Below are 72,089 nucleotides of genomic sequence, written 5' to 3' on the forward strand. Positions count from 1 at the left end.
ACAAGGCCTTGAGATGAGAGAAAAACTAGTTGGGCCCTTACACCTCATGACAAAGGGAGAGGATAACATAGAAAGTGGAGAGGCCCCAAGAAGGAGGCATGGGGAAGATAGAGGAAAGGTTTTGTGTCATCCAGTATTATCTATGTCACGTTTGATTTCTAGGGGTATCCCACAGAGAGCAATAGTCTTGGCTTTTTATGATCTTCCTGTGAAGATCTGTACTATTCAGATGTTGTCAACTAGACTGGTTAATACCAGGTTGAAAACAGAGTCATGGAATAAGGATGTATCTGGGCCTGAGGCATCACTTATCCCTTGCATCCACGCTCTTCTGAAAATAAAAATCTTTTCACAAACAGTTTTGATAAAAGCAATTTGGCACATATTTGTACCACTGAAAAAAATAAGGTTCTTTATTCTCAGAATGAACTGCCTCTTGGGTAGTAAGAGAGGAGATGCTGTATCACGAAAGACTTCATTGGCAATATGAAGTATTTTATAATCCTAAAATGTCTAACAAAATTTTTAAAAAGGAAGTTCTGTTGGCATAAATAGAGCTTAGTTTGGTCATGACTCAGACCTTTATATTTCCATCTGGATGACGAAGATCTGAAGACTTGAGAGGTTTCTAGCAAAATGGCATAGAGTCAACATAACCTATGCCACCTACTAACTAAATGTGCTTCGGGCACATTTGAAATAATGCAATAGGTTATTGCTTTCAACAGCCTTCCTTTTGTCCAGCGGCACTTTTTTCTAGTGCTGTTGTGGTAGAGTCTACTCCTGTCCAATGGATATGAGACCTTTCATATGAGACATTAAAAGCCTGGGCCATAATGAGGAAGTGTTCATTAGAGGAACATTTTCTCTTCCTTACTGTGTGGGGTTTATTGCCACATCTGTCACTTAGGGTTGGTTTGAGGTTAAACGTTGATCACTTCCAGATACATTCCCATGAATGTTTATCACCTGAGTTTACTGGTCTCTTGACTTTGAAGAGCTGGGAGTGCCCTGAATGGGTAGGCTTAGCATCAACAGAAAGCTGAGATTTTTTTCAGGTGGCTCATCAGATGGGAGAAAAGTATCCCACTGTGAAAAAAAGTATCTGATTACACAACATGCAAAAACTCGTATTAACTTATGTAGAACAAGTTTGATAAAACACACCCAAACCAAGATACATAACATACAATTACCCTATTCTTACTACTAATTCTATCTAACACCCTAAAGAATGTGTTTCAGTTTCCTTATCATTACAGAAGGTATTGAAAAAACAGTTTTTGGTGTTGTATTGATAAAATCAAAATGTGGCAAGAATTTAAATAGTCTAAAGGTGGTAATAGGTATAAATCATATACAAAGAGGTATTCCACTGATCTAGTAAGCCAATTAAATATAATATATTTTATAAAAAACACATATATTCTTTTACCTATTAATGATAATGATAATAATATCTGCTTTTTATTAAATAGCTTAATCAATATCAGATAAAAATAAATTTTAGTTCTTTATTTTTTAAATTAATTTATTGCAGTATAATTAGCATACAAAAAGCTGTACATATTTAATGAGCACAACTTGATGAATTTGGGAATAAGTGTACACTTATGAAAGCATCAACATAATCTATGCCATAAACATACCTATCACCATCAATAGCTTCTTATATATATTTTAATTTTACTTTAGCCCATTTCATCCCCACATTAACCCTAGTAGGTATTGCTTTCATCAATTTACAAAAGGGGAAAATGAGCCCTGAAAGGAGCAATCATTTGCCTAAACTCAAACTGATGGAATGTTGACTAGGAATGGATCTCAGGTTTATAATACTTCAAAGCCTACTTATTTAACTACTATTATTTTCCTTCTCAACCTTTAGAATGTATCCAAAGAAACTAGTGAAGCCCTGGCTGGGTAGCTCAGTTGGTTGGAGCATCATCCCATACACCAAAAATTTGTTTCTTGGTCAGGGCACATACCTAGGTTGCAGGTCAATCCTTGGTCAGGGCAAGTACAGGAGGCAACTGATTGATGTTTCTCTCTCACATTGATATTTTGCTCTCTCTCTTTCCCCCTTCCTCTCTCTCTCTAAAATCAATGAAAACATATCCTTGGGTAAGGATTAAATACTAGGCTAAGAATATGGCATTAACTAAACATTAACTATCACTGTACTTGACAAAAATGTATGAAGTGAGCATTGGGTTCAGAGATGTAACCAATTTCTGCAACTAGACACATCAGTTACTAAGATTAAAAAGCCAAAATCCTGAACTAGCAAATGTGTTTTTTTAAATAAATTGGAATACTGTAGAAGCACCCATATACTATTATCATGAGTAAAAAGTCAAGGCATAAATCCTGTCTGTTTTATTCCTGGATATAGCCTTCAAATCTAGTGTAGCACCTGGAATGTCATTGAGACTAAAAGCATAAATGTTTAGTGACTCTCTGAGCTGCTCAGAATTTTATAAAGTTGTAAATATTTGAGTCAAACTAGATAATAACAGCACATACAAATATAGCTCTTATTTTGTGCCAGGCCAAGTTATATGCCTTATTCATGCTAACTATTTTAACTTGTCAACCTTATGAAGTAGGTGTTGTTTTTAGTCCCATTTGATAGGGGAGGAAAGAGAAGCTTTAAGCAACCTGACCAAGTTCACAGAGCTAGTAAGTATTGGATCTGGGATTTAAACTCAAGTGAACCATTTCTGAGCTCTGGCTCTTTAACAGTGTTCTACACAGCCTCTGTGGAATCCTAGGAATTATCTAATCTCAATTCAAACCTCATCTGATATTTCAAAACGTCAGTGACAGACTTTGTTAGATTAGATCCTCCTTCTTCCAATTCCCAGCCTCACATTCCTGCCCACTCTGTGTTATACCCAAAGGAGAGGCTAGCAATTCAATCCTGCAGGAATGTGGTGTGATGTTTGGCAGTTTAAAATAAATAATAAAATTAATATAATACTACTTAGCTATCCTTAAGGAATTGGTCATTCTGCCTGTTGGACATGATGTGGGTCTGGTCAAGCAAGAATTGTTGACCAAAACAAAATGATATTATTTTGGAGATTAGTACATGTTAAAAGTAGGACAAGAATCCACCTATAATAAACAACATCAAAGTACAAGGGTTGCCAATATAGATAGAATCTTTGAGATCAGTTTGTTATGAAATGATGAGTCCTTGGCCAACAATTATATAAATATACACAAAAAACAACCTTATGAGCAATGACTTCATTTAAACAGCTTTCACGCTTCTTATTAAAATGTATTTTGTGTGCAATATCCATGAATTAAATGAAATTATTCAATAACTTACTTTCCATTTTGATAATAGAATGTTAATAAGTAAGACCCAACTTAGCTTTTAAATAACATATATTGCTGGTAAACTTGATTAGTAAAAGTTTTAGTTATAAAACATCTTTCCTTATACCCCCAAATGCAATCACAAGGCACTTTGTGTTAAACATTGTAGTAAATGCAGAATCAATAATATTAACAAAACCACAGTGGAGATACATGGGTAGATTTTATTTATTGTTCCCTAGTCAGCGTTTTGATGAATCAACTCTTAGCCTATGACAGTTTCCCCATATTCTAGACAGGTGACAAACCACTGGCAACCTCGGGTTCCCAGAGCATTCTGCTGTAAGCCAGGTCAGATCAGATCAGAGCAGAACACAGGGTCTCCTTAGAAAATCTTAACATAAAGACAATAAATATTTTGAGTGATAGCATATGGTGAAATTTAGCAAGATTTTTATCTCGAGTACAGGCCTCGAGAGAGGAAGAGAAAATGTATCTCTAAAGAGAGAGTGATCCCATATACTTGGCATATACCAGAGATTAGGTGAATATTGATCAGAGGAATATGAGAAGAGATAATTACATGGTAATTACAATCAAAAGACTAGGGTTCAATTGTCAACTTAATGACTTATTAGTAGTATAAGCCTTAAGAAGTATCCTACCTTCTCTGAGTAGTAATTCCCTTACCTGTAAAATTTGATTAGTAAGACTAGTTGTGAAGATGATTTTTGAGACTGAAATAAGATAAGGTCAATAAGTGATTAATATAGAACCTTTACATAGTAGATGATGAAAATTTTTTAGATGAATGCTGAAAACACTGTTACATTTTTAAAAGTTGGTTTGTATGTCATATGGGCTTCTCTTTTCCTACATTTTAATTTTTCTCTGAAATGTTTCAGATGGCAAACGCATGCACCAAATGCAGCACAAACGCATACAAATAACCAAGCAAATGGAGTTTATGAGAAAAAAGAATGTGAAGAATGATAAACATTGTCTCCAATAGCAATGCTATGTTACATAAGTGTTAATGATTTTCCACTGATCCAAATTATTGCCTATCATTATAGCTTTCTTTTTAAAAAAACGTAATATACACTATGATGTTTCTTGTGTTACTCCTTCCTAGGTCTTAATTTGTCTGGCCTGTTGACATGTTTACCAATCAAAGTCTATAGTTTTTATTTCAATACAACATATCACTGAGGTACATACCGATCTTCACAGAAAATGATTCTGCCCCTAAGTCATGCCTGCAGTGGTAGGCGACAGCTCCCCCTACTGACCAACAGTATAGAGGAAAGTATGTGTAGCTGATCCTACCCCTAAAAGCATTTAAAAATTAGCTTCCTTCACTATGTCTATACTTTTGCCAATACCTCACTGTATTAATTACTGTAACTTTATAATCTTGAAATCAGAAACTTATTTTGTGGGTCTATAAGTGGGACAATATCTAGATAAATACATACACAACCATGCGCGCGCGTGCACGCACATACACACACACACACACACACACACACACACACACGCACACACACACACACGCTACTTATCCACATTTTTACTCCTGACTCGCATATATAAGCTTGACAAATGCTGAGCATATGGATGGCAAGAAAGGTACACTCTTGCCCGGCTGGCGTGGTTGAGTGTTGACCTATGAACAAGGGGTTACGGTTCAATCCATTGTCCTGCTCTTTTCCCTTTACCTTCTTCCAATGTATTTAGGCTCCGATAAGAAAAAATGATTAACTGATGAGAGAAAAGCAAAATCTCCTTCACCAAGCGCGAGAGAGAGAGGGAGAGAGAGAGAGAGAGAGAGAGAGAGAGAGAGAGAGAGAGAGAGAGAGAGAGAGAGAGAGAGAGAGAGAGAAGAGAGAACCATAGGTTAAAAATGTGTACTTTACTTTTAATAATTTAGACCTGGTAGAGTTCCTGATAGGGCTTTTATTATATCCTTGCTATGTCATGACTCAAAAGTTCCATTTGCAGTTTTTGTGAATAATAACACTTATTTTTTCAACCACAATTTAGAAGACAAAGTGCTAGATTCTAGTAGTAAGAAGAGGAATGAGACAGGTGTTCCGTGCAATAAAGGAAGTGTGTTCAGAGAGATATTTATGGCTTACTAGGGAAGCATGACGAAAGGGTATCTAATATCCTGGAGAAGAAACAACATAAAGATTGGGGAATAACTTCATAGTAGATTGATGCCTGAGCTGACCACTAAAGCAGAAGAGAGTATGAGTCAGGCTGTGGGGTAGAAGTAGAGCAGATAAGCCAGGCATAAGGAAAACCATGAGCCAAGGAACAGAGATGTGAGGGAGCTGTTGTGTACTAGTAACTTCAACCTTCCCATCTCAGCTGGTCAATTTCTTTTTTTTCTTCATCATTTCAAATACTGATACCACCTCCTCTGAGCAATCTTCCTTAATCAGACTTACCTAATCCAGCCTGCCCAGTAATTCATTACTATGGGACCCTGTTGACTTCTTTATTGGTACTGGTATCCTATGTAATAAAGAGGTAATGAATTGACCATCACTCCAACACACAAGATGGCCAGCAGGGGAGGGCAGTTAGGGGGGGGACCAGGCCAGCAGAGGAGGTCAGTTGGGGGGACCAGGCCAGCAGAGGAGGTCAGTTGGGGGGGACCAGGCCTGCAGGGGTGGGCAGTTGGGGGGACCAGGCCTGCAGGGGAGGGCAGTTGGGGGGGACCAGGCCTATAGCAGATGGCAGTTGTGGGCAATCAGGCCAGCAGGGGAGGGCAGTTAGGGGTGAACAGGCCAGCAGGGGAGGGCAGTTGAGGGTGATAGGGCTGGCAGGGGAGCAGTTAGGTGTCGATCAGGCTGGCAGGGGAGTGGTTAGGGGGTGATTAGCCTGGCAGGCAGAAGCGGTTAGGGGCAATCAGGCAGGCAGGCAGGCAAGCGGTTGGGAGCCAGCAGTCCTAGATTGTGAGAGGGATGTCTGACTGCCCATTTAGGCCCGATCCTGGTGGGCAGTCAGACATCCCCCGAGGGGTCCCAGATTGGGGAGGGTGCAGGCTGGGCTGAGGGACAACCCCTGCCCCCTGTGCATGAATTTCATGCACTGGGCCTCTAGTTTATTATAAGCTTCAATTATGTTAGTGTTTGTGTTCAGTTATTTGCTTCTCTTCTCCCTCACTATTAGACACATTATCATCGCATGTTTTGGCTCTAATCTAAGCATTCTTCCTGTAGAAAATATTCAATAAATATCAAATGAATGAGCTAAACAATGAATAAGCAAATGGATAAAATATACTCTTGATCAATGCTGTGTTTGTACTAAATTTTTTCATTAATGTTCAGGGATTTTTAATTATAATTTCTTGTAATGTTCTTCCCAATTCTTCTGCTTATTCCAGTTGCCCATAAACTGTAAGAATTCACAGTGAGGCTGGGAAAAATCCAGAAAGATTAGAAACATGCATGTGGCCATCCAAAAGCCACAATGTCCCCAGGGAGGATGATATTCTGGGATTTGGATGTGGAAGCAGAACAAGAATATAAACAAGCTTGGAAATTTAATCCTTTCTCAGGGCTTTGGAATAACTAAAGTAATTTTAACAGCATTAATCTGGTCAAATATACTTCTCATATTTGAATTTGTAATACAAGACAGTGTATTAAAAAGCTGAAACCCTCGTGTTGCTTGATATGCATAGGGAATATATTTGAAGGTCTTTATCTCGTGGATATAGAAATGTATATATGTCATTTTCTTTCATGGGTTTTTTTTTTTTTCCCCCTTCTCACAAAGAACTTTGAAAACTCATTTCACAATGTCGTGTGGAGATATAGGCTCTGGCTGTTCAGTAAAGCACACTTTCTAGATTCATTATTATACCACAGTTTGAGGATCTTCCAAACTATGTCTTTGAAAGCAGAGATCTATTCTCTCTCTGAGTTTTGGAGAAAATAGCCAGATATGTCTTCCAATTTAGAATTCTACCAATTCACTGGTTATAACTTAGACAAAGCTTATCTTGGATGATAATGATTCAGATGGGATTTTAGGGTAAAACAGCAGAGGAATAATACATTAAAATAAATAAGACACCAAGACCATAATTATCTTCATAAAGGTCTTGAGTTACAAATTGATGAATTAGTAACCTGCATTCAAAGCTCAAGTAATCCATAAATATGTTCTAAGAAACATCACTAAACTTTGACTTTGTAAACCTTGGAAGATAATTAATCTTGTGACAAAAATTAAACAAGTATGCAATTATAAATATGAACTTTTGTGCATTTACCTCCCCCAACCCATACTCTTATTCTATACTTTTAAAAAACACTAATAATTTATAGCGTCATAGCAAGTTAAACATGAGAACAGTTGGTTAAAATCATTTGAATTTAGCATAAGACAATATCAACTATAAATGTAAGTTGTGACTTAGAGTATATATAAAAATATGAGTACCAGTAGTTGTAATATTAATATTAATTGCTGAAAATCTTACTAGATCTTAAAGGTATATTTTTTTCATCATAATAAAAAATAAAAAGTCTATACAACTAAAATTTATAGTGATATAGTGATATTCTTATAGCAATTAGACTGTTAGTTAAAATAATTATGTCTTTTTTCAGTGGAGAATAATTATATATATATATATACACACACACACACACACACACACATATATATATATATATATATATATATATATATATATGAAAATGGATAATTCAATAGTAGATGTGGTATATATTTTGCTTTTATGAAACTTGTGGACAGACAAGATTCAGGGAAAGAATACAGTGGAAGAGTGTCTTGGAATTATGACTGAATGCAAAATATTTAAAGCCATTTTTAAAATATATTTTATTGTTGTTTTTTTTTACAGAAAGGAAGGGAGAAGGATAGAGAGTTAGAAACATCGATGAGAGAGAAACATCGATTCAGCTGCCTTCTGCACACTCCCTACTGGGGATGTGCCCACAACCAAGGTACATGCCCTTGACCGGATTCGAACCTGGTACCCTTCAGTCTGCAGGCCGACGCTCTATCCACTGAGCCAAACTGGTTAGGGCTAAAGCCATTTTTAAGATTTAATACACAACACATGGTTATGTATCCATTTATTGCACATTTATTTATTAAGTTAATGTTGGTTATTTAGTTAATAAAATGTTCTTTTTATATTCACCCCATTTGCTTGTTGCCCATTTAGAGTATACATAGAAACTTTCTGTGAACATATTTCCAAATATCCTTTAAAAAGTCTGTATATTATGTTTTATAAAGCAATTATTAAAGCTGTTCTCTCCTTAAATAAGCAGTTACTCAAAAAGACTCAACTACAACAGCAACAAATACCTCAATTTAGTTTTAAGCCATTTCCCACATTTCTGGAACATTAAAAAAAACATTTTAAAATGCACATCAGAATTTAAAGTGTTTGGTATTTCATACATGCTTCTTTTTTTAAAAAAAATGTATTTTATTGATTTTTTACAGAGAGGAAGGGAGAGGGATAGAGAGTTAGAAACATTGATGAGAGAGAAACATTGATCAGCTGCCTCCTGCACACCTCCTACTGGGGATGTGCCCACAACCAAGGTACATGCCCTTTACCAGAATCGAACCTGGGACCTTTCAGTCCGCAGGCCGACGCTCTATCCACTGAGCCAAACCAGTTAGGGCCATGATTCTTTTTTATAAGTACATTTTATTGCTGCTTCTTAGGAAATAATGACATAATAGTGTCTGCCTCTACTTCATAGATCAAAAACACATTGTTAGCTAGAAATTAAAACTAACTTTGTTTTTTGTTGTTGTTTTTTTTCAGGTGATTAGCACAGTGGAGGAACAACACATAGCAAGGGCCTTAGTCACATCAGAAAAAATGAAACCATCCTTATCCAAATGAGAAAGAGTGATTAAAGAGATTTTACAAAGTGAAGGTGAACGGGTTATAGGATTCCAGAGCAGGAAGAATAGGGAACCTGATACAGGAAAGTTAAAACAAGGCCAAACAGTGTGGGCAGTTTGCAGCCAGCTTGTAACTAACAAGCCATTATCTTCCGCAGCCAAGGACACTTGTGAGCAAATGGTTACAAGCCTCCCTAATGAGAGAATGTAGAAAGGGAGGGGGAAAGGGGAAAGGAAAAAAGAACAATTTTACTCCCTAGGCAGAGACACCAGCAGTCTCAAGGCTTTGATTTTTGTTTATTTCTTTTGGGTTGCTAGCCAAAAGTTATTTAAATATGTTTAAGTCCACTCTTAGATGTTTCCTGCATAAATAATATTGCTCTCCTTTAGAATAAGACAAATATCATGAGACACCACTCATTCTAGATGACCCGTAAAACTGCAGAAGAAATAACAGAGGAGCCAAAAGGAGAATCCTATATAATAAAAAGCTAATATGGAAATTTTTCCCTCAACTGATAATTTGACCAAGAGTTCAAGCAGGAGTTTGACCAGGGGGCAGGGCTGTCTAGCCAACCACCCAGGGCACCTCCCCCCGGCTGGCCCGGCCCAATCAGCCCTGATCAGGGCGAGCCAGCTAGACCCCACCCATGCACGAATTTGTGCACCGGGCCTCTAGTCTATATATATAAAAGCCTAAGCGACCGGAATGACGAAACAAGCAGAATGACCGGTTGCTATGATTCGCACTGACCACCAGGGGGCAGACGCTCAATGCAGGAGCTTCGCCCTGGTGGTCAGTGCGCTCCCACAGTGGGAGCACTGTCCAGCCAGAAGCCGGCTCATGGCTGGTGAGCACAGTGGCGGTGGTGGGAGCCTTTCCCGCCTCTGCGGCAGCGCTAAGGAGTGGTGAGCCGAGTGGTAAGGAGCAAGCAGGTGGGCAGTAAGGAGTGAGCAGACAGGCAGTTAGGAGCAAGCGGCAAATGGTTAGAAGTGAGGGGTCCCAGATTGTGAGAAGGCACAGACCAGGCTGAGGAACCACCCCCACCTCCTTGCACGAATTTCATGCACCGGGCCTCTAGTAGAACAATGAAACAATAAAGAATTCTCTCTTGCAATACTAATTGTAAACTAGGCTAAATTCCTCTTCATTTGGAATAAAATGAGATGGTATAGTCCATAAGCAAAGTTCTTGATACCACTTGGTTAAGCACATAAATAAAACTCAAAAACCTGTTTAGTCTGTTCACATCAGATCCTAGATATATAATTTATTCCAAGCAAATTCTCCACATTGTTGGGATTTTGGAATTGCTTCTCTAATCTGTTTAGCTAATTAAATGCCATACTAGATCTTAATTTTGGACTGTAGCATTCAAACTCTTCAAAGCGGAAATGAATGTTATTTGTAATTTTCTGTGCCAAATGCATAAAAAGGAAAAGATCCTATTTCTTTTCTTCTCATCATTTATTTAAAACATTTTTAAGTTTTACAACATGATAATTGACTATATGCATACATTGTGAAATAATTACCATACTGCGGTTAATTAATATACCCATCAAAAAATACATCCATCATCTCACATAGTTACCATTTCATTTTATTCTATTGGAAAATATTTTGTGACTTCCCAAGGAGAAAATATAAAGTCAGAAATCTAGATGAATGCATTTGTAGAAAATTCTAAGTTAACTATATTACTAAAAGAAAATAATTGTATATGTTATTGAACATAATATTATACAAAAAGCATTTATGCTTGATTATAGAATACTTTGTATTTATAATATAATACTGACAAAAAATGAAGTGTAAAATATTTTTAAATTATATTACCAGGATCCAATCTCCCTGGTTTTAAAAAAAAAATCCAATTAAAACAACAATAGAAAACTATAAATGTGTATAACCTTTTGCAAAGTCAAATAATATAATTTCAGCAAGGGTAAAATATTCCACTATGGTGGGGCAGTAGGAGTGTTGGCTCCCCCTCCCTGCAGGCCTGTTCCATCTGACTCCATGCATGCCCCATCCTACCCATTCTCTCACAAAGGCTCTTTCTGCACGTTATGAATTTGGCCCAAGATGAGGCCAAGAAAAAAAAACACAAGTATTTTTATATTTATTTTTATCCTTTCTGACTATTGCATGAAAAATAGTCAATGGGCAAACTAAGATATCAGTAATAAAGTAAAACAAAAGAAAACAAATGAAGAATACGACAATAATAATGCCTAAAAGCAAAGCAGAGTTATCCTAACTGAACTAGTCAGATCTTAGAGGACTTTTCAAAGGAATGCCTATGGATGATTAAAATTTTATTTCAATTATGCTAATTGTCAAATACCTAGAAATTAAGCCTTAAAAATAAAAACGCATACACTGCATCTAAAATGTGCTTTTGAAAACCAGTTCACCCACTTACTAATGTGACGTTAAATGAGTTAACACTTCTGTGTTACAACCTTCTCATGTTAAAATGATGAAAAAAGAACACCTACATCACAGAGTTGCTACTAGATGACCCATAAAGCGATCTTAGGGGAGCTCCTGGTTGAAAGTGTATGTCCAATATATTTTAGCTATAACCATTATTGTTTTTTTTTTTTGGGGGGGGGGTAAAATATATTTTATTGATTTTTTACAGAGAGGAAAGGAGAGAGATAGAGAGTTAGAAACATCGATCAGCCGCCTCCTGCACATCTCCTACTGGGGATGTGCCCGCAACCCAGGTACATGCCCTTGACCGGAATCGAACCTAGGACCTTTCAGTCCGCAGGCTGACGCTCTATCCACTGAGCCAAACCGGTTTCGGCAACCATTATTGTTTTAACTATAAGCTTGCAACTGTATTAAAAACTTCCTAAGACTTGTCAAAAGTTGGCTTTAATACATTTTCAGAGGTTAGCAATAGTTGTGTTTGTGTGTTCATGACCTTTTATTGCCTTTCTTAATCAATAAACATATTTCTAATTAAAATTTTAAAAATTCAGGCATTATTTTATACTTATATTTTTGCAAGGTAAAGACATGATCTGTCATGGATCTCTTTTTTCTTATCTTTAATCTGTCTTCATATCATAAAGTGCTTGTTTTAGACAAATGTTTATGAGAATTATATTGTAAAAGTCAGAGTATTTTTTCTTTTTTCTTTTCTTTCTTTTTGCTGCAAAAAGCTTTATTGTTTCATTTGGTCCAATGCATGGGAGAGGGCTCCAGGGAGGCTCAAAGAATGGCTGGTAGTTTCGGGGAGAGGCTCAGGTAAAAGCCAGACCCAGGGGGATGCAGAGGGGCCCCTCAAAGGCCTCTGGGCTCCACAGGCTCCTAGTCCGCTTGAGGGGGAGCCTTTCGAAGAGATACCCGCCCCGCCCCGCCCAGCCTGGGGGCCGCCAGCCTGCGGAGGTGAGTCAGGTGTCTCCCATCTTCTTTATGAGTTTCACCTCCTCACCCGGAAGTGGTTCTCCAGGAAGCCACAGAGCTGAGGGTCTGCGCGGGTAGAACCAGGGCCTGCAGCTCCAAAAGGGCCTGGTTCCGTTCCTCTCCAAGGCCAGGGCGGCTTCCACGGCGTCCTGAGTTCTGCGCACTCATCCTGGGGAGGCTTCAGCAGGTCCTGGGAGAGAATGCGGCCACCGCGCTTTTTGCAACTTTAAGAGAAGCTCAGCGCCCTCGCGCTTCTTCTCCACCAACTCGCCCTCCAGAGCCACATCTTCACGGGGAAATAGAAGCCCAGAGAGAGGTAGGTGTTCGCAGCCCGCAGGTGCAGGATGGCCAGATGGCTGACTGCAGCCTTCAGCTGGGTGGAGTAATTCTGACGAATTTGGGAGCTCATGTTTGTTCGGCAATCAGGAGTTAAGGTAGAAAAACAAAACACAACGCTGTGTTGGCTGGTCTCAGAGGTGGTTCGGAAGGTGGTGAGCAGATAAAATGTGGAGGCTGGAAGAAGGGGTATCCCTGGTTCTGTTCAGTCCGAACACTGTTGAAGCAAGAGACAGTTCTGAGACCACTGAGGACACTCAAGTCAGAGTATTTCTAATAGGTAAAAGGAAATAAGGAAAAATGAATAGAGGAACAACAGGAAATAATACAAGAAGGAGAAAAAGCAAGAAGATAAATGAAAGTTTTGGAGAAAGAATCAGATTGGTGTTTTAATTTCTTGTAATTTGGGACACTATAACCCTATTCCCAGTAGGTGGTGCTGGAGTATATGTATTTTAATCCAAAAAAGGCTGACTGGGTTCCTTTTCTCCACATACAAAAAAAAAAAGAACAAAACAAAAGTAACCCACAGCCAATCAAATACTGTGTGTTGAGCATTAAATTAAATTATATCTTTAGCCATATTATTAAAAAAGAGACTGTTTGGAAAATGGTGCTGTTGTGAGGAAATGCTGGAATGCCAACATGCATTATGATCCTCTCAGTACATTCCTCTGAGGTTTAGATCCCTATTTGTAAGAGATGCTCTCCGTGGCCACTTCATAAGTGCAAAGACATTCTCAGTTCCACATAATAAAAGCAACATGAAAGGAGCTGTATGGAGGCTCACTTCCCCAATCGATTTCTCAGACTGACATACAAAAATGAGAACAATAACATTTCAATGTAATATGCTTTTAGTTAAAAACGCACGGACAGGCCCTGGCCCATGGTGGAGCATTGGCCTGTGCCTGGAGAGGTTTCAGGTTCCATTCCAGGTCAGGGCTATGCCTGGATTGCCGGCTCGAACCCCAGTAGGGGGCGACATTTCTCTTCTCAATGACCTTTCTCTCCCGCTCCCTCTCTCTAAAATCAATAAAAACATATTAAAAAATAAAAACAAAACACCAACAGTTTAAGAACAAACTTCTACATATCTCAACTAATTAGTACAATTATACCTCCCCAAGAAACTAAAGTCCTGATAGAACTAACAGCCATTCCATTTCTGCCAGATTTAGTCTCCAAGAAACACTGATTCATTAAGTGTCATCGGTGTGCAATCCATGATGCTACACAATAGACTTTCTAGTATGTTGAGAAATGATTGTAATTTTTCAGTACAATAACTTTAATTATAAATGAATATTTGACTGGCATGTATAAAAAGTAAACACAACTCTCCATTGGTTTCTTAGCAGAAGCAACATTCATCTCCCTATATTGTTCCTGGCAAGGTCTTTCCATTTGAGTCTCATGTGCCTATGGAAGTCAAGAGATGATTTCATTTCTTGAATGTCCTGAAGGCCACAGCTGGGTAAAGGGCTTAGAAAGATTGTCAGGGAACATAAGCATCTGCATGTGTAGCAAAGCATAATTTTTAAATAAATGTGTGGGGACATTTGTAATTTGAATTTCCTTTCTTCTTCCGGTTTCAGATTTCAGGAATAAAACACTGTGGTTGTACACTAATAAGATTATGAAGGTTAGGCCACTGATGGGAGGATTAGGGCACTCCTCAGTCACCCACAGATTGGCTGGTGTGTTAGTGCTGGGCCTTTTCCTCTTTTATCAGGTATTTCTGGTTATGAGGGAAGGGTACTCCCGTAAAAGCTGTGAGACAGCATAATGGATTGAGATATTAATTTGTCTTTTGTCCTCAGTGCACTTTTTCCCACTTACCTGTTGCACTCTCTTGCCTCCTAGGAGGCTTTTGCTGTAGGACAGTAAAGATAATTGTTTTCCTGGTATTACTGGAAGGAATTATGCCTGGAAGGAGAAAAGGAGATAAGCACTTTGTAGAAAAGAGGAGGAGGGAGGGAAGGCATCCTCCAGGAAATTGGGAATGGGAAGGAAGATCTGGAAATTTCCCAGCAGAAACTCAAGGCTTTCAGATTTCAGTAACCCTTAGAAGCCAAGACAGGGTGTCTCAGAGGTAACTGATGAGTGAAAGATCAAAAGGCTTCCCCAGAATGCCTTGTTTTTGATAAGACAGATGTGAGTGAGAGAGGACCCACGTCTATTCAGAGTGAATTATCATGGGGTTGGACCTCAGAGAAACATTTACGTTTCTTTTTAAAATAAATATTCTTTCTGAGATTATGGAGTAAGATTTTTAGTTCAAGTTTGGTTTCCCATTTTGAGATTTATTATTAATGTAACTAACTATCCCTCTCAACAAAGGAAAATAATGTTTCAAAGAAAATAATAAATGTGAGGAGAGGAAATAAAAACAACTATTTTTCTTTTTTTAATGTTCTTGCCTGGGGAAACATACTGACTAGTGGATCAAATGAGAAAATAAAAATTCGAGTAAGTATCATCATTATGTAACAAACCAATTCTTGTGAGATGGGAATTGGAGAGGAGTAGAATCTGTGGATTTTCTTCTTCTTGTTACCTGCATGTGTGCACTGCAACAAGTCAGGTTTGGGCTCTTATAATGTGAGTCAAAAAACACCCTCATAGCTGAGCGATGCCATGAAATAGAGAAGTTAGCATTTGCAACTTTCTGTGTCAGGGTAACAAGGAGGTGACGAATAAGAACAGAGACAAGAACCTACTCCTTTAGCTCATTAAATTCTCCCCAAACCTGCCTTATTTCAGTTCCTTAAACAAAGAAGGTGTGTGTAGCTTGTGGTCGAAATCCTCAGTAGTTAACTTTTGCTTCTTTCATTCTGCCTCAACTGGAGCTAAGGCCAAAACGGGCAAGTACTTTCACCATCTCCTTTTTAAAGGCCAGGCAGGTGTTTTCCCTTGCGGTTTGCCCTTTGAAGAACCCCAGCATTATTCTATGGGGTCCTCCCTCCCACCCCGTTCTGGTCTCAGGCTTTGTTTCATGTCCCAAGAGTGAGTGCAGTACTCACCTCTCTGGATTGCTTTCTCATCGTGTCAAGCCTCTTCTCGCCTCTCACGCTTAAAAACGATGATTGTTAAATTGTATTGACATTTTTCAGTGTGCTTCACCAAAAAAAGATTTTTCTGAATACCAAATCGGCTATCTTGATCTTGCTTTCCATTAAACACACTTGATTCAGCCTTTTGCCCACATCCCTACACCCAAACTAACATTAAAAGATAATGTTCAGAAAAAAGTAAAATCTTGACTCTTATATAATATGAAATGAATATGTAGTAAAGAATGCATTTTATTCATATGAGATGTTAGACAACAAACTTTCAACCGAGGCAATTTAAAGACCTAATTTACTGTACTAAGGGATTCATGAATCAGGCAGCTTCAGTCCAGCAACCAAAAGGGTGTTCCTGAGGGGTTAGTCCTTAAGGGCCATATGTAAGCTTCCTGCCACATGAGAACAAAAGACCAGGAAAACTTGCTAGATACCAAGAATCAGACCATATAAGGAATGGAAACTGTCCTGAAGACACCTGATCACATACCTGCATTCCATCCTCATACATCCTCATTCCATCCATATTCCAAGCCCATGGACTCAACCCCCAGACCCACTGAGGACAACAGCTTCCCGCTAGTGACTGCAAATAAGGATGAAATTCCAGCTCCTTCATCGACTCAATGTCCCCTTGCCTCGAGATTCTGTGCAAAGGATATCCAATCCCCACCCCCTTTCCTTAAATGAATTTAATGCTTTATCCACTGTCTGAGATGGCTATTCAGCCTTCCCATGTACCACCATGTTAACCTTTCACAAGAGTTGTCCAAAATATAAGGTCTTTATAGGAAGAAGGATGGGACAAAATAAAATATTATTTTCAGACCAAGACATATTTTGGGAAGAAGGGAATGTCAAGACCTTTTATCGTGCAGATTGCATCTTCTTTCTATGGTGAGGTACCAGAATGGTTGATTAAAATTATATTTTAGGGATAGAAATAGCAATTAGCCTCAGGTATTAAATCTAGCTTTAGTATCATGGGCTTTAGCACCAGTGACACCATTTGGGCCTGTGTTTTCTCTTAAACAGAGAGAACCAAGGATATATTATAACTGGCTCAGAGAAAGGCCAAAACACACATTTCTAAGGAATAATGAAATGTTGCAATAGAGAATTCTAATATCATAATTTTGTGACCAAACATATGGAACCTTCTTCCATCTGGTCTCTGACCCTGCTCAGGGGTGGGCAAACTTTTTGACTCGAGGGCCACAATGGGTTCTTAAACTGGACCGGAGGGCCGGAACAAAAGCATGGATGGAGTGTTTGTGTGAACTAATATAAAGTCAAAGTAAACATCATTACATAAAAGGGTACGGTCTTTTATTTCAATAGTTTTATTCATTTCAAATGGGCCGGATCCGGCCCGCGGGCTGTAGTTTGCCCACGGCTGGATTAAACCATTTTGCAGTTTAAACTCTTACCCTGTCTACCTGAAGAACTGCATTCTTTGCATTGTCCATTTCCCTACAGAACTTGTTTTACTAGTTTATTTTGCAGACTCCAAGGGAAACTGAGGTATTGGCCCCTGCCTGCCACCCCCTTCCCTCCTAACCATGTCTTATGACTTCAACTGTTGGCCACATCCAGTTGATGCCAAAATTTCTGTTTGGGTCTGAGTTCCAACCTCTCAAAATCAAAAAATGAGTTTGTGGACAAATATGGTTGGCAGATGTAAAGTTTAGTGAGAGAAACCAGTCCTGGAAAAGGTGCAGCGGGGTTTCAAAAGCAGGCTAGTGTCCAGAGCTCCCATTCCATATTGCAGTTGGATGTAGTTCAGCATCCAAGCTAATTAAAGTCCATTAGTCTGTGTGTGCAGTCCCACATGGCCATAAGCCACATGGGCACAGGGGAGCACATCCCCCACCACAGAAACCAGGAACCCAGTGCACCAGAGAGAGGGAGAGAGAGAGAAAACAGCCTGCTTTTTTTTTTTTTTTTGTCTAGGGTAGATACATGTCTTGCTAGCTCCTGATTGGTCCTTTCAAAGAATTCTGCCTTAGTAACATTCTTGGGATTGGTTATACACCTCTCTGCCTTGTGATTAGTTCTCTCTGCAAGCTGCCTGTCTTAGTAACATCCCTACATTTTATTTTATTTTATTTTTTAAAATCTTTATTGTTGAAAGTATTACATATGTCCTCTTTTTCCCTCATTGACCCTCCTCCAGCCCACGTCTGCCCCAGGCCTTCATTTTAAAGCTCAAGGCTCCAGCACGTGCCCTTCTTTCCCCGCCCAGCTGGGTCTAGTTCTAGGTCATTCTGTCTGTCTCTGTGGTTTTTCTTGGAACAGGGCACGGTCAGCAAGTTATATTCTGCCTGCATCTGCAATGCTCCAGTTCCCAGCCTCCATAATCCTGTCCCTGTCTACCTAGCCCTCTTCTATATCCTCACAGTGACTCTATCTGCTGACCAGGCGTCAAACAAAACTACTCATTGTTCTCATCTCACAACCCCAGTTCCTGACCACTGAGTCAGCAGAACCCTCAAAATCCAGTTACTCCCACCAATGAATAATGAATAATGCAAGTTTATGGTCTTGTTTTCCCAGCAACTCCACCTCACAACTCTTGCTTTTACCAGTGGTTCTCAACCTTCTGGCCTTTTAAATACAGTTCCTCATGTTGTGAACCAACCATAAAATTGTTTTCATTGCTACTTCCTATCTGTAATGTTGCTACTGTTATGAATCATAATGTAAATATCTGATATGCAGGATGGTCTTAGGCGACCCCTATGAAAGGGTCGTTTGACCGCCAAAGGGGTTGTGACCCACAGGTTGAGAACCACTGCTTTAAACCCTTTCCATATCCTTCCTACCCTACAGTGAGTCTTTGGTTCATGCCAAAAAGGCTTCTCATTCTCCAATTTGCAAATCATATTACAATAAAACTCTCAGAAGAGTCCTGTGGAACTTTCATTACAAAATGAATTGCAATGGAGACAAAACTGTGGTTTTATCCATAACCCATTACGTCACTACCAAACTAGACAGAAAATGTCAATTAAATGCTACCAGGCAAGTCAGAATTTATTTATTAGTTACCTACATTTATGAAGAGTTGCAACATAGCTCAAACACAATGAACTGGACTAAAATCTGATAACCCAGAAGGTCAGGAAATCCAGTTGTCTACTGAAACAGATTTTTCTACACTAATCTTTTCACGGTTATTTAATGACTTCTACACTGAAAAATTTAATGTTATTTCTCAGTAATCATCTTGCTACCACTATTAAAAGTTTTGACATAACTAATGACTCACTCCTTTTAAAAAAATTCTTTGCTGTCTCCTTTGCTGATTCCTTTTTATTATTTTAATAAACTCTTCTCTATACTCATTGCCTAGGTAATTTCATCTAGTTCCAAGGGTATAAATAGCAACTACCTCCTTAAAATTCCTAATATTACATCTTCAGTCCATCTTCTCCTGTGTACTCCTGACATACATTTAAAAAATTCACATCTGTCAATTTGCCATTTTATAACTTTGTTGTTCAAAACTGAATTTTGATTTCTTTCAATCTATCCCTTTTTACACACACACACACACACACACACACACACACACACACACACCTTCTTGCAGTTCTATTATTCAACCCAAGTCTGTAGAGCAGTGATTTTCAACCTTTTCATCTCATGGCACACACAAACTAATTACTAAAATTCTGCAGGACACCAAAGAATACATTATATATTTTTTTGCTGATCTGACAAAAAATATAGGTATAATTTTGATTCATTCACACTGGATGGCTATTGTTGAGTTGGCTGTTGTCACTTTTTTATTTGACAATCTAAAGGAAAAGAGGTCAGTGCCCCTGACTAAATAGTCAGGTATTGCATGTTTCACAAATTCTTTCCACACACCAGTTCAAAATTGCTGCTATAGAGTCATCCTGAATATCTCCCATTGTCCCCTAGGCCCATTCCTCACCCTTCTATACTTTGATTAATGACAATGAAAGCTGACCTGTGCCATAAGACGAAAACTAAATCAAGGTTCTCCCTGTCCTTTGTCTTGCACTTGGTTCCAGTTAATGGGGAGCCTTTGCTGAAGGTTGGAGGGAGGGAGAAGAGTGAAGTCAAAGTATTGATCCCCTTGTCTATGTCCTTATGGGGTAGCTTTGAGCTGGATGCTTTCCTTAAGGCTGGTCTTAATTCCACTGAACACGGGTTTTTGTTTTGATATACTAAACTTTCAGCTTCCAAATTTGAATACCTACATTTTCTCTTCATTCTTCCGGGCATTGTACTGTTCTGTGGGGTTCCTCATACCTTGCCCATGTCTTTCTAAATAATTCTTTTATTAAAAACTAGAGTCCCAGTGCACAAAAATTTGTGCACTCGGGGGGGGGGGGGTCCCTCAGCCCCGCTGTGCCCTCTAGCAGTCTGGGACCCTTCAGGGGATGTCCACCTGCTGGCTTAGGCACGCTCCCCAGGGTATTGGGCCTAAGCTGGCAGTCAGACATCCCTCTGGCAGCCCAGAAGCCCTCAGGGGATGTCCACTTGCCAGCGGGGAGCAGGCCTAAGCTGCAGTCGGACATCCTTAGTGCTGCCAAGGAGGTGAGAGAGGCTCCCACCACCACCGCTGTACTGGCAACCATCAGCCTGGCTTGTGGCTGAGCAGAGCTCCCCCCGTGGGAGCGCACTGACCACCAGGGGGCAGCTCCTGCATTGAGCATCTGCCCCCTGGTGGTCAGTGTGTGTCATAGTGTCCAGTCATTCCCAGTTGTTCTGCTGTTAGGGTCAATTTGCATATTACCCTTTTATTATATAGGAATGCCTGGCCAGCCTGGGTGAGGGGCTGATGGCTGTTTGGAGGCTGGCCACAGCCTCTTCAGGGTAGGGGTCCCCCCTGGTATGACTGGCCAGCCTGGGTGAGGGGCTGATGGCTGTTTGCAGGCTGGCCATGGCCCCCAGCCACCCAAGCTCCCAGTGGAGGCTGGCTGGAAGCAGATATCTGGGATTTATTTATCTTCTATAATTGAAACTTTCTTGCCATGAGCAGAGGCCACAGCTGGCTCAGGGAAGGCGGGAAGCTTGGCTTCCTCCGTCACCCGGGCAACCAAGCCACCTGCTTACTCCAGCTCCATGGCTGCTGGCCGCCATTTTGGTTAGGTTAATTTGCATATAGTCACTCTGATTGGCTGGTGGGCATGGCTTCGGGCATAGCGAATGTATGATCAATTAGCATCTTTGTCTTTTATTAGTGTAGATACCTCTAATTATCTTAATTTAATGTGCCATATCTTTTCTGATGGGACAATGACTGATACAAGCTATCTGTTTCACATCCAGAAAATTCTTTTCTTCTATTTTCAAAATATATTAAGTGTTTAACCACTTCTCACTGGAAGTTCCCTGGTCTACCACCATTATTTCTCTTCTGGTTTTGCCCTAGAATTTGAAAAATTAGAAAAGTGTGCTAGAGAAAATGTATAATTATCTGTTGAAACACAATAGTTATTTTTTCCTACACTGATTTTGTCAAAGATTTTGGCTATTTTTTCTGATATGCTTCTGCTGTGTCTGGGAAAGTGCCTGGACCATAGTCATAATTAAACATTAATGAAGTGAAATGAAAGAACAAGTAAGGGAATTAATAAATGATACGTAAATTATGTTTTGAAACCCAGAATGATAAAAAGTCCTAATCCTACTTGAGTCTCAACCATTTTTCAACAGAAAGCAAAGGTATCCCCTAAATATAATTTCAAATATAGTCAATTATTTGTAAGCTGTGGATTGGCCTCAATGCCATTTTAAAAGTGAAACACAAACAAAATATGAGTTGTGCAATGATTTGCTAGGAAGCCAATAATGAAAAAAAAAAAATAAGTCAGCTGAATAAACAAGATGGATAGAAAAAGAAACCTCAAAAACACCATAGTGGGTTCAGGCAACGTTTTCTTTAAGTGAAAGAGCATAATTATGCTATTGATATTATAATTAGTGTTGGTTTTTAATTAACAAAATTTTCTTGAATAAAATTGTGATTGTCAAGTGAATTTCTAAATTCTACAAATTTATATTGTACAGGCAATAAAACATAGGTATGCCTCATCATCATTTCACAAAACTGGATTACTTTATATGTACAATTTTGTACTTAGACTCCCCCTATTTTTTATTGTATTAATATCTCTTAAAACTCAACTCTTAAATGAAGCAATCTCAGCTTCAGCCTACACATCTTTGATAACATTTAAGCACTCTTTTAGGTTCAATTCTACATTAATTTTTTTCTCATGATAGTAGCAGAGTGTAACCTGGCATTTTTCTGGAGATTCCCACCATCAGTATCAGCTGAGAGAATCAAATTCAAATTTCCATATCCACCTAATTTAATTAAAAAAAATAAAAATAAGATCTACCTAAACCAAATGGAAATAGGAGAAATGGTGAGTATCCCTTCCCAGTAGCTCCTGAAAAATCCTAAGATTAACTCTGACTGGACACCTTCTGAAAATCAATAGCTTTTCCTCTACCCTAATAATAATAAATTTGAAACTAAAGTGTAAAGGACATATCTGTCTATAATAGAGATAAAACAATACAATTCTGAGAACAAAATATAGCAAGATTAGTAGAAGACATAAAAGCTAAGTTATGAAACCCAAATGAAGTGTATAAAGTGATTCTGGAATGTTATGAATCTCTAAGAATAGCCAAAAATTTGTGAACATTGAATAAGAACTATTAAGAAGGCTAAGTAGGAGACTTCCAAATAGATAACAAAAAAGTCACTGTAGTCAAAAGTGTATGATATTGGCACAGAACTAGATAAATAATTAGTTACATATGGTTGAGCACCCACAGAAAGATCATTACATGGGGGGGAGGGGTAATCTAACTTAGTGAAAAAAAGTGGTTAGTTTAATAAAGTGTTGATATGATTGATTATCCATCCAGAAGCAAACAGAATTGGATCTCTATCATTTTTTTATAAGAAAAACTAGAGGCCCAGTGCATGAATTCGTGCATGGGTTGGTCCAGTTGGCTGGCCCTGATCAGGGCCAATTGGGCCAGGCCAGGCCATCTGGGGGAGGGGCCTAAGGTGGTTGGCCGGCCAACTGGTCCCGCCCCTGGTCGTACTCCAGGTCGAACTCTCAGTCGAACTAACTCCTAGTAGAGGGGACAATTTGCATATTACCCTTTTATTAGGTAGGATAATGGAAGAAAATGTAAGGGGCTATTAATAGAAATCCAGGGTGGGACTTTCCTAAGTATGACAGGAATTTCAAAAACCATAAAGGAAAACACTATATTTGGCAGCTAAAAATTACATATATTTGCATGGCAAAAGATACTATAGACAAAATGAAGTTATAAATTCAACTGTGTCTATAAATTAAGTGTAGAAAAGGTTCTATTTTTCTTAGAGACTAGTTATTAAAGGATTATTGTATATAAAATCCACTTTTGGAGTTCATAACAGCTGAAAGAGGAATTTCAAACTTTCTCAATCAAAAACTGGAAGAATTTTACTATTAAAACTTAAGATTTTTTATTGCCAGTAATACCTTGCTAATATTACTCCAATTCTTTATTTTTAAATAAATAAATAAATAATGAACAGATAGCATTAATTGAAAAATACATAGAGTGAAATAGAGCAAATGAAACACAAAAGCAATGGAAAATAATAAATAAGATTTCAAAGTGTTCTCCCCAGGATTTTCTTTTCTCCTCAGAAAGACAAAAGTTTGGAAGGGTCAAGAGACTTACACTTTTGACCAAGAAGGAATTCTAGAAATGTGATAATAGAGAGAGCATCCTGTTTTTTAATCTCAGCTGTTGTAATGAAAAATTGAATTCTGAAAATAAAAAAAAATAACAGACACACACCACACAAGACAGATATAAATAACCACTTCTAGATCACCCCTAAACTATGAACAAAACATAGACATTGTAATAACTGGGATATATTTTGAAGGCAAAAATGGTTTTTATTAATTCTATAGAGTATCTTCCCAAGGAAATTAGAAAAAGATTGTCTTGGCAAAAACTGCTTTCTCAGGAGGCCATGGTAACTGTGAGGTAAGATCATTTGTAGCATTTGAGGGGCAGGAGCAGAGGGTTGGGAGATCATCCACTTTTGAAGGACTTTGGTGGACGAATACACGCAGTCTTGTCCTAGATTCATTTCATTAAGAGAGAATGAGCTAAGTAACATTGCCAAAACCAAGTTCACTTAAGGTAATAGGCCAGGGATGTTTCTGACCATCTGTCTCTTTAATGAGGGCATGTTTGCCATCACAGCGGCTAAAACAAAAATGCAAAAAATAACACAGAAAATACCAGCTGTTGAAAAGGATGTGAAAAAACAAGAGAACCCTTTTACCTTGCTTGTGAAACGATCAGTTGGTACAGCCATGCTGAAAAACCAGTTGGAAGGTCTACAGTTAAACATGTGAATGTTTCATGACCCAGCAATTCCAATCTGACATTTACATGGCGAACAGAAAGATGGACATACATTCACCAAAAAATGGGCACTGGAATGTTCATAGCAGCGCAATGAGAATGGGTGAAATATAATTATGCACAATGTGGATCGATCTTGCAGATAGAATGTGGATAAATCTTACAAGCACAATGTGTTACAAAAGAAGTCAAGCACAAAAGTGCACATACTGTTTCATTTCCTTATTTAAAATTCAAAACAGGCAGACCAAACTATGCCATTGGAGGTCAGGAAAACAGTCATCTCTGGGGCACAGAGATTGGAGACTGAAAGTGATCATGAAAAGATGGGCGGAGGGTGGGTTATGGGATGTTGATGGTGTTCAGTTTGTAAAAATTCGTCATTTTAAACTTCTGTTTTGTGCACTTTTCTGTATGTATATTTTAATAAAAAGTTCCCTGACAAACTTTTGTTTGTAGGATAGAACAGAAAGCAGTGGGAAGGAGAAGTGAGCAAGTTAACTTTCTTTAAATGGAAGATTTATACAATTTTTTAACTAAAAAGCAAACAGCAGCTTTTCATATCTAAAATAATTGGGCTCATATTTATCTTGCCCAATAGCCTGGGAAAAACACCACCTTTGATTCTTATTTCAAAACCAAAAGCCATTATTGCTCTTGTTCCAAAGAAGAGTTTTCATGTACTTGACTTCCTTTCCCAATTTGCTGCAATAAGTAGAGTAAAAATATTAACTAAAAAGAGATCATCTTGTAAAACCACTTCACCGCCCAAAGCAACTTAAACTTTGGAAAAGCCTTTATACACAATACTGTTCCATTGCCCACAGAAGCCCGATGAAGCGGATTGCCAATAAATATTTTCAGTGGGAATGAGCCATCTGAGCACATGTTGAATGACTTCCCATTCCAGACACTGAAGAAGCTAAGCAGGCACCGCTGAAACCTTCTATCCTCCAAGGGTGTCAAACTCTCTTCCCAAGGTGCTGAATTTCTAAACTGCTCTGCTCTCACCTCCTCTGAGATGGCAAAACTCCTTGGGAATTCCAGACCACTGAAAGTCAAAAGGTCAGGCATAACAGTAGGAGACCGGAAACCCGGTGAAGCCCAGTAAGTATGGAATGCTAGAAAATAGTGCAAAACAGGCCAAGCAGGCTCAGAAGAGTCAGAGAATAAAAACTCCTTAGCAGAGCGACCAGCTGTGCAAAGAGGTATTGGCAGAACTACACAAATATATACTTGCTCCAAAAAAAGCATTCAACCTGTTAAAGACGTTTCACAAACAGAGAAAATTGCATATTATGTACACACACACACACACACACACACACACACACACACATCATTATTTGCCTCTACCTTTAAAGAGCTTCTAAAGTTCGAAGTCATATTTTAGTCAATTTTTTTATGTTTGGCATCTAAAGTCCTGGCTTATAGTAGGCACCTTAAAACATTCATTAAAAATGAAATTAAGTGTTATGGAGGTGTGTAGAGCTTCTTAACCAATCAGTGAATAGTCCCAGACTTTTAACATTTTATACAGTTTTTTTCTCTTTCCTTGTTCTCAGTTGTCAGCTTTTGTTTTAATTTCAATAACTCAGAACTCACGTACCTCATGTTTTAACTCAGTTTGTCTATTGAAGATTCACTTCTCTCTAGACCAAACCCCTGAGTTTTATGATTCTTGCCATCCTTAAACTTTTCTTCATCTTTTATATGAGTTCACAGAAGAAGAAGGAATTTATAAGCTCAAAGGAATGCAATGTTATAGTTAGAGCATAAACCTAAACTGAAATTTTTAAAAAATAATTTTTGGTCAGCATTCTATTTACATGTAACATACTTTTCATGTCAGCATATATATATATATATATATATATATATATATATATATATATATATATATAAATTCTTTATTGTTTAAAGCATTACATATAGTATTACATATGTCTCCTTTTTCCCCCATTGACCTCTCCCCAGCCACCCCCACCCCCCCACACATGCCCTCACCCCCCCCCCCCAACCTGCCCAGTGTCTGTGTCCATTGGTTATGCTTATATGCATGAATACAAGTCCTTTGGTTGATCTCTTACCCTTCCCTCCCCCCCACACCTGCCTTCCCTGTGAAGTTTGACTGTCTGTTCCATTCTTCTCTGTCTCTGGATCTATTTTTGTTCATCAGTCTATGTTGTTCATTACATTCCACAAATGAGTGAGATCATGTGATATTTATCTTTCTCTGACTGGCTTATTTCACTTATCATAATGCTCTCCAAGTCCATCCATGTTGTTTCGAATCATAAGAGTTCTTTCTTTTTACATCAGCATAGTATTCCATCATGTAGATGTACCACAGTTTTCTAAACCATTCATCTGCTTATGGGCACTTAGGCTGTTTCCAGATCTTAGCTATGGTGAATTGTGCTGCTATGAACATAGGGGTGCATATATCCTTTCTGATTGGTGTTTCTGTTTTCTTGGGATATATTCCTAGAAGTGGGATTACCAGGTCAAATGGGAGTTCCATTTTTAAGTTTTTGAGGAAACTCCATACTGTCTTCCATAGTGGCTGCACCAGTCTGCATTCCCACCAGCAGTGCACGAGTGTTCCTTTTCTCCACATCCTCCGCAGCACTTGTTTGTTGATTTGTTGATGATAGCCATTCTGACAGGTGTGAGATGGTACCTCATTGTCATTTCGATTTGCATTTCTCAGATGATTAGTGACTTTGGGCATGTTTTCATATGTCTCTTGGCTTTCTGTATGTCTACTTTTGAAAAGTACCTATTTGAACATAATCATTGAAAGCATACATGTATGATTCACAGAATAGCGAATTTTGTGTTTGTTATTCCCATGTATGTGTTTATTCTGTGACTATACATATGTATGTATATGCATATATACTGGTATACACATATATATGTATATGCATGTATCCACAGCAGTACTTTTCATTTATTAAAAATATTTATATAAATAATGTCTAGATACAGAGGCAGAGCTGCCTCAAACAGATTGTCAAACTGCAGCGGGAAGGCCGGGGAGGGTTGGGGGGCAGGAGGTAGGAGGGTAAGAGATCAACTAAAGGACTTGTATGCATGCATATAAGCATAACCAATGGACATAAGACACTGGGGGATAGGGGAGGCTAGGGGACTGTCTAGGGCGGGGGGATAAAATGGACACATATGTAATAACCTTTGTAATACTTTAAGCAATAAATTAAAAAAGAAAAAGAAAAGAAACTTCAAAAAAAAATTTATATAAATAATGTCTTCAGCACATGCATTCCTATGAGGCACTCTTTTTTTGCTGAACGTGATTTGGAGTTTTAGCCATGTAAATTCATGTTACACTAGTATATTTGTTTATACTAGTGTAGAACATTCCATTATATGACTACAACATAATTACATTTATCTAGTATGTTGTTTATGAACATTCAGTTGTCTCCAATTTTTTAGTATTCCAAAAATAACACCACAAAAGCTATAGTGGACAATGTGTGCTTTCTTATGAATGTGCATCTTCAAGTTTAATAAAAATTTCCAAATGGTTTATTAAAAATTTCCAAATTTTATATTGGTTTTACCACTTACACTGCAAACAAGAGTGCATATTCTCATTTCTCCAAATACTCACCAGCATTTGTATTGTCAGACTTTTAAAATGTTACCAGTTTCCTATGTGTGAAACGGTATTTTAGTTTGATTTAATACGTACGTTATTACTAAGGTGGGTAACATTTCATGTTTGTTGGCTCTTCATGTTTCTGCCTGTTCATAAACTTTGCCTGTTTTGAAGAGGGGAACTGCTGATTATCTTTTTCATATTGATTTGAATAAATTCTTTTTAATTCTGGATACTACTTTGTTTTCTGTTACAGGTTTTGCCAATATTCTTTCCTATTCCATGGGTTGTTTTTACTTTTGTTTATTGAGCCTTTTATTGAGCAGAAATTTTAAATTTCAATGCAGTAAAATGGATTAAGATTTTTCTTATGAATTGTTATGTTCTGTATTTTGCTTAAAAATCTTTTCTTACTGTTTAAACATTTTCTTCTAAACATTTCAATGTTTAGTTTTTCTCATTTAGGTATTTAATATATCTGAAATTGATTTCCTGAAGGGAACATATTTCAATTACTTCTTATAAAGGTAGCTGATTTCATAGATCCATCCTGCTGATTGATATATATCACTTTTAGATTTCTGGTGCGGGCGGGGGGTGGGAAGAGGGGCAGACAAAGAGGCAAACTTCTAAACTCTTCATCCTTACTTCAACTAGGAGAACAATTTTACATGTTCAGATGCCATACAAATTTCCTTTGAATTAAGGAATATACTCTGAAGCCACTGCCATCATGGAAACTATACAAGCTCTGAATTGAGTTTGATAGAGATTTTCATCCTAGATTAAATTCTTTTCAGCAGAGTGATCTTGGCTATATTATTTATCTTTCTGGGCCTCCTTTTCTGTAAAAAGATATTCATCCCTAGTCCATGGTTTGTGTCAAAATTAATCATTTCAAAATACGTACTACATTGCCTGACGCACAGAAGATATTCAAAGACTTTATGGCTTTTGTCTTTGGCAGTGAAACAGCAGTACCTTGAGAGAACTGCAACAAATCAAGATGAATGCTTGTTTCTCTAATTTTAGCATAACACAGGGAAGATAAAGAAGGATAAATAGCCCAGATTTTGGAAAACAACAATGAATATCTGTTATATTATAAGATCAGGCTTTTCCCCCATTAGGTCCTAAGATTAGCCCTGAATGAAGTTAAAGTTTTTACTTTTGTCATCCTTGGTAAAGTTGAATCCTACGGTAGGAAGTGAAGATCCAGGAGTTATATCTGGGGCAAGGGTCAGAAGCTAAACCACATCTCTCTAGGACTGTGAGAAGGTTTCTTTGTTTTACTAGCCTCAGAGTTTGCAAACGTTGGAGTGAACAGTTCTAGTGGGGACTGGAACAGTGCTGTGGGTACAGGATGGAGGAACCGCACCTGTTCACAGGGAGTGGATGAGGTCCTGGGACAGTGTGGGCCAGGCAGGAAATGACAGGACATTGTTTTCTGGTGTGTGTGTGTGTGTGTGTGTGTTCCTTTTCAATATGCCTAAACCTTCAAGCAAGCCTTCTTCAAAATTACTACTCTCAGTTACACAATTTAAAAATAGGTAAATCCCTGAAACCCATCCTTGGGTGTAAACATTATAGGGTGAAAGCGGGAATCCCTTCTCTCCATCAGAGTGGCCAGAAGTGACAGCTGCCATTGGACAACAAATGTTCCTGGTGAGCCAATGACAAGGTCAGCTGCTGTGTGTGTTGGCAAGATGAAGAGGTCAAATTGGGAGAAGCAGTGACTTTTTGGGACACAATTGAGATGTTGCCCTTGGAAAGTTTACTAAGTGCCTAGGGCACACTTGAGCAGTGGTCCTGGGGAAAGAGTTAGGGGGCCAATTTCCAGCTGGAATCTGGTGCCATAAAAATGTTAGTTAAGGAAAAAAAAAAAGAATGAAGGGCTGATTTGAGACCTGGAGTTACAGTTTAAAGAAGTATGAGAAGATGGGACAGATTTTCAGCCTGAGATGTAGGTAACAAGGTAAACGTCAAAATATAAGCAGAGATGCCACACATACTACCCATACTAGAAAATCTCAGACACTTGCTTTTGCAAAGATTTTCCTGCCCTCCTACTAGATCCATTTGTTTAATCATGAATTCATTTCCACATTTACTGGACAAACATTTATGGATTTTCTGCTATGTGCCTGACACAGTACTGGGGACTGGAGATACTGGGGAAGCCGAACAGACTTGGCCCTGCATTTGTGGAGCTCGCAGGGAGTAGGGATGTTCACATTAACATAATGAGTGAAACCAGGCACTGGGGCAGGGATGGAGGGTGTGGTCAAGGGTCCATCAAGGAGGACAGCCCTGGCAGTAAATTTAGAAATAAATGTCACAATAAAGCCCGAGAAAGATAAAATTATGTTTAGCAAAGGCATTTGGAAACATCAGCAACTCAGAAATACTTTTCTTAAGATCCATTAATATGAGCGTGTTGGAACTCGATCATCTCACTTAGCTGGAAAATTCGTTCATGTAACATGTTTCTGTCCATAAGGTTAGCAGATAAAGGCAACAGTGTTGTGTACATGTGTGGAGTTTACTGTTGGTGGGGCCTGATCGTCATACTGAATTCAAGTAAATGGTAAACTGTCCTTTGTAAACAACATGATGAAGGGTGGAAGGAGACCTATCAACTTCTATGATGTTTATTTATTTAGGTTTTCTCAATGTTAAAAATGTGTCATAGAGAATCAGTTGCCTGAATCCTGCATTTCATTCATATCTAAAGAGAAGGCCAATGGTGCATTCCCCCGCAGAGAATTTGTTTCTATATCTTGTTAAGCCATAAAACAGCTCTTGTTCAGCTATTTCTAATTCACAGTATACACAGATTTTTTGTTTGTTTAAACTATGAATCTTAGATTTTCTGGGAAAGTGCGTGTGAATCCAAAAAATCATATTGTGTATCCACCCCTGTGGAGGCCTGGAATATCTGTAGATTTTATAGTCTAATGAATAATTATGTAGATAGTAAAATCCCCAAAGACCTCTTCTGCCTCTCAAAAATGGTTATGATTTCTTATTCTCTCATGTGGATTGATAGCACACCTGCATCATAGGTTTAGCAGGAAAGCAGTTAGAGAATTGCAATGTGGGAATATATAAATGCTTTTATAAATTTTGGTGCAAGTTTTCTTTTTTGAAGAGCCCCTCATTTGCATCATTCATCCGGTAATGTCTCTAGGCTGGTCTTGTCTGTCAGATGTAACCATGAGCCCCAGGGAACTGTAGCTACAAGGAGGACACTGAGCAATAAGTAGCCATATATACTTGTGTGTAGCAAGCTATCTAATTCCTATAACTCTGTTCAGTTTTTGGACTTCATATACAATGACTTTGAAGACTTAATTCATCTTGCTTTATCACTGATGCACATATCCACATATTATCAACAGCTCTATAGTCACAATGCATTTTTGTATCATTTCCAGCTGGTAATTTAAAGTGTTTATGTTAATAGAAATTATTTTTTTAAATATATTTCTTTATTGATTTTAGAGAGGAAGAAAGAGGGAGAGACAGAAACATCAATGATGAGAGAGAATCATTGATCGGCTTCCTCCTGCACACCCCCCACTGGGGATCGAGCCCACAACCCAGGCACGTGCCCCCAGCTGGAATTGAACCCAGGACCACTCAGTCCACAGGCCGACGCTCTGTCCACTGAGCCAAACTGGCCAGGGCAATAGAAATTATTTTGATATAATATTTTGGTACACTGCATTACTCCTGATTATATTTCATAAATTATCACTTCAGGATAAGCGAACACATATAATTAAAAATAATTTGTCTTTATATATTAAATGACAAAAAAAGTCATTCCTACTTTGCTTTTACACTTTTCCTATTTTATTCTTGTCCATGTTTCTAAAAAGACATATAAAGCAAACTTATGAATTGTACAAAAAGCCCAATAACACACCATTTAATTATGCCTCAGCAGCATAGTAAAAGTGAAAATTAGCATTTTACAATACAGTGTGTTAAAATAAAAGTACTCGATCATATATGCTTGCTGTTAAAAAAAGAAGTTAGAAAAATACAATTCTTTAAAGAAAATAACCAGATAAACCGAAGATTCTTGTAGTGTTCTGGTCATCCCATTATTGTTGAGTAAACAGAAGATTTGACAGTTTCTTTCAGAAAAAAAGGCAAAATAGTTTCTATTTGACACACTGTCATGAGGACAATATAAATAATTTCAAAAGCTTTCACAAAAAAAGAGACAAGCAACCCAATTTGTTTATTCCCAAGGATAATGCTGAGTTTATTTATATTTGAAAAGAAAGACTAAGTCCCGAATGTAATCCTCCATGTCTCTGAATTGTTTGACTTTGCTTCTATTGCAGCAATCCGGTCAGCAGGGTCATTACCGAGAGGCGATCCCGCCCTAAGGGCCTCCCATTTAAATCAGACAGCAGCTGGGTTTCTAAAGTCCTTTAGCATGCAGATCCCCTTACAGCTTTAGTCTGGGTTTCACTGCTTCTGCTCCTTATATGCCTTAGCTCCTCAACATTTTTAATTAAAGAAGCACGCACATAAGCTGAGCACTACACTGAAAGGTATTTGTAAATAATTGCTATCTTTTCTTTCATGTTATTGTGGGTTGCATTGTGCCCCTTCCCCCCGCCCAGAATTCATATGTTGAAATACCAACCCTCAGTACCTCAGAATGAAATTGTATTTGAATGTAAGGTCTTTAAAGAGATAAGTTCAAATGAGGCGGCCGTAGGAGGAGGCTCTAATATAGTATGACTGGTGTCCTTATAAGATAAAGGACAGACACAAGGGGTGTTTGCACACAGAGAAAGGCCATGTGAGGACATGATGAAAAGGTGGCCATCTACAAAAGAAGAGAGGCCTTGAGAGAAAGCAACCCTGCCAACACCTCTAGGACTGTGAGAAAATAAGTTTCTGTGTTGAAGCCACTCACACCGTGGTATTTTGTTATAGCAGCTCTAGCACACTAATACACACATATATTTAGTAGGTAGCAAAAAAAACAAAAAAAATGGATAGCATTATAAAAACATCAGTTTGCTCTGATGTTAAATTCTTAATACAGAAAACATAAGAGCTGATATAAAAATGGATTTTGAATAAATGACTTCTTATGACCTTTTCTCCACCTCTCTAAAGCTAGCTCAGCTCTTCTAGCCGGCATGGCTCAGTGGTTGAGTGTCAACCTATGAACCAGGAGGTCATGGTTCCCAGTCAGGGCAAATGCCTGGGTTGTGGGCTCGATCCCAAGTGTGGGGCATGCAGGAGGCAGCCAATCAATGATTCTCTCTCATCACTGATATTTCTCTCTCTCTCTCTCTCTCTCTCTCTCTCTCTCTCTCTCTCTCTCTCTCTCTCTTTCCCTTCCTTCCTGAAATCAATAAAAATATATTTTAAAAAAAAATTAGCTCAGCTCATCTATCCCCACCACAAAATGTTCTCTGCTCTTCTAGGCCACTCTAGCTCCCTTTTCTGGACCCCTTCAGCACCTTTTCCCTAGACCACTGGGAAAATACATACGTAACATCAGAACCTTGTTCTTATTGTGAACCTTATATTTAAAACTCATGAAAACATACCCATCTATTTGAAGCTGGTGTAAAGGAAGGAAGACAGGTCCTCCTAACCTCCTTGTCTAATCCACCACTCATTTTTTCCTTCCTTTCTTGTTCACAGTGGCCCCTGGGACACCATCACATGAGACATAGGTTTAAAATTCCTGAGTGACATCACACTTTATTATTATCTTAAAATAACCTTAGGAGACTTGATCTCTCATATTAGAACTGAGGCTACACCACACTTTAAAAAAGACTTCCTATATTATGATGACAGAAAGAAGAACTGAACTAATAGCACAGCATAGGGTGCAACCTTTAAATTGCTTATTAAATGAATATGAATCACATAATATTTCTGACTTGCATCAGAAAGCCGCCACCAGTCTGAGAATCTAAGATGCACTATCAGCGGAACGGGGCTCTGCTTGGAGCTGGTACGGTTTGGGCTTCATGGCCAAGCCATACGTGGGCGTCAGGTCCAGCTCGGCCCTGGGGCATTTGTTCAGCTTGAGCTGTTGCAGAACCATGGTGACGAAAAGGAAAACCTCATTCCGAGCAACGTCTTCCCCCAGACACTTCCGGATCCCCATTCCAAATATCAGGACCTTGTCCACAAGACTCTTATTCAGTTCCCTGTTTTCGTTTAGAAATCTCTCAGGACTAAATACATTGGGATTATCCCAGATAGTTCTGTGTAAAATAGACAAAAGTTACATTTTATAAAGGAATTGTTTTATCATTTTGCCATTCTTGCCAACTTCCCCACAATAACTTTGTTTTGCATAAAATGTTTTATTTATGTTTGGAATAGTGTAAATATTCATACGTATGTACATATAGGTACATATATATAATTATAGAGGTATATCATTATTATGAATTTATGTATATATACTCTTTAAATTTATTGACAAGTTTAGTTACCTTAAAGAATTAATACAATTTTTCCTAGTTTATATTAAAATGACTTCTGCTTCATTAAATAGTGAATAAAATGCTTGGAAATTTATTTCAATTTTTTAATGAAGAATTCTACAAAATTCTCATACAAATATTCCAAAATTTGGGTATAAATAACAAGGAATAAATATTCAATCTCCTTTGTTTTAGGTGGTACCTCTCACTCTGGTACCAATAGGTTTAGGAAAAGGCCTTCGCCCATCATCACAGAGCAGCCAGGTCACCTGCCAGCAGCTCTGACTGAGGGTTGCCCACAGTCCCCAACTGCTGTGCATCTGGTGCTCTCTTCTCCCCCACTCTTGTCTCAGGCACCATATCTGCCTTGTCTATGACAACTCCTGCTAGTACGTTTCCTAACACACCCTCAGCCATATATCAGGGACCCACTTGACTTTACCAAGAACTGGGCCTTTTTGTGTATTGATGTCATTCTCTTTCTAGCAGAACATTTGTTTTTTTTCTGCGCCAAAGGTCATAGCCCTGAAGACCTACAAGTCGTACTCAGTCCTCCAGTAAATTTTGTTTGCTCTCATAATCTTTCAAAAATAATTCATTGCTGCAGACATTTAAACATCAGAAGACTCCACGTGAAAATTTCCATTTCCAAGTTCTGTCTTATCGAACGAGCTGACAATGCTGGGACAAGGTCCTGCTTGTCTTCAGTTTACTGAGCGGAATGAGGGATAGCAGGTGACTGCTCCTCACGGCGCCAACAAGGGCGATTCTCTCATTGTTGGTGTTTTCCACTGCTCAGTAGGTGCCTAAGTTTGTGAGCTTTGTTTAAGCTAAATAGGAATAATTTCCCCATGATATCAGTCTTGAACCACATACTCATTTAGTTCAATAAGTGCCTCAATACAAACAGTATTTCTTTATAAGCACCTGTGTTAACACAGCTTGTTTGAACATTACTCAATATTCAATATAATCACAGGTTCCTAGGCTACTAGAACACTTCAGGCACTTGGGATAGTGCTAACTGAGAACAAATGCCATTAAATTTACATTGACTATATTTTTCTTGTAGTGGGTTTTTAAATGCTTAATTTTTATTTAGCATGATCACTGGATGTGAACAGTGGAGGTGTCAACCTTTCTGACAATAGATTTTGCAGTGGGACAGCCTGTGCAGTGAATGTGCTATTAGGTCTACATGGTAATCAACCTCTCTCCCAAATAGCCTGGAGCATGAGACATCAGTCAGAGGAAATCTTGGGTGAAGACAAAGAAGTTGTACCGAGTGCTCTGTATACCGCCCACTGAGTGCATAAGAATGCAATCTCTACCAGTTTACTGGAGACAGTAAGCCCCAACCACATGGAGCATCCAATTTCCATTAATCAGGATATACACACTGAATGTGGGCCCTGCTTCTGCTACTTGCTGCACATGTGACGTTAGGCAATTCATTTCATTGGATTGAGTTTCTTCAGTTGTCAAATTGGGATCATGGTAGCACCATGCAGAGGGTTATTGTTGAGGTTCAGAGGAGGTACTTAAAGGTTTTGTGCCCAACACACACAGTAGGGTCTATAGATATTAGATGCCATCATCATCATTCCCATCACTGCTAACACCACTACCATCATCTTCTTTTAAAATTGTGTGAGGTATCTTCATCCCTGTTCTCCCTTTTAAGGCTAATATGGATGAGACTCTAGCTGTATTTTACTTGCAAATATTTATTGAGTGGCTACTATGTGCCAGGCATTGGTCTAGGTGCTGAGGTAGAGGAAAACCAAACAAAAGAAGGAAAAATCCCTGCTTGGTCTTTCTAATTCTGTTGGGGGATTTCACGCTGCATTTCAAACATCAGCTAGCCATAACCTTGCAGAGGGTGAGCCCTTGAAGTCCTTGGCCCACATCTCCCCAAAAAGCTCACTTTTGAAATTGAATTTGCCCTGAATGAATTTGTATTAAGATATCATATTTCCTGCCGGGCTGGCGTGGCTCAGTGGTTGAGCGTCAACCTATGAACCAGGAGGTCATGGTTCAATTCCTAGTCAGTGCACATGCCTGGGTTGCAGGCTTGATCCCCAGTGGGTGGCATGCAGAAGGCAGCCGATCAATGATTCTCTCTCATCATTGATGTATATATCTTTCTCTCCTTCTTCCTTCCTCTCTGAAATCAATAAAAATATATTTTAAAAAACACATATCACCCTTCCTATTATCAGTGAGAATAGAAAACTGAATTTCCTTATAATTTATTTCAAGAGAAATATAAGTAATGAACTTTGGCTAAGAATGTGTATCTTTTTCTGATTAATAAATAGCAAACAAACAGCCAAACAAATTTAGCCGTCTCCCCCCCCCAAAAAAAAATAATTTTGGTGACTTACTCATCATGATTTACTTGATACATGTTAATAAAGATGCACGTATTCTTGGGAATGAAATAGCCATTCAGAGTAGTGTCTGCTGTGGTACTGGGAAAGCAAAATACATCCTTATCATTACAGCACATCCTATAGTTCAAATGACCCACCCCTAAACTGCTACCCATAATTAACAGACTATATTTATTGTCTTTTTAAAAACTATAATGATATGAAATCTTTATAAATCTTCATTCTTTCATCTTCCATCTTCCACCTGTTGTCAAGTTAGTAATTTATTCTTTTTCTTGTATTTGTGAAACATATTGAGCATTTAACATATTTAAGGCATTGCTATGAGCTAAAATCTCAGTGGAAAATGATCTCAATATTTCTATGACAAAGTTGCTCATATGTAGACACATCAAATTGTATCAGGAGCCCTGGTTAGTGTGGCTTAGTTGGTTGGGCATTGTCCTGTGCACCAAAAGGTTGCTGGTTTGATTCTCAGTCAGGGCACATGCCTGTATTGTGGGCTTAATCCCCCAGTAGGGGACCTGTAGGAGGCAGCTGATGAATGATACACTCTTGCATGGATGTTTCTCTCTCTACTTCTACCTTCCTCTCTCTCTAAAAAAACAATCAATTAAAAATTATAGCAGGGAACTAAAGGGAAATTACAAAGCACTTTCTGCATGTCCAATGTGATTTGACTTTTATTAATAAATAAAGAAAAAATCCAAGGAGCAATGGAATTGGAACTAGGAAATCTGAACTCGAAACACTGCTTACAGGGAACTACTGGGCAAATCTCATATCGACTCTATGATTTCATTTCCTGGCTGTGAAATGGCATTATTTGTGTTGGATGATCTCTAAGTTGTCTCTAGATGAATAATCTATTTTCTAGTCCCATACTCAGTTATGCAAACTGTATACTTTTGTCCTTTATACTTCTGTAATTACGCATGGATCATGGTATATCTCCATATGGCATTAAATCATGGTATGGTTCCATATAGCACTCACTAACTGCCTAGATGGCCCCAACACTCACTTCTGCCCCAGAGGAGCAGCAGTGACATTTCAATTTGACGAGTTTGAGAGGAGATGCTAAACACATTTGGCTTAGCTACTTCTGGGCTCTCTCTTCTGATGAACCAACCTGTAGAAATGTACATTTCATCTATAATCAGTGATGGCCTGAGCTTGGAGACGCAGACATGCAGTCTCCCCTGCAGTTGTCCACCCTTGCCAGAGACTGAGTGGCAAAGTATGTCTAATTCAGGTGAGAAGTATGAGCAAGCCTATTTGGTCCAGCTCTAGGCTGAAGGCACTACCTACTGCTGTGCCAAGAACCATAACTACATCAGCTTCCTGAGGTGAGAGACATCCCCACTCCTTCACTATTTAAGGATGGGAAAAGGAAAAGCATTAAGAATTGCATTTTTCTTTTTAATTGTGTAGAATGGTAATAGTTCAAACTACCAGAACTTTGCTTGTCCATATTCCTATTTAATAAAGCTTATCTACTTAATCTATACTGGCTTGCATTTGTGCACTAAAGAGTGTGGTATGAGATTCAATAAGCTTCCAAATATCTGTAAACGGAAACTCTGTTTAATTTATCTGTGGCAACACTGGCCTCCTGAGTCAATTGGCCAGCAAAATTCTAAGCTACTAAAAATGAAGCCACATCAGCAGGTGGCTAAGATGGCTCAGAGAAGAAGTTAAGTGAGTGTGTATGACACTTCATGTCCAAACACATATTATGTTTGTGTTATCCATTGTTTGGAACTTCGATAGCCTTCTTTCCCCTTAAACAGTACATATAAGATGAAAAATAGCGACATCATAGTTTGGTTATGAAAACATTCGCAACATATGCTCTTTTTCTATGTAAGAATTTCATTAGAGAATTTAAAAATAGAAAGAATTAAGATTTAAAATAATAGCAAAATAATATTAACATAATACGTATTTTAAAGGACCTAAAGTATTCTAAGGCCTTAGATTCCTCATTCCCCCTCAACCTGCCATTGGTTGCTGCTTCAGAGGAGAATCGTTTGCTTACCAATGTGGAATAGTAAAAGGAATAAAGGAGGCATGTCTGAACACTTCATTTATGAAAGCTTCTGTGTAGGGTAACATTTTCCTGTCCTCAAATCTGGGTGGCTTTAGACCAATGTTTCCATCTGAAAGAAGAGGTAGTTTTTATAAAAACTTCATAATAAAAATGACAATTGTAAGAATTATATTTTCATCTGAAAATATGTTACCAATTTCTTCTTGAATTCTGGCTTGAATTTCTGGGTAGTGTATCAAATAAAGAAAGCTCCAGTACAGGCATGTTGATACAGTTTCAAACCCTGAAAAAGGAATGAGACAAAATGCCCTGAAGAAAATCATTAGCAACATTTGTATCTTCAATTTGCTTCATATTTGAATATTATGAATCTAGAGAAAAGAATCTAAATATAACTGAAAATCAATAAACTCACAATAAAGTAATTATTATACAGTAAAAGTTTTTTTCAGAATATAGGCTTAACCTCTCATTGATTAGTATACTCACTATCAGAACAGAAAACAATAAGTGCTGGTGAGAATGTAAAAAAATGGAATTCTCATGCACTATGGAAAGTAGTATGGAGGTTACTCAGAAAATATAAAGAAATTATCATAGAATCCAGGGATCCCATTTCTAGGTATACAGAGTGAGGTAACTATACAAAATGGCCTACATCAAAAGGAGGAAATACTCTAAACTGTAAGTAGTAGAACACACACAAAAATTGCAATTAGACCTTATTCGCCTTACATACTGACAAATACTTTCACATACCAGCTCCAAAGATGTCATTCACAGTGCTTATGATTTCATCGTCATTTAAGGTGGCTGTTTTGGTAGTGGCATATTTTTTATGGCATGTATTAATCAGAGCATCAGTAATGTCTCGCATATGGTCCTGAGGAGACAATTCTTAGTATGATTATTGATCCCTACCTACATTTCATATCACAGATGAATCTCATGTACCATGTTATGTAAAATGAACTCATTTTAAGGTTTTTCAAGAATTTTCTAGAAACTGCCGACAAACTTAATGAGACCCTCAAGAAATCTAATGAGACCCTCGAGGTTGTGATAAAGGTCCAACTAGAAATTAAGCATACACTGACTGAAATAAAGAATATTATACAGACTCCCAACAGCAGACTAGAGGATCGCAAGAATCAAGTCAAAGATTTGAAATACGAAGAAGCAAAAAAATAAAAATAAAATAAAATAAAATAAAATGAACTCAATTCACTTAGGAATATAAAGACTATAGTACACCATTTAAAAACTTGCAATTTTGCTTGTCAATGGTAATGCTCAATTTTAAAAGTATGTAGAATTAAAAAAAAGTTATCAAACTCAATTTTCTTCTTAAAATTTCTTTCAATAAATAAAAAAGTCCTTATGCTGGAAGCACAGTTAGAAAAATTAAAGATTACCTTACTCTAGGGAAATTGCTAGACAAGGAATACAATACGAGGTTTCCAAACCCATTCTAAGAATTTTACTGTAATCACCATGCAAGAAGAGATGAGGCTAAAGTAGGTTAGGGAACAGGAAGAAAATTTATGACTCTATAAATTCTTTTACTTACTGTATTTTTTCTAATTTTCTGATGGGTACCTTGAAACAGATTGTTTACTGCCTTTTCTTTTTCATTGGAAGGGTCTTAATTCCTTACATCTCTTCATTTGTTCAACTATGCACCTTTTCTTTTTAATTTTTTTTTTTTCATGATGCCATCATCTCAGCAAATTGGCCTCCAAGAGCTAGGATACTTTCTAGTCACACCTATTTCATGAGAGAAATTTACTCTTCTCTGGACCATCAAATTTAGCCAAAAAGATTGAGTGGACTCACAAAAGTCCACTTCTGTCACCTCAAGAAATTTTCTATCTACATGTATTTGATCTCAAAGTTCATTTCCATATATTAAAAGGACTCAAATAGGAAAAGAGGGTAACTTTGGAAGCTTCCAATACAATATTCTTTGTAATTATTCAAAACACTCTCTGAAAAAAAAATATGCTGATACTTTTAAGACCTCATAATTTCAGATGTAAAATGAAAGAAACAAAATCATTAGTTCATTTCTTCAAGGAACTCACCTCCATGCTCATCATTCATCAGCCAACTATAGATTCATAATTCAAGTATGTACCTTATCCACACACTAGGGAAATTTCTAAGGTCTCAAAGAATTAAAAACTCTTCTTAAGTTCTCTACATGAGAACTAAATAATGCTGCCCTATAATCTCACTGACTGGAACTCACATTTCCTAATAGTTTTGGTAAGGGTCATTATGGCAAAATTACAGTGAAAGAGCCAGGGAAGAATACATATAACTTTCTGGGTACTCAACACATCTCATCATTATCTTTTGCTTCTCAACAAATCCCTCGTTCTGGCATGGATTTAAATTCTTACCTTATCATACGTAGTAAGATGATCTTGTACGTGTAGTGTAATAAACTCATTCAGGGCCCGATAAAACACTCGAGGAGCATTTATAATCCGCAGTGGAAGGTAGCGAAAACATGGTATGAAATCGGCGGGATTAGCTACACTGGAAGCCTTGAGTAAATCATCATTAGTTTTAACTATCCTAATAAACTCCTCATCACTATGGTCATACCTCTTGCCAAAGCAAAGGGCACAGACAACATTGGCCACTGCACATGTGATGGCATTTCTGGGATCAAAGCTACCCTTCTTCGAAGTCAACTCTGCAAAGACTTGCACCAGCTCAGAAACTTCCTCGATGACCTGTTCCTCAAGCAAGCAAGAGCAGGTGGAGGATTTTGCTTCTGCTTTAGAAAAAGTTCTTAAAGCACTGGACGCTATTTTCTTATGAAGTTTCCAACTCTCTCCATAATTGACTGAAAATGAAAAACTCTTCCCTTCTGCCAGAAAAGAAAACGTATGCATGTTAGGTCTGCCTGCAAAATGCTCTCCATCCTTCAGGAGTACATGCTTCACCATTTCCATTCCATTCACCACCACGACGGGCACCACGCCAAGTTTGATGAGAAAGACGTCGCCATATTTCTTCCTCATCTCTGTGAATGTCAGGAAAGGATGGTCTCCAAGCTGAAGAAGATTTCCTATGAGGGGGAAGGACCACGGGCCAGGAGGAGATAGCTGCCTTCTCCGCTTACTCATGAGGGCTCTCACAAAAACAAAAACTATCACCGAAATGATGAGAGAAGTAGTTACCTCTTCAGGAGTGATTGCCTTGTCCAATATCATTTTCAAAAATAAATACCCTAAAATAGAAACATATAAACCTTATTTTTGCCATGTCAAGCATAGACTAAGAGTCTTTCCCCCTTTGAACGTTTAAATGAAAAATACAGAAACTATTCTTAAACAATGTACTAAGAGGGCAAAATCAAATCCTTAAAAAATGCATTGTACCTTTATTCCAGTTCTATTATTTTTACAATTCTAAACACCAGACCAAATCATTTCCTGTCAGTCATTGACATGATAGACAGGAGAAGAGGACAATTTGATGTAGAAAGCACCCTAGTTTTTGGGAAAGGGATTGAGGCTATAGAAGTTTATCTCATGCTCATTATTAGCTGATGATCTTCCTCCTGTCACTTAATCGAAGTTTGTCCCAGGCTTCTTATCAAAGTATCCTACCCATGCATTCTTTCAACCTACATTTATTGACCCTACTGCATGCCCCCCTCCACCAATGTCAGGCACTAAAAATACGAAATTTCACCTACTAATGAGGAAACTACGTAAACAGAGATAAAATTACAAAGTAGAAAATGCTATAGAGTTGAGTACAGAGTTGTCATTGTTTGAGGATCAAACTAAATAATTATTAAAAATAAGTGCTTAGTGAGTTACAGCCATTTAGTAGATATCTACTTGGTTGTCTGCCGAGCCTGTCCTTGGACTTCCTAGCCCACTTGTAAGCATGGCCTGTTGGTGCTATCCTGCTCCAAAACTTGCCCATGTAGCCACTGGTGGTTGATCCAAGAATGGGCCACTGATCCAAAATGAACCTTCTTTGGGAATATGGAATTGCAACTGTGAAAAATCATCCTCTTTTTGGCAGCTGTATCTACAAAATCTAAATCTATGATTTGGGGACTTTTAACCCACTAGGACAGTGGTCTGCAAACTCATTAGTCAACAGAGCCAAATATCAACAGTACAACGATTGAAATTTCTTTTGAGAGCCAAATATTTTAAACTTAAAATATATAGGTAGGTACATTGTTATTAACTTAATTAGGGTACTCCTAAGGCTTAGAAAGAGCCACACTCAAGGGGCCAAACAGCCGCATGTGGCTCGCGAGCCACAGTTTGCCGACCACTACACTAGGAGGACATGAGGAACTTTGGAAGCAGATCTTAAAAATAAATGGAGTAGAAAAGAAAAGAAAAGAAATAATAGACTGAGGGAGGTCTCATGACCTTGCATGCACGACTTCTTGCACCTTCATGAGATCTTGTTCTTGGACTGAGTTCTTTCCTGTTTAAACTAGCTACCATTTGTTTCTATTACTTCATCAAAGAGGGTCCTAACAAAAGAAAAAGTTTCATACACATGAGAATATATTTGTTAACTATTGCATTTTATAGTAACTATAGAAGGAATAAAAAACTTTCCCTTAAAAGCATACATAACTGAACTGTTGACCTTTCTCAAATTATTTATGGGACAAATAGGCAATATACTCGTTGTACAATGTAAATGCCTGGTTCTCACTTGATTTTCTAGACAATTTAAATGAACATGCAAGCAAACTGTTTTTACCTGTCTCACCTGATTGCTTCACTTTTCCAAGTTCACAGGAAAAATGCGGTTCCTTTTTTAGTAATCAGTGCCACTCCACTACACCACCTGGATTGGCCCTGATTACTAAAAAATGAACTTTGGAGTTAAAAGTGAGAGATCAACTTCTTTTACGGAAAAAAAAAAAGAACCTGAATACACATTTAAACTAAAAATAAAAAGGCAACAGAAACAAACCTGAATCTATAATCAATGCAACAGCCACAGTTTGAAAAATTTCATTTTCTCTGTGCAGAACGGAAAGAATGGGGGCTTCATTGTGTTTCTGCTTTGCAGTGTGCTGATTTTGCAAAGCCTCTTCCATTAAAAATAACTGTGACCATGTATCACACACTTACCATGTGCCAGACCCAGAACTCAGCATTAAATCTACATTGTCTTTCGAAACTCATACTTCTGTGAGAGTTATAAAGAAGCTTAGAGAGATAAAGTCATTTCCCCCATTTATTTCCCTTGTTTTTTGAGCTGAATAATGAATCATCAATTACCTCTGGCACTTGCTTTTTTACAAAATTTAATTTCTCTTGGGCATTCATCAAAATGCCAGTTTGCACATTGAGAACTATCAGTAGCATTTCCAAAGCAGACTGCTAAATAGGTGAGAAGGGGATGTATCTGGAAGAATTCTGGATCCTCATAAAGATGACTAGGTTTCCTGCTTCACTCCTCCCCTGTTTAGCTGTGGGACTTCTGTTAAATTACATCTTCCTTTTCCTCATTTTCCTCATCTATAAAATGACTACTTTAGACTGGAAGACTTTGAAGGCCCACTGTGGGGCAGAAGCACTAGTGTGAGTACAGGGTTAATTGCGCACCAATATTATGTTGCCAGAGTTTCCAGGCAGTTTACCATTCATCAACAAATGTAAACAACTGTGGTCACCCTGAGTTCTTTTTCAGCCCGGGCTCTTCTAGCTTCTTTCATTAAACTCTCTTTGGCAGCTTACCAGGCCCAGAAGCATTGCCAGCTTTCCCAGCAACTTTCTTGGAAAACTCTGAAGGCACATTCTGTTCCTGTTGTTTTGGGAGTGCATTAGGGCTGAGGACAGGGAGTAAAGGGTTCCCGAAGGGTGGGCTGCTACATCATCAAAGATTCAAGGGGAACTCTAGAACGACCCAGGTAAGAAAAGCATACTGATTCTCAAACTTGGACACACACATTAGACTTCCTCCCTTTCCCTCCCCCAACCGCAACCCGACCCCAAAAGCTATTAAACTATTGCAGTGGCCATATCCAACCAATTAAATTCAATCTCTAGAGGTAGATGCATTTTTTAAAAGCTCCTTAATATGACTAAGGGGCATTCTAAGCAGAGGACATTTTTTTTTTTGGAGGAAAAACAACCTGCTATGACATCAACAAATCCATTTAAACAAATTACAATGACGCTGGAAGGCTCACCTGTGCCAAGAGATCTTGCAGGTCAGTGTGAGGAATCTAGTGGAAGGATCTAATGATGGAGAAAGTTTTGGGAAAAGTTGATGGTATCCTGAGAAACAGAACAGTCTGGTTGCAGCAGTAGCAGCAGCAGCAGCCGCAGGCCTCGGGAAAGGCTGGGAGAGAACATTCTGGGAAGAGAACAGGAGGAGAGGACCTTGGACCCATGTGGGGAGGAGTTTGGAACTGGATTAGGGCATTTGAGAGCTGGGGGGAGGGATGGAGCAGCCTCTGTAGCCAGAACTGGATCCAGGAAGCTGTAGGATTCTAGTCTGAGTGGGAGAGGGACACAATGGAGCAAGGGGTTCTGAAAAAGAGGATGAGATAGAAATTGATCTTGGAAACAAGCAAGATCAATTGGGAAAGGGAGAATGGAAAAGCTGTCATTTTTAAATTGCTGGTGAGCAGCAGAGGTAAGGGCAAAAGATAGGCAGTAAGGAAGCAATGAGCAGGAAGGAAAAAGACAGTGGTACAGAGGCATTGCTTTGCTTTGAGTTTCAGGAAACCAGGAAAATGCACTGCACTCTAGGCAAGGAATGGGAGGAGGAGAGAGCTGGACTTAAAAATCTAGGAAACTTAGGTTCCCTTTCTCAGGTGGATTTGGTAGATTTATCAGGAGTCTTCACCATCCGGATTTGTATTTACACAACTAGAACAGTCAGCTTCTGAGTTTGATATTCATAGCTTTGATTTAAGAATATAGTCTTACCTACCTCACAGCACTTTTTTCATCTAAAGGCTAGTTTTTCTACCTGTTACTAGGAAAATGATCTGTGTCCTGTCAAGATGTCTGCAACTGATTATATAACAAACACTTTTTTAAGCTTTGGAATCTTTGGTACATAAATATTTGAGGTTTCAAGGTCATCGTTTAATGGGAATATCCAAGAATGATCATTGTTAGTCAGAATGTGCTCACGTAGGGAAGAAAGCAATCCCCAAAGTGCAAGCTAAACCTAATGTATTTCCTCAATGATAAACCTTCAGGCCCTGAGCTATAGTGTCATATGCATAAAATATCTTGATTTCTAAATATTTAAACTCTAAAAATTCAATGAGACTTGGGTTGCTCTAAAACAGCGGTTCTCAACCTGTGGGTCGCGATCCCTTTGGCAGTCGAAAGACCCTTCCACAGGGGTCGCCTAAGACCATCCTGCATATCAGATATTTACATTACAATTCATAACAGTAGCAACATTACAGTTGTGAAGTAGCAACGAGAATAATTTTATGGCTGGGTCACAACATGAGGAACTGTATTGAAAGGGCCAGAAGGTTGAGAACCACTGCTCTAAAGAGTCTTGAAACAATCAATGTCTACCACATTAACAGAATGAAGAGATCAAAACCACACTATTATCTCAACTGACATAAGAAAGATTTGATAAAATCCAACACTTAAGATAAAAACACTCAAAAAACTAGGAATAGACAAGAACTACATCAACATAATGAAATCCATATGTGAAAAATCCATAACTAATATCACACTCAGTGATGGAAGACAAAACTTTTCCTCTAAGATCAGGAACAGGACAATGATGCCCATTTGCATTCAACATAGCACTTTAAGTTCTAGCCAGAGCAACTAGACAAGAAAAAGAAATAAGAGGCACCCAAATTAGAAAGGAAGAAAGTCATAGACAATATAATCTTATATTTAGAAAACTTAAACAATTGTTTCAAAAAAATTAGATCTAGTCATTATATTCAGCAAAGGTGCAGAATACAAAATCAGTACATAAAAATTAGTTGGTTTCTATACATTAAAAATGAAAACTCTGTAAAAGAAATTAAGAAAACAATTTAATCAAAACTACATCATCAAAAAGTACAATATTTAGGAATAAAATTAACCAAGAAAGTAAAAGGCTTATACACTGAAAACTAGAAAAAATTGCTGAAAGAAATTAAATAAAACACGAGTAAATGGAAAGACATTTATATTTTGATTCATGTTTATGAAACAAAATTTCTATGGCTTTTTTTGCAGAAAAAGAAAAAATCATCTAAAAATTCATATGGAATTTCAAGGGGCTCTAAATAATCAGAACAATCTTGAAGAAAAACAAAGCTGTAGTGCTCACACTTTCTGATTTCAAAACTTACTACAAAACTATAGGAATCAAAAGTAAGACACATAGACCAATAGAATAGAAGATGGTCAAATGATCAAATGTTATTGGCGGTAAAAAATCATTTGACCATATCTGTGACCATCAAAATTAAAATCTTTTGTACAACAAAGGTCACTGTCAACAGATCGTGATAAGGCAACCACAAAATGGGAGAAAATATTTGCACATCGTGTATCTGACAAGGGATAATGTCCAGAAGAGATTAAAAAAATTCCTATAACTGACCAGCAATAACCTAAGAAAAAAACACAGGCAAAGAACTTCAATAGGTATTTTCAAAACTATACAAGTAGCCAAAAAACACATGAAAAATGCTTAGTATCACTAATATGTACATGCAGTGAAATATTATTTAATTTTAAAAAGGAAAGAAGTTATGACATATACAGCAACATGAATAAATTTTGAGGACATTATTCTAAGTGAAATAAGCCAGTCACAGAAGAAAAATATTGTATAATTCCATTTATATTAAGTACCAAAAGTAGTCAAAGTCATAGAGACAAAAAGTAGAATAGTAGTTTTTAGGGGTTGGGGAGGGAAAGAATGGAAAGTTACTGTTTAGTGCTTAATATCACTAAACTGTGTACTTAAAAATGATTAAAATTATATATATATATATATATATATATATATATATACACAATTTGTCACAACAAAAAAGGTATGACCAAAATTCTCAGGTGAAAAACTATAATTCTCAACATATTAGGCTTCTTTTTTCAGTTAGTAGTACCCAACTTATTTAGCATGCATTTCTCATTCTCATGCCATGGTATATAAATTTTAAAAATGAACATGTGGTCAAAGTTCTCTTTCAAGCATTGCCTTGTGTTGATTTTTAAAAATGTTTTTAGTTTAATTCTTTATTCATGTATCACTTCTAACCACTTCAGAGATAAGTGAGCTGGGATTATCTTTTTACCCTTTATTTTAATATTGCAGTGTTTGAATACTTGAACTTTTCTTAAATAAATATAAAAGCCACTCTTTCTTTATAAAAAATAATTTCAAAGAGTACTTGACCCCCAGGAGTAATAGCGATGACTGTATTACTAGGTCTAGATTTGACTTGAGATCACAGTGAATCCATTTAGAGGACTGAAAACAAACTCAAGAATGTATCTAGTTCATCTGTTCTACGAAGGACCCATCCATTCCAGGAAGATGGACCTTTGTTGTTTTATTCACTTTTCTAAGACACTCAGTAGAGCCTATTCTATTTCTCCATAATACTATTCCCGGTCCAAATTGCCCATGCTTAGCAACATGCTCTTCATAAAATTCATTCCCTCTTATTTTTCCTTCTTAGGAAATAATACAGTCTGTTCCTACAATGCATGCTTCTGTAAAAGAAATGTACTCATATCTGTTAGGGGATTTGTGTTATTTTAAAGAGGAAGTCGGGTTTATTCAGTCTGTGATTTCCCCTAGTATATGAATGTTTTGAAGTCAGCAGGAGCAAACTTTCTCTCAAAGAGCATCATTATCAGTAGATGACGAACTAAGTGGGGGTGGGGGAGGCTTAAATTCTGAGATATTCTTCTTCGATGGCTGGCTTAGTGGCTATGCTTCCGTACATTTAGCTATCTGGTGAAACTGAAAATGTCGATGGAAAATATCCAAAAATATTTACTGTTGTGGTTTAAAAACGAAAAGGTGGTTGATTAAGAATTCTATACCCCAGATCATTTCTTTTTTATGAAACTGGTCTTTTTAAATATAAAGACCCTCCTTAAAGATCTCCGTGAGAAAAAAGTCTGAGCTGAGAGTGAAAGGGCAAAGTGTGGATTGCCAATGGCGATGTAAGGTGTTGAGATTTTATTAGGGTTTTAATGATTTTTATTAGTGCTCTGGTTGAAAATAAGAATGCCTTTGAGTGGCCTGCTGCTAACCCTATTTTTCCAATAAGCCCTATTGCAGTCCCTTTGGCAGAAATCTAGGTATTTTTGGAAAAGATATATTTTGTTATTGTAGAAACATCTAGTTCCTAACATTTTTTAGCATTATTTGCAGCTTCATATAAATGATCTCATTTAATCCTGAATATAAGTTGTTGTTGTTGTTTTCAGTTCAGTATAATTATGCCCATTTTTTAGAATATTTCACTGTGGTTCAATGGTGTTTTTTGCAAGAATAAAATGGTGACATTTATCACCTTGGCTTTATTATTCTCTCTGTTTTTACAAGTAAGTTGCAGACATGATTGATGCCCCTTTATCTCTGGATATTTTGGAGTGTGTTTCTTAAAAACCAAGACAGTTTCTTACATAACTACAGTACAAGTAAAGCCAGGAAATCAACCATGATACAATAATATTGTCTTATTCAAATTATCCGATAATAGCAGAAGAAAAACACATTGCATGTAGTTGTCATGTTCTTATAAGCGCTCTCAGTCTAGAATTGTTACACAGCTTTCTTTTGTCTTTTGTGCTTTTAACACATTAGAAGAATACAGGCTTAAAGCAAAGAGAGAGAGAAAGAGAGAGAGAGAGAGAGAGAGAGAGAGAGAGAGAGAGAGAGAAAGAAAGAGAGAGAGAGGAGGAAGGAAGGAGGGAAGGAAGGAAGGAGGGAGGGAGGGAGGGAGAGAGAGAGAGAGAAAGAGAGAGAGAGAGAGAGAGAGAGAGAGAGAGAGAGAGAGAGAGAGAGAGAGAAGAGAGAAAAAGAAAGAAAGAAAGAGAGAGAGAGAGAGAAAGGAGGAAGGAAGGAAGGAAGGAAGGAAGGAAGGAAGGAAGGAAGGAAGGAAGGAAGAAAAGAAAAAGAAAAATAGTAGTGCAGGCTGATTCTTTCTTCAGATGTCATTATAAACATAAATTCATCTGACTTTTCCTCATGATTATGTTCAGATTATGCATTTTTTTTCCAGAAAGTTCCAGTGATAGTTTGTTTCTCTAAGTACACAGCTTATTAACATTGGGACCAGCATTTAAACCTGAGCAAAGACCCAAAGCCTACATCCTCAACCTCCATTCATAACATCATGAATAATTATGGAATTTCTCATACAATAGCTTTAACAGACGTCCATGACTTTTATAATTATCACTGAAGATTTACTCTAGCCTCTGCCCCATAACATGTAAGAGCAGGGAAATTAAATGGTATCATAATATAGGCCTATTTATAGGAAGCACATGTTCATTTTCTAATATGTGGGAAATGCGATCCAAACATCTGGATTAATAGAAAATTTTATCAAAGTCTATTTTGTGTGTCTTGGGCGATCAGTTTTATGCTTCTTTACCTTACCTACTTTTTGGTGCCTGTCTTGTTTTCTTGCCCTAAAATTTTGTTACATAATATGAAAGTGTCAGTTTGAGTCTCCAGTATTTCAATTTACATTGTTATATTTCTAAATAACATAATTTAAACACTATGATCAAACTCCATTGCATCCGAGAAATTCAATTCCTAAAAATTTAGTACAAAGATGGTGATTTCCATGTGATATCCTACTCTTCTAATTATTTCAAAATTCAACTAATTATCAAAATAGATTGAAAAAAATAGTTGCATGAATCAACATTAATAAATAAACCTCCATATTTTCAAGACACTACACATCTTGGGTAATTTTTCTAATGTCGCTATTATAATGTAAATTGAAACTTAAATTAATGATTAAATAATACTGTGACTTATCACTGATTTTTTTTGGTCATTGGTATCTTTAAAATAAGCTTTACAAATTGAAACCTAAATTTATCCTGGATATCCTTTATTTAAGAATTTCAGTTTTCATACACTTTCAAAATCACACTGGTAAAAGTAAAAAGTCCCTGAAATGAGCATGCAAAAGAATAAATACATAGTAAAATTATTTAAATCTACTAACTTAATAGTGTAGAATTGTACCACATCTCAGATATCACCATTTACTCTCAACACTGAAGTCCTGGAAAATCTATGGCTCGTTGAGAAGAATTAAGGACTACTTGATTTAGCATTTTCAAAGATGTGGATTTAGCTTATTAGTAGGTCATAATCAGTGAAACTTGTGCTTAAATGTGTGTGAAGACATCTAAGTGTGTGTCTCTTTTGTGGACTGTGTAGAAATGGAAAATAATTTATTTAACTATGGCACAGTCAAGTAAAGCTTAAAAACTACTGGTTTAATCAGTATTCAATTTCAACTTATCCTATTTTCTACTAATGTGATGTATTTTGTTCTTCATTAATTTTCTTTTCTCCTGCCCATGCTAGATGTTTCTAGGGCCTTTTTCACAGTCTCTACCAGTAATGTACGCAGATAAACTCTTTATCTAGGAATAGGACCTCCCCTTTACCTTCAGCTTTCTCATAAAAATTAAAGCATTTACAGCAACATGCCAGGGTGCCCTTTATTTCAGCTATTAGCATTTTTCTTCCTTCCATTGGTAACTATTTTAAGTCCTTTCCCACCTGATGAAATTTGCCTAAACAATATATCAATTTGTCTAATTTGTTCATCATTATATACTGAGTGCCTAATCCATAGTATAACTCTGTAAGTATTTGTTAAATAAGTAAACATACATTACAAACTTACTAAGAAGAGTGACCCTATCTTTCACTAGAGGCCCAGTGCATGAAATTCGTGCATGGGTAGGGTCCCTAGCGGCTGCTGGCCGGGGCCTCCCTTTGCACCCACCTTGGCCTGGCGCCGCCCGCTCACATGCTCCACCATCCCACTGTGGTCCCACTCGTCAGGGCCCATTGGGGCCAGCAGCGCCTCCACTGCTGCCCACTGCCAGCACCACGTTGCCAATGCCCGCCATGTTCTCCGCTGCCGCCCTGGTGGTCAGCGCACATCTAACTCCTGGTTGGTCGAACTCCTGCTCGTAGGGACAATTTGCATATTAGCCTTTTATCATATAGGATTATAAAATGGACCTCCTGTAACATCTCTCAAGCAAATTGTTTAATCTGATTCTCAAATGACTAAACCATCCTCCCCTGAGACTGTACAACAAGCATGTCAAACTCAAAGGCTAGCAGGGGCCAAATAAACAAGGTTTAAGTTCATGTGGCCGCAAAAAACAAAGGCTTCAATTTTCCTAGAAATGTAGGTTTATTTCAATAGAGACATGCTGAATACCAAGGGCTGAAGTAAATGACTAATCGTTAACATAAAATAATACATATAAATAAAAATTAATATTTTTTCTTGAACATTAACTTACCAGACACTGAATAATTGCACAAATTAATAAGCATAATGCAATAAAAAACAACAACTATTTTTCTTGTTCTCCAAAAGCAAAATATTTCCTGTTGCACACACCAAACAAGCTAGTACAAGACTAATGATGTGTCCATTGGCTGCTAAAATATTCGCTGCTAGTATTAGTGGAGAGAAATAGTGCGCCTGCGCATAAGGTGCGTAAGGGAAATGAATGCAACATGATTATAGTAATCAGTCATTAGCGAACATTGCAGTTCATTATTAATAATTATGTATAACAGGATATTATAAAAATTAAGTTACAAATTTTTAATTAAAAATTTTATTACATACCATTACATTGGCTGGGCCACAAAAATATTCATTGTGGCCCACATGCGACCCTCAGGCCATAAGTTTGACATGCTTGCTGTACAATTAAGGGAGATAGAGGAATTTCTTCTTGAATGAGATTGCAATAGGACTCATACAAATTAAATTCAGCCAGCAAAATGTTTTGGTCGGCTTCACATATTTTAATCAATGTCCTATATTTTTTGGCATTAGAAATTCTCACAGAAAACCTCACTTGTCTTGAAAGATCAATAGATTTAGCAACACCAGAACCATAGTTGGCGGGACCTGGGATGACTGATTCACTTGGACGTGCAAATCTTTTCGTTTGTCTCCCTTACCAGATTGTGAGTTCCCCAGAATCCTCATATCATAGTGTTTTTGTTTGTTTGTTGGTCAGGACTCAATAGATACATGTGAGAAGAGTACATAAATTATAAATGGGCCGTCCTAACTGGTTTAGCTCAGTGGCTTGAGCGTCCACCTGCGTAGTAAAGGGTCCCAGGTTTGATTCCGGTCAAGGACATGTACCTTGGTTGCAGACACATCCCCAGTAGGGGGTGTGCAGGAGGCAGCTGATCAATGTTTCGCTCTCATCGATGTTTCTAACTCTCTATTCCTCTCCCTTCCTCTCTGTAAAAAAATCAATAATATATATATATATATATATATATATATATATATATATTTTTTTTTTTTTTTTTAAAAAAAGAATAACATAATGTAAAAAAAAATTATAAACAGGCCACATCTCTTAAGGATATTTGTGATGATGGTTTAAATAACTATAAGGGTCAGTCCTTTGTTCTCTTCCCCACTGTAGCTAGAGTTTGCCCCACAGGAATCTTATCTAAGCTCATGTGTCAGCTATCATCTCCACAATAAAGCTAAACTTGCAAGCCTGGCCTGTCTCCTGGATTTTAATCAGAAATATCTAACTGTCCCTCAACAACGCAGTCTGTGTCAAGAGCTTGCTCTGTTATCTAGCCAAAACATACTTTTCAACTGACTACCCCGTATTTTTAATGCTACCATTATCCTTCCATGCGTATAACCTTGAAGCCTCAGCAATTTTAGACACCTCTTTCTCCCTCGCCAGCCACATCCAGTGAGTTATTAAGTCTAGTTTATTCATTCTTCAAAATATTAAATGTCTCCATTTTTTCTTCTCCTTCTATTCAAGGTCAAGTTTTATCATCAGTGTAAACACTTTAATTGCTCTCCTTGCCTCAAGCCTTTCAATATAAATGTATTTATAATGTCAACAAATACCTACCAAGTGCTCACCAGTCTTAGAAGTTAGGGAGTACAGCAGTGAACAAAAGTGACAAAGTCCCTACTCACATGAAATTTGCATCCAGGGAAGGAGACAGCAAATAAACACACACATACACACACAGCCCTATACTGTCAGATAGTAATCAATTACATGAAAAAAGAGTAAAAGAATATGAAATGATGAATTAGGTGAATATTTTAATATAATTTTTTAGTATTTATATTTACATACAATTAAAGAAAACTCATTGCTTATAGTTTCCCAGATTAAACTTCCTGAAACATTTCACATTATGGCTTTTCTCTATTCAAACACATTACATAATTATTCATCTACAAAACAAGTGGAGTATGGTCCAAAGTAGTTGGCCCAGAGTTGCTTAATCTGACCCCAAGTGTTCTTTCTTGCCTTTAGTTTATAAACACAAAACTCCAGAACTATGGTTAACTTTCTGGCCTCATGCTTTTCTACTTTATTGGCCTAATAGGTTCTACATCTCTCTGAAGCACCCGACCTTTCAGATCCCAGCACAAAAACCCTTCTCCTTTCTCCCTGCTCTAGGATCTACCACCTTGTAATCTTTTCCTTGTGGTCATTTTTTATCGTCCTAGGTGGAGGGCACACTTCTGAAAGACAACTGTTCTATATTACTTTGCACTCTTTTTAGTACCTTGCCAAGCGGTTGGCATAGAAACATACTTGGGAAATAAGGGTTGATCAACCAGTTTCCTGGGTTGGTTACAGTCAGCCTCTGGGGCTTTATCTGGGCACATGCCCACATCATTGGCTCTGTTACCTTGGTGACCTTAAGCCTATACCTGAGACAGAATCATTACTTGAGTGGTCATTTGAATATGTCCTTCATTTTCCCTTGAAAGCAGTATGCCATTGTAATCCAAATAGATCTTCATATCATTTTGAGTTTAGGATGAAATGCTTTGTTTTATCAGGTTAGGTTTCCACACTTGACACAAGGGGGAGCAGCAGCTCTTTTCAAGGAACCAGAATGACCACATTTTCATTCTTACAGTTGCCACCCCAATATTTTGCTCTCCCCCATATTTGTTCCCATAAAGTTTTATTTTTTGTTTTGTTCTTTTGCATGTATTTTTACAACTAAGGGAAGATTCCTTCTACACCTTAAAAAAGAAAATTTTATTTTAGTTTCCTTCATTCTATTCCTCCAGTCACTATAGTTTAATTTCTACACAGATTTCTAATGCCCTATTTTTATTTATGTTTTAAATATATTTTTATTGATTTCAGAGAGGAAGGGAGAAGGAGAGAGAGATAGAAACAACAATGATGAGAGAGAATCATTGATTGACTGCCTCTGCATACCCCACACTGAGGATGGAGACCACAACCCAGGCATGTGCCCTGACAGGGAATTGAACCATGACCTACTGGTTCATAGGTCAACACTCAACCACTAAACCACGCTGGCTGGGTCCTAACTCCTTTTTAAAGAAGTGGATAGCTAATGTGGCCCCAGACTCTTGGAAAATGTTTTTTGTTGGAAATAACAATTTAAGGGCAAGCCAGAAAATATCTTTCAATTGATATCTGACATGGACAGCAGGTACCATACATTTTTGTCCATCTGGTTATCTAGAGTATTGAGTGAAGATAGATATTTAATAGCTGCCAAATATGAAAAGTTTTTAACTAAGACTGACTGTTCCAATCCTGTACACATATAGAAGTGTATGTACGTATGTATACATATAAAATAGAGCTAGCAGGAATATTGGAAATCATCTGGACCAAAATCTTTCAGTTTACAGATAAGGGCATCAAATCCCAGAGAGGTCAAATGATAAGATTGCTTCAAGGGCTCATCAGGTCCAACTCTCTTTCCATGAAGTTCTGTCATCTCTCTTGTGGTCATAATGTAAAACCTGTAGCTAAAATAGTTCCTTTTTCACAAGTCTGACATTATTATGCTAAAGATCATTAAAACAATATTGCTTTAGGTTCTGAATACGATGAAACACCTTATGTCCACACATAGTATTGTTTACCTTGCATTTGTTAAAGTTATTCAAATAGATTTATCTGTGCTGATTTGGAGGCTCAGATTAAGCAAGGAAAGCAAGTTACATAACAGTCATAACAACAACAACAACAACAATACATAATATAATTTATATAAAGAAAACCACATGTGTAAATTCATGGGTAAAGTTCTGTAAGTGCATATAGTTGAAATTGTTAACCATGATATTATGAGAAGAGAGGGGGAAAGGAGCAGGTAAAATGTTTTCCAACAAGGAAAACACTTTATTCTGCAATTTTTCTATAATATTTGAGTTTTTACAGCAAACATGCATAATTTTTGAATTGATGAACACTTAAAGGCAAAACTTTAAATTATGAAAGGGAACATGGCATTAACTATGAGAAAAAATATTATCTTTATGAAAGGTCTTTGAACTTAATTATAAAAAAAAGAAACAAAGACATCCATTATTTTCCCACTGAAAATATAGTCTGTTAGTGATTAACCAGCATAATAATAAGAGCTCAAAATTCACTCCTAATGCTAGTTCTGTATTAAATTATGGCTGACAAACAATGGACTTGTTTGATACGAATTATTAAAAAATTTTCATGAGCTACTTCCTACATCAATCAACTACTCACCACAGTGAGTGTCTTGAAGAGATAAAGACATCTAGGATTTAATGCTGCTCAAAGTTCAGGCTCAAGAGATTTTTACCCTCCACTAATACTTGGCCCATGAAAATGGCCAAACTCTGGGAAGCTACTTCTAAGCAGCCTTCTATCAACTCCTTACTAGTGTCTCTTTATGTTCACTAATCCCTTGTCAGCTTTGCTTATTAAAATGTAATTATATTAGTGAATTTCATTTATTTAACTTTAGCTTCCTAGTTCCTTCTTCCCTAAAATTAGAACATAAAGTTTGGGGTGGTGCAAACACAATACAATATACAGATGATGTATTATAGAATTGCACCCCTGAAACCTATAATTTTTTAAAAAATATGTTTTTATTGATTTCAAAGAGAGGAAGGGAGAGAGAAATAGAAACATCATTGAGAGACAATCATCAGTTGGCTGCCTCCTGCATGCCCCCCACTGGTACAGAGCCCAAAACCCAGGCATGTCCCCTAACTGGAAATCAAACTGTGACTTCATGGTTCATGAGTCGTCACTCAACCACGGGGCCTGGCCAGGTGAAACCTATCAATTTTATTAACCAATACATTCAATTTAAAAAAAAAAATTAACATAAATAAATTTTTAACTCTTTACAGGTTTTTTGTCCTTTATATGATTTTGATATTTTTCTTAAAGAGGAATATTTATTCAAACCCTTCCTGAACTCCTCACATTGCCATAAAGGAACTTTCTGACTTAGAACAATGTTAGAAAAACCCTCCAAGTCCCTCTCTCTGCTTGGCCATATCTCTCTTGGATAAAGGAGTAGCTAGTCTCATTGGTGAACTTTGTGAGAATCTGGTGTTCCTCAGTGTCAGGTTTCTCTACTGGATGAGATGATTGATGCTGAATTCCTTGTCCATGAATGGCACTGCCCCTTGTGTATTGTTCTTTTCCTCTTGGAATGGTTTGCCCCAAATGGAACATGCTTTCCTCCTCCAGCTCTTTTGTGTCCATATGGTAGCTACCAGTCCGGGGTGACTGCCATTCTCTAGTTTCCTCCACCTTAGATTGGGGGGATCAAATCCCAGTGAGATGAAGCCCTACAATGTACTCAAACCCCGTATTTTCAGAATAATCTTGACTCTGGACTTGGATCCTCATTTATCTCCTTGGGTTATGTATAAACCATAGGGGAGGCTGTGCATGTAATTAGCATTCTTCTTTGCGCTCCAGCATTGTATATCTAAATTGTCTAATGTGTATCTTCTCTTGGGCATCTCAAAGTGAACTTAAAATTGACATGCCCTTGCCCTAACCAGTTTGACTCAGTGGATAGAGCTTCGGCCTGCAGACTCAAGGGTCCCAGGTTCCATTCCGGTCAAGGGCATGTACTTTGGTTGCGGGCACATCCCCAGTAGGGAGTGTGCAGGAGGCAGCTGGTCGATGTTTCTCTCTCATCTCATCGATGTTTCTAACTCTCTATCCCTCTCCCTTCCTCTCTGTAAAAAAATCAATAAAATATATATTTTTTAAAATTGACACACCCAAACTTAACTCATATTCTTGGGTAAAAATCATCAAAACACTAGTCCTGCCTGGCCGGCCGGCATGACTCAGTGGTTGAGTGTCCACCTATGAACCAGGAGGTCATGGTTCGATTCCTGGTCAGGGCACATGTGTGGCTTGTGGGATCAATGCCCCCAGTGTGGGGCATGCTGGAGGCAGCCATTCAATGATTCTCTCTCATCATTGATGTTTCTATCTCTCTCTCCCTCTCCCTTCCTCTCTGAAATCAATAAAAATATTTTTAAAAAACAAAAACAAACAAACACTAGTCCTCTTTTGAGCACCCTCTGCCTCAGCAAATGGCATGACCTTCTCTCTTATTTCATGTATCCAGCCCATTACACTTCTCTCCATCTTCACCACCACCACCCTCATCTGCTATTGTCTCATAATTCTTCTACCCACATGTTCTTGAGACTCTGTTCAATGCGCTCACCATGTTCTAATCACAAGGCATGTTTTCCATGCCACCGATGGCATTCTATTCTCTTTCAACAAAGACAAAACTCCTAGCATTGCCTGTCAAAGGGCTCAGCCAACTTTTTTCTTCTAAGAGGATAGATAATAAATATTTAGGCTCTGTGGGCCATACCGTCTCTGTTGCAGCTTTTCAACACTGTTGTTGTAATGAAAAAGCAGCCATAGACAACGTGTAAACAAATATGCGGCTGTTTTCCAATAAAACTTCATACTGATTATACTGATAATATTCTTTCCCACGATAGGGCATTCACACTATCTTTCTCCATGCCTGGCTATTTACCTGGTTAGCTCTTAATCTGTCTTCAGATCTTGGCTCGAAGCCACTTACTCAAGGAAGTCCTCTGTGGCCTTCCACCTTAGCATAGTCTCTCATAGCCTCACACAGCCTTCCTCCAGAGCACCAGTAACTGTGACAATACTTATCTTGCAATGATTTGAGTAAAACTGGTTTCCTCCACCTCTTAACCACTAAACTGTAGTAGGGCAAGAGCAGTATCTTTCTTTGTTTACAGTGCCCAACATATAGCTGGCACTCAGTATATTGTTGTTGACTAACTGAATAAGTGAATGAGTGCCTAGGTAAATTATTCTCCTCCCACCACACCCCCACGCCCCCACGCCCCCCCCCACCCACTTCCAACATCACATTGCAACCCTGTGCCTGTTTTCTCAAGTCCTCTCTTCATAAATTGTTTCTAGCACTGTTTCTCTCTGCCTTTTCCCATATCAATCTCCCTTTTCTGTGCATTTGGAGGAATTCCTATCGCTGCTAGCTTACCTCTCTGTCCTTTGCACATGTCTGTCTTTTCTAGTAAGCGTTCCTCTAGCTTTCCTTTGGCTCCCAAATGCTCATGTCACAGATTGGTCAAATCCCTCCAGCTAAAAGCCTCCTGGAACACACCAATGCTTTTATGGACATGTTGCGTTGAGGGAGACCCCGCCTTCTGGGAAACGAGTAGAAGGGTGTGAATAAGGACCTACAAGATTTGAACATATGGTTGGCAATCTTAAAGGGTTCCAAGAAGCAGGGCTTTTGCTCTGGATTGGTTGCTACTGTCAGGAAGTGAGGCTAATTCATTGATTGGGCACGTGAATAATTATTTTCTAGGAGGTGGCGAAGAATGGGGAACAGCTAAACTTGTAATTGGTAAAAAGGCAGTGGTTAGTCCTATGAGCCAGATTAAGGTGATATTTGCGTGTGTGTTTAATTGCTTGGACAACAGTCTTGTTTTTATCTGTTAAGACATAATTACAGAATATTATTCTTTTGCCTTGATCCAAAAAAGTCACAGGACCTTGTCTGGCTTTGTCATTGTTTGAAGTTGTTTATATTTGGTAGGAGGAGACAGAGGATACAGTGGCCCAGCTGAGAGTGGCAGGCCAGTTCCTAGCAGCACCAAGCCAGTCCTTGGCTTTCAGAAGCTGCTGTTCCTTTTCTCAGAGAGTTTTCCCAGAGAAGGGGTGCGCATGAAGGGTGTCCACACACACAAAGGCTCTCTGTGCCCAGTTCTGTGTCTGGTAGTCTGTGTCCAGGCAGGCCAACCTTGGCCAGCATGTAATAGAATTTCAAGAGTGAATACTTGTATTTATCTTTTTTTTTTCATTTTGTCCTAGTTGAAAAGTCACATTAACTTATGAAGTCAGATAAATAAAATTCCTCACTTATTGAAAAATGCATGGCATTCTTTGGCCTGTGCTCACCATTATAATCACAGATAAGAATTGGAAAGCACAACAGCCTTCAATAATGTCCCTCAAATACACCCTCTAAAAAAACATCTCTTGGGGAATTTTGCCAAAATTCTCTATATGTTATCAACTGAGAAGACAAACAACTAAATTTTGGAGAAGAGCCAATCCACCAGCGTTAATTATTGGCTGTAGCCATTGCCCCTGAGTATGACATGTGAAATGGATTTATGAGAAGAAGCCAATCGTAATGTACAGCCTGGGGGCTTTGATAAGGAAGTGTCTGTATCCTGTAGGCAGAGTTTGAGGTTTCAGGTTAATTCAAGACCGTTTGGTTATACAGCGTTGCCTTTATGGAGCATAAAGACCCGATTCACCCCAGTGGCTTTGGGATCAGTGAAGCACAAGTTATGGAGGTTTTGGAAGTCTCTGTTCTGTACCTATTTCTGGAAGAAGAGTTTTTATTCTGAGGCTATGCAAAGGCAGCGATTGGTCACTAGGCCAAAGCTGACCAGAGTGAAATGCTAAACCATTGATTGGACATACAGCTTCTTGGTTGGGGCAAATGGTGTTGAACTTGAAATAATTTGGTAAATTTCAAGTATCACACATATATAATTAATATGTATTGATAGCATTATTATTTATAATTTGATCATATAAAGTAACCTACAGGTATGTAAGTATAGAATTTGTGTAATTATCTGCAAGAGAGAATATTGGAAATGTCATATTGAGGGGGAAATGCTCAGAAATACAGAAATAAAAGAATTTAAAATGAGACCTAAGAAATATCCCCCATTCTGAGCCTTCACACCACTTTTAATTATTTTACCAAGCAGGTTGCTTGTCCCACTCCCCAAAATATTTACTACTTTTCTTTAGTTCTGTCACTTTCTTTTTCTTCACAAACTTACTGACCTTGAATTTGGCAAAGGACATTAGAATCAGTGGGGAGGACTACTTGAGTCACCTACAACAAGCAGATCTGCAGCGAGTAACCTTTGACCCCACTCGGTGAGGACCCCTTGTATGTGTGGTTAATGCTTCTACTGTGCCGTAGATTCTCTACTTCTCTATCTTCCTGGGGGATCTTTTTTTTAATCTCTCTCTCTCTCTCTCTCTCTCTCTCTCTCTCTCTCTCTCTCTCTCTCTCTCACACACACACACACACACACACACACACACACATCTTCAACATTCTCCTGTCTCTATTAGCTCTTTTATTTCAGCATACAACCTAATCAAGCCTTTCCTATGAAAAAGAAATGCTTTCCAAGATCTCGATTTCTTACTAGCTATTCTCTATTTAGGCAATGAGAAGTAGGGGTATCTTGTTTCCCCAACAAATTGATTTCTTGAAAGAGTCACCTAAGCTCACTATCTCTCCCACCTAAATGCTCATTTACTCATCAGCCCACTGGAATTTTCCATCTCTTCCCATTCTACCAGTCCAAGTCTGATATACAAATTGCATAGCCAATTTCTCCAAAACACCAATGTGGCTTAACAGAATGATAATTTTTATCTCTCTTGGTTTCTATTTGTCAGAAAGCTGGTCAGGGCACAGTGGGGACAGCTTGTCTCTGCTCCACAATGTCCGGAACACTCAAAGCCTGGGGACTGAAATCACCTGCAGGTGTGTTCATGCACATTTCCAGAGGGTGATGATGGCTGACACTGAGATTTAGCGGGGTCTCTCAACTGAAACACTTTATGTGGCTTCTCCATATAACCTGGGCTTCTTCCCTACATGGGGACTGTATTCCAAAGGGAAACATCCTGAGAGAGAGCGCCAACTGGAAGTTTTTTATGACCTGGACTTGGAAGTCCCAAAGCATCACTTCTGCCATATTCCATTGGTTGGGCAGTCACAGGTCCGCTCTCAGACTCACTTGTATCACTCTGCTTCCTGTTGACTGTATAAAGTGTCTACCTCAAAGAAATAGTATTGACAAAAGCTTATTATTTTTTAAAAAATCACAATATTTCCTTAAACATCAAATGTCTCTTAAGAAACAGTTCGGATAGTAAAATATAAATTAATTAAACACCCTAATATTGGGTTTCCTTTTTGAAAATATGTACAAGACCAGAAAAATGAAGACCTGAATTTAATAATTCTTTTAAAGGAGCATGGCAGATTTGTATACTCCATTCCATTCTAGCCCAGCCTGCCACCCTGAAGAACATTGCTGCTTATACTCCATCAGAGAATTAGCCTGATTAGACTCAAACTGGGAACTCTGTCTTGCCTGTGTTAGGCAGCAGGTAGGCTCTCACTTCAGTTACCTTTTGGTTCATTCCATATAAGCATAGTTCAGAAATCAGCCAAAGACTCGGGCAGAGTTTATACACAGAATTGGGTGTTTCCTTCTCTGGCTGTTTTTTGTCATTTCCTTCTCACCCTCCAGCCACTCTGGCTGTCTCCCATTGTCCCTCTAGGAAACAGATGGATGTTTCATTCTCACATCGATGTTTCTCTCTCTCTCTCTCTCTCTCTCTCTCTCTCTCTCTCTCTCTCTCCCCATCACTTCCTCTCTCTCTCTCTCTCTCTCTCTCTCTCTCTCTCTCTCTCTCTAAAAAAAATCAGTTAAAACAAAAAAAGCATATACTCAGGTGAGGATTAAAAAAAACCCAAATTAGTTTCTTTTCCAAATAATTAAAAATATATAGTATTTTATATACATTATATACACTGTATATAAAAATATTGCATAGAAGTATATGGTAATCATAGAGTATGAAAGAAAGGGGATATAAAAAAAACTGCCATAAGGGACAAAGAAGGACATTTTATTGTGATAAAAACATTTAGTAAGAGTTAAAAAGGGGAAGGAAATTAACCATTGAATGCTAAGAATGCAGAGGATGTTTTCCCTCTTCTTAAGTGTTTCTTGTGTTTCCATATTTTCCAAAATCAGTTAATATTACTTTTAAATCATTTAAAAGTGTTATAAAATTCTACCAAAAAATAAGGGAAATAATTATTGGAGAGCAGTAACAATTTAAAACAGTAAACATATGACCTGAAAACCATAATAATCCTTATGATTTTAAGATGAGTAGTTAGTTTAGCATTAAATAGCAGTAGTCAGTTCAGCAGCTCAATAAAATAAATAATAAGCCCATAGTTCCTCCATTGAAATGTTTCTATAAAATTCAAAAGCATTCCAAATTATATCTCGAATTCTTACTAGCTATCCTCTATTTAGGTGACGGTACTATTTCTATAATTTGCCATAACAATAACAACAGTAACAGGCTATGAAACCTATGTAGTTAATGAAGTCACCCACATTTATTATAACTAACCCAAATAACATAACTTATCAACCTAAGAAGTTACAGATATTCAAATAAGAAAGAATAATTAAAAGGAGAGGGAACTGCTTTCTCAAACCCTAAAACCCCAAAGTATTTTCCACTTTAACTAAACTTAACTAAAAATGTTTGTTAGGTAGCAGAGATTCCCTCCAGGGTCTAAATCCAACCACAGTTTTCCAGGCCAACAATTATCACGTTCTGCATCTTCACTCAAGAACAGCTAGAAAAGGTGCATGCATTTTGGAGAAAAAAATAAATCAGTGCGTAGATGTGAGTTTCATTACCCATGCTTGGCTTCTCATTCTTGCCAGTCTTATGTCAGAGAAGAGGATGTTCTTCCGGGTCATTTTTCTCAATCAGGAAATCAAGGGTTAAATTTCTTGAGCTCATAGTGGGGGGAAACCCCAGCTAACAATTTTGAATCATTTCCTTAAAATTCCAGAGCTTCCAGTTGACCAGACTCATTACACAGAAAATAGCAAGTCCTTATCTTCAACAAAACTCCATTCCAAAGCAGTAGTTTGGGGGGAAAGCAAGCAAACAAACAAACAAAATGACAGGTGGAACTGATGTTGGGCAAACAAGAAAGAGATCATCTGAGTTTAAATGGTACATTTCCAGGAGCAAGAACACAGGCAAGCTGTCTCATCCTCTTCCTGCTCTTCTGTCTGATAGCACGTTGTGGATGAGACTCCTGCTTCCCAGTCAGTAGACTCCAGCCACGGGCTTCTGTCCTCTGAGTAAGGGTATGGGCTCCTAGCCTCTGCATATCGAGGCAATTCTCTCATTTCATAGTGAGGACCTTCATAGGAGGAAACAGGGTACATGTTAGCTCTGTGACTGTATCTGATCTGGGCACCAGTGGGTTGAGGTATAAGGGTTTGCATTGTGAAGGAAAGACAAAACAGCTCGAAGACAATTTTATCCTTATTGGAGACTTTTTTGGGCTCCCTACAATGTCCTCCTGAAATAGCTGGTGCTGACTCACTTCCTTGTGGGGGCACATTTATTGTAGCCAAAATTTTATGCCACTTGATTAAGAGATCTTAGATTAGCAACGTTGCTTGGCAACACAACACCACCTCTCCCCAAGACTTTTTCACTTTGACTTACCTACATTTAAAATTTAAACTTTCAGAAAGAGCACAGATGGTTTTAAGATTTAACATTTAATATTTGCAAAGAAAAAAACACCCACTCAATTCCAATTTATTCTTCTAGCACAAAACATTCTAAGTTTTTTTTGTGCTAAGCAGTTCCATTTATATCTATGTAAAATATCCTTGCCATTTCATTCTGTCTCCATCCCAGCTGTTCTCAACACTACCCACACTAAAAAAATCTCTCCCTAGATCAGTGGTTCTCAACCTTCCTAATGCTACGACCCTTTAATACAGTTCCTCATGTTGTGGTGACCCCCAACCATAAAATTATTTTCGTTGCTACTTCATAACTGTAATGTTGCTACTGTTATGAATCATAATGAAAATATTTGATATGCAAGATGTATTTAGGCGACCCCTGTGAAAAGGGTCGTTTGACCGCCAAAGAGGTCGCGACCCACAGGTTGAGAACCACTGCCCTAGATGCATTTTTGAATGTGCAGTAATCCAAGTAAGCCTCAGCCTAACACCATAACCCCACTGACCAAAGAGAGAGAGAGGAAGAAAGAAAACGACAGGGAGGGAGGGACGAAGGGCAGGAGGAAAGAGCAGGAAGGGAGTTGCATCTGACCTACCATTCAAGAAATTGCTTTACTCTATGTGACAAACCCTATTTTCAGGGACTTATATACAGACACAGTATCATTAAGATTCAAACACTAGTAATGTGAACACTTCTCCAAAGTACAGTGTATCAACACATTCTTGTAAAGAATTTAGAAGAAAGATATTTATCACAGTACTAAATAAAAGTTATTTAAAACATCCAAAACAAGGAAACGATTTCTAATGTATTACTGCATGTGATAGAGATACACTGATAACCCATGTGGACAATTGATGTTGTGAATTATTTAAAGACAAGTAAAGATGCTAACAGTATATTATATTGCTAAGTGTTAAAGTAGGTTTTAAAAATTGCATGTAGAGCATGGTCCCCTTTTTTGCAAATATAAAGGTGTGTGTGTGTGTGTGTGTAATAAAGGCGATAGGGGTACCAACATTTTTCTTTAAATGGTCAGATTATGGGTGATTTTTATTTTATTCTTTTTCTAAATTTTTTTCATGTAATTAATACATATTAGTTTTATTATAAAGAAAATAAGCCAATTCAAGTTGCTTTTATACATGTTGTTCTGTAGACTAAATTGATTATCAATTTCATACTGTGCTGATTACTAGCCTACTGCAGATTCATCTCCAAACCCATCCTCCTATACTTGATTTGAGGTGCTGAGGTTGCAAATACTGTTGTTTTTTTTTTCCCAGCTGGATTACCATTAGATTCTACCAATAGGGGCACTACAAGAGACTGACAGGCAAAAACAGGGGCAAGGAGCATGCTCTTTCTATATGTTTGGTTCTGTGGGTGTCATCATCCCAGCCATGGCTGTCATGCTGAGGGCAACCACAATTTGTTTCACTCGCTAGCTGCTTTCAGCACTCCCTTTGTAGTACCAGCATGAAGCAGGCAGTGTCCCCTCCCAGCTACTACCCCCATTTACAGTTACCCTTCAAATGGCCAAGTTTGAGTGGGGCCCAGAGCAAGGGAAGGCTCTGCAGCAAGTCCAGGCTGCAGGGCAAGGTGTTCCTCCACGGGCAGACCCACAGCTGCAGGGCCTAAGATCCTCCGCGTCTCTGACAGCGCATGGCGTCTCCACAGGCTCCAATAGGAGGGTCACAGCGCAGACCTCCGGGGTGTGGGAGCAAACCTATGTTCTCCGTGGGGAAATCAATGTCAGTTGTCCACACGGCACTTGAGTAGTTTCTAAACTGTGAGCACAGGCAGGAGCACACTGACTGGATTCTCAGAGCATGCATGAATACTTTCCTGTGCAAAAATAAAAGTCCATAAAAACTACAGCAACCATGAAAAGGCAGGTTTCTGAGGATTCAGATCCTTCAGAAACAAAAATTCAGATAAGATCACTAAAGAAATCCGGTCACCTGAGGACAAATGGCCCACTTCAGACTGGATATCCTGTATATGAGATGTATTAGGGGGTGACTCTATTACAATGTAGACTTCATGTTTATCTCCAGGTAAAACTCACAAAATTTGAGGAGTAATTAACATCACCCAGAGATGGATACCATGACTTCCTGGAGATGGACACACTATTGGGACTCTGTGTCTCCCTTTTTCCAGAGAGAGGGGAGAGCAAAGAACTATTACAGATGTGCATCATCTTCAAGACAAGAGCACACCTTTGCTTTATGGGAATTCAAAAATATATACAGATGTGTATAGATGCAGAGGAGTCAAAGGGTAGACTATATGAGTTTATTAAGTTCAAAAATATATACAAGACCTGGCCAGGTAACTCAGTTGGTTAGAGCACCTTTTTGATATGCCAAGGTTGGGGTTCAGTCCACAGTCAGGGCACTACAAGAATCAACCAATGAAGTAGAACAACAAATTGATGTGGGTTTTTTTCTTTCTCAAATTAATAATAAAAAGGAGGAGGAGGACGTGGAGGAGGAGGAGGAGGAGGACGAGGAGGAGGAGGAGGAGGAGGACGAGGAGGAGGAGGAGGAGGAGGAGGAGGAGGAGGAGGAGGAGGAGGAGGAGGAGAAGGTAGTCTAAATATAATCAAGTCAATCACTTAAAACAATTCAGTTGTGTTTCTGTTTGGCATCTAAATCTTTAAAATAAATAGTACAGTGGGGCCTTGACTTATGAGTGTCTCGACTAACGAGTTTTTCGAGATACGAGCCGCCTCTCGGCCGATTTTTTGCTTTGAGTTGCGAGCTAAAATTCGGGTTACAAGCCAGCTTCAGATACCCCACCGCTAGTTGGCACAGCAAACGTCACAGTGAACGCCACAACATCAGCCCAGCATCACATGTCTCACTCGTTCACTTTTTGATTTGACATACGAGTAATTTGAGTTACGAGCTCCATCACGGAACGAATTAAACTCGTAAGTCAAGGCCCCAATGTATTTTCAAGATAAACAGTCTTTGTGTGTGATGTCCGCAATAGGAAAATCCGTAGAGAGACTGAAAATAGAGTAGTGATTACAAGGGACTGGAGGAGAGGGAATAGGAAGTGACCACTAATGAATACAGGTTTTTCTTTTTGGAGTGATAAAAATCTTCTAATATTAGATAGTGATGCTAGTGGCACAACTCTGATTCTACCAAAAACCACTGAATCACACACTTTAAAAGGATGGATTTTAAGGTTTGCAAATTTCCTCTCAAATAATCTATTCCAAAAATTGTAATTAAAACCAAATAATGAAACAAGGATATGAATATCTTCATTAATTTCTGCTACAGGAAAATGGTTATTTTATCTTTGTCAATCAACCTAAAATAAATCCAGAGAACAACTTTATGTATTTTGTGACTAAATCACTATTCTGTGTGTGTGTGTGTGTGTGTGTGTGCATTTCCCTAAAAAGGCTCTCTCACTTAAACGGAGCACTTTAATTTTTCATGTATTGCTATCTGTTGATCTTTGAGACTTTAAAAAGTATTTGTGATTATGGAATAAAAAAAGAGAGAGGGAGTTTGAATTGCCAATACTATGAGCATGATGCCCAACTTATGTATATGAATTTAACAATGAGAACTTGTTACTTTCTAACTCTCATAGAGCTGAAAATATATGATCAATTAAATATTCATTGCCAGTGATTAGCCATTAGAGAATCTACCTTTTCATATATTTTATACTTTTATGACTAGTTTCAATATGTAAAAATTAAGAGGTGTGTAGTCTGTTTTAAAAAAATTAATTTCTACCATTCTAAAACTATAATGCCAAAACAAACAGCGTGATATGTGTGGGGTATTAATTCTATTCATCTTTTTATTCATTAAATATCTTTAATTAAGAACCTATGATGCACCAAGCATTGTGTGAGGTGCTGGAAATTCCAGGATGAACATTTTCCTAGATCTTTGATTCAGTTGGAGTACTGGCCACTTAAACAAAGAACTGTGATAAAATGTGATCAAATGGCCACATTAAGAGGACATAAAAAGACATAAAAACCTTTCAGCTCATTTATAATTTCCCATTTTCATTACCCATTAATATAATAAAGTACAGTGATATATTTAAATGCTTTGATATGTTTGTATGCCTTTAGTCACCAAATAAAATGTATTTTAAGCCTGTTTTTTATCTTAATAAAAGGTAGCTTATAAAATGGCAAGATTACAATGAATTGCCCGCTAATTTATAAATATCAGTGTTTTAAAATGGAAAAATAATGTATAAAATCTATGTATATATTTAATATGATCAAAGAATCAGATATATTTAATAATATACTCATCATAAATGTCAAGTTACATTATTGTCCTATTGAAAAATCTTTTTAAAAATGTTCTGTGGATTTTTTCCCCTTTTTCCTCACTCTTCTTTCTTTCTTTCTTTGGGGTCAGAATTATATTGTTAGAGCAAATAAGGTTTTAGTTTTTTTAAAAATATAGTATCAACAATAACAAAAAGGGGAAGAAAGAAAGTCAGAAACACAACATTAGGAAAATGCATATTTAACCGAATCTGGGAGATCAAGCCAGACAGCACTTGGTAAATACTCTTTGGAGACAGTAAGGCTCAAAGGTTGTGTTTGCTGTTGTGCTTGAAGTTTGCTTTGCATGGGATCTAAGACACCAGATGACCAGTAATCTCACTTGCCCTTTCTTTTTCTATTCTCCGTGGGCTCTGTATACAGCTCCTTTCCCCTGCAACCCTGTCTGCCCCTGCCCATCGCCCAGCTCACTTGTTCTTCTAAAGATGTCTGGGATGGTTAGGATTCAGCAGGTCACACCTTAGCCTGTCAGGACCTGGCGCCTCTGATGCCCAGCATTCGTTCATCGCTTCATTTCCCCTCTAAAGGGTCTAGTGACAAGTCTGCCCTGTTAGACACATGTCTCCGTGAGCCCAAGGCAGCCATCAGTTTCCCATTTGGTTACCTGTCATAGCTCCTTAAGGTCTAGGAGTCTGACACTCATGGTTCTCAACCTCAGCAAGGGCCTCGACAAGGAGGGTGAGGTGTAAGATAGACAACATCACTCCAGGGCTTTTAGATTTAATCTGCACAAGGTCAGCATTTACAGAGGTCTGGTCAGGCACAGATTCATGACAAATGTCTTAACGATTTGTTTAGTTTAATTTTAACTCACCAATCATTTCTTAAAGCTTTGCAAGCTGAGGGAAACTGTACGTGCTACTTAAGTTTTAAAAATTTAACTTATCACACACACACATTACTAGTTTTGATCTTCACAGCAACCTTGCAAAATCAATGAGTAAATATTTCTTTCATTCCATTGCATTCCCTTCATTTATTTAACTTTTTTTTTTTTATCTACCCTGTAACTAGCACTGTTCTTTTACTGGCTGCAGAAACTAATAAAATATTGTCCTTATTCTCCATGGGCTACCTAGGTTATGGGAGAGGCATAAAATTAGTCAGATACTGCATAGAGTAAATGCAATGACAGAGATAAACAAAGGTGAGTATATCCAATAAGGTGAGCTCAGAGGGTATATGCAAGGGCTGGATGTTCAAAGGAGGGGATGCCTGAGTTGAAGCACAAAGAAGCAAGAATCTGTCAGGAAAACAAAAACACTGACATATTTGCCTTTTTTATACTTTCATGAAACACTATGAGGTTCTCAGATTACTGCCCCCCCCCTCCTCCATTTCATTCCAGATTTAATAGAAACAAGGCAAAGTCAATTAGCAAGTAATGGGCAGAAATAGGACAAAGCAAACTCATTCTGTCTGACTCATAATTAGTGCTGTTTTCATGAAGCAACATTATTTCCTTAGAAGGAGCTAATTTTGTTTCCAAGAAAATATTGATAATGGAGAGCTGAATTATAGATGAGACATATTTGATCTAATGATTAGCTGAAGAACAAAAATACGTTTACGAATTTTGTCTGAAATACTCCAATTTTCTAATTCCTCCCAAATAAGCAGACAAAAATTTCCATTTATATATAAATTAGGCTTATTATGTGGTAAATATTTTGTGACTTATGTGAAGCACAGGCTACCATTCAAACTTTGCTAAATAATACTAGAGTTCAATTTACAGTTAAATTCCATATTGAAGAAGTTGGGTATGTTTTTTATTTTATTTTTCAGGAATCATCAGAGAACTTAAAAACATACTCCTACACAGACAAAGAGAATGTTTGAAAATTATTTTATTGAATAACTAGAGAAGGTGAAATAGGTAAAAGAACAGGAGTTCACTTCTCTTGTAAGCTTTCCTGGAAAAACAACGGAGAAACATTAAAAAAGATCACTTAGAAAAATTTCACAATGGAAAACCACAAGACTAGCAAGGCCAGCTCTGCCAAGACTCGCTGTGTGACTCTGAATACTTCACTTTACAAAGGTGAGCCCTTCTGTTTTCTTTTGTATGATGGAGATAATGGTCACTATTGTATTCCAATTTACAAGGTTTCAGTGGATTAATTAAATGATATATGGGAAATAATTTTGAAACCAAAACACTATGCATAAGGTACTAAAGAGAATAATGCTTATATTTATTCTAACAAATTGAATACAGGGTGGGGCAAAAGTAGGTTTAGAGTTGTTCAAATGGAAAATAGTGCAATAAATAAGAATAAACTCTGTCTCATATACTCACAACTATAAACCTATTGTTTTGTTGTTGTTAATCCTCACCCAAGGATATTTTTTGAACAACACTGGCCAGGGCTATAGATTCACCATGTATTTGTTGTGTATTAATAAAGAAGAATGTTGTATTAGCAAATATTCAAGGGAAAATCATCTTAGTAAAAGCCTGAATCTTCTGATGAGTAGATTGTGACCATTCCTGTTATGCTATTTACAATTTATTTTATTTTATTTATTTATTTATTTTAAAATATATTTTTATTGATTTTTTACAGAGAGGAAGAGAGAGGGATAGTGAGTTAGAAACATCAATGAGAGAGAAACATCGATCAGCTTCCTCCTGCACACCCCCTACTGGAGATGTGCCC

General features: G+C 37.9%; 1 protein-coding gene across 4 annotated transcripts; it reads right to left on the reverse strand.

Moving 5' to 3' along the window:
- Positions 1-11,957: 11,957 nt before the first annotated feature.
- LOC118667456 (cytochrome P450 1A4-like) lies at positions 11,958-45,466 on the reverse strand. Of its 4 annotated transcripts, XR_004971272.1 has the most exons (8): positions 45,287-45,464; positions 41,493-42,331; positions 39,847-39,970; positions 39,281-39,370; positions 39,076-39,196; positions 37,026-37,112; positions 14,852-14,938; positions 13,100-13,226 (listed from the first exon to the last, which is right to left on the reverse strand). XR_004971272.1 is itself a non-coding variant. In XM_036330832.1 (7 exons), exons 2-7 carry the CDS (start codon positions 42,312-42,314, stop codon positions 13,103-13,105), a joined length of 1,368 nt encoding a protein of 455 aa, XP_036186725.1. In that variant the 5' UTR covers positions 42,315-42,331; positions 45,287-45,465; the 3' UTR covers positions 11,958-13,102. The 4 variants fall into 4 exon arrangements, 3 of the variants coding, with proteins under 3 accessions (XP_036186725.1, XP_036186724.1, XP_036186723.1); XM_036330832.1 differs by lacking the exon at positions 14,852-14,938 and having other exon boundaries at positions 11,958-13,226; positions 45,287-45,465; XM_036330831.1 differs by lacking the exons at positions 13,100-13,226; positions 14,852-14,938 and adding an exon at positions 24,056-24,231 and having other exon boundaries at positions 45,287-45,466.
- Positions 45,467-72,089: the final 26,623 nt, after the last annotated feature.

The sequence above is a fragment of the Myotis myotis genome, unplaced genomic scaffold, assembly GCF_014108235.1.
Source record: "Myotis myotis isolate mMyoMyo1 unplaced genomic scaffold, mMyoMyo1.p scaffold_m19_p_12, whole genome shotgun sequence".
NCBI classification, from domain to species: Eukaryota; Metazoa; Chordata; class Mammalia; order Chiroptera; family Vespertilionidae; genus Myotis; species Myotis myotis.

Excerpts from the sequence above, each read along its gene's own strand:
- LOC118667456 (XM_036330830.1), bottom strand. The coding sequence starts at position 42,314 with ATGATATTGGACAAGGCAATCACTCCTGAAGAGGTAACTACTTCTCTC. Across the intron at positions 39,197-39,280 it reads CAGAATTCAAGAAGAAATTG|ATGGAAACATTGGTCTAAAG; the intron begins GTAACATATTTT and ends CTCTTCTTTCAG. Across the intron at positions 37,113-39,075 it reads CCTTTTACTATTCCACATTG|TACCACAGCAGACACTACTC; the intron begins GTAAGCAAACGA and ends TTGCTTTCCCAG.